This window comes from Malania oleifera, chromosome 12 (assembly GCF_029873635.1).
Source record: "Malania oleifera isolate guangnan ecotype guangnan chromosome 12, ASM2987363v1, whole genome shotgun sequence".
Lineage (NCBI taxonomy): Eukaryota > Viridiplantae > Streptophyta > Magnoliopsida > Santalales > Ximeniaceae > Malania > Malania oleifera.
Window position 1 is genome coordinate 52,235,240 of NC_080428.1, and position 72,089 is coordinate 52,307,328.

The following is a 72,089-nucleotide window of genomic DNA, read 5'->3' on the forward strand; positions in this document are numbered from 1 at the left end:
ATTATGTTTCTAACTATCTATTACTCTCATCTTTTTCTCTTAGCCTCTCTAAAAAAATCTTTCCATCTCTCACACTCTCTCACTCTCTTCTCTCGGTCTCTCAATGATTTTTACTCCGGCTCTTGTGTTCATCATCTTCGAACCTCCTATTCTCTGTAATTTTCATCAACTCTAATTTTGATTTTAATGTTTGCGCATTATTTTTCTATTATTTTCACTCTAAGTTTTTTTTTTCTATTTTTTCTTAGATTTTGGAAGCTTTGAGGTTAGAGCGTTATATCTGACAAGAATCTTATATCTCTAAAGCCTCACTCGCTGATCGATTTGCAATAATAATAATAATCAGGTTATATTTTTTCAATCTATTATTTCTATAGATTTATTAAATTTATTTTTATTTGTTTACATAATTTATCAATTTATAGTTAGTATTAATTTTGAAATTTAATTATGTCAATGAGAAAATATGAATCTGGATATGAAAAATGAAGAAAGGAAAAGAAAATATTAAGGCTTCCTGATTAAATCATTCGCCTAGGGCCCCATATTATGAAGAGTCAGCCCTGAATACTCATATTAGTATTTTAAGATATTTAGTATTAGTATTCTAGTATTTTATCATGTTTTTATATAAAGGTATCAATCATTATGGCAAATTTAACATTTTGGTATATATTTAGTATTTTTCTATTATATTTAGTATGATAGTATATAGAATATTATGGTATTATACTTATATTTAGTTTTACTTATTAAGGCATTTTTTTTTTATATATGGTATTACTTTTTATAGTATCTTTAGTATTTTAATATATATTATATTATGATATTTTATTACTTATTTTGACATTTGTAATATTTTAGTAGATATGTCTTAGTATTATTATTATTATTTGTATTGTGGTAGTTTAATATCTTAACTTATTATCCTATTAACATATATTGAAACCTCCCAGAAATTTTGAAAATATCTTAAAATTATTAAGAAAATCCTACAAAATTTTGAAACAAATTTGGGAGTTATTTTTATAAAGTACTTTCTTGATTTTTATCCCTATGATCTCAAAAAGGGGTACAAGCTTTCGGGCTTCATATGCCTTTAGTTCTGAGGAAATATATATTATGTATATTTTTGTAATTAATTCTTTTGCTCGTATATTTTGTAAATTCACAAAAGAAGTAACATAAAAGGCTTTTCAAATTAAATTTGGGATAATTTCATAATTAATTAGGCACCATTCGTAAAAACGGGCGCGTAGGGTGTGCTCGTACCTTCCCCACGCGTAACCAAACTCCCGATCTCGACTTAGGTAACACAGACCGATTCTACCCTTAATTGGGTAGTAATCAAGTGTTATAACGACACTAAAAGGTTAGTGACGACTCCAATATTCCTATTTTTTCCTGAAAATATAAAACGAATTTTATTTAGCCACCCTGAGGCACACGCACTCCCGGGACATCGCGACAGTAGGGAAGGGAAAAGAGAAAATAAAAAAAGAAAACAGAAAGAGAAAGAAAATAGAGTGAAGACAAAGAAAAATTAGAGGGAAGGAGAAAAAGAAAACGGAAAGAGAAAAAGAAAATATAGAGGAGAGAGAGAGAGAGAGAGAGAGAGAGAGAGAGAGAGAGATCTGTGAGAAAAGTGTGAGACAAAGAGAGAAGAGAAGAGAAAAAGAGATAGGAGCATATGATAGAGAGAGAGAGAGAGAGAGAGAGAGAGAGAGAGAGAGAGAGAGAGAGAGAGAAAGAGAGAGACTAGAGAAAGAAAAGAGAAGAAGGAAAAAAAGTTTTTGTATACAAACCAGTGGGATACGTGTCACCTTGTAGAGGGTGAATCATGGCACAACTAGGATCATGTATTCGGAAGGCGACATGGCGCAATCTTGGACGTCCAATATGTAGTTTCTTTGGAAGGCTGGATCGTTACCACATTAGCAATCTGCATCAAATTCTCATAACTAACCAGGTTTCACAACATGGTTGTGACGTCACCCTCTTGCAGGAAATTCAATAAATAAATAAATAAAAATAATAAAGCAGTGTCATGTGTTAGCTCTAACAACTACACTATCTTGGTTTATATGTTTTGATGATATTAACTTTTTTGTTGTTCCTAATATTTTCCATCCTTATAGATCTTATCTAGTACAAGTACAAAGTGTCGGATACATGGAGGTTCCAAATCAGAAGCAAAGATAGGACCAAGTAGACATCAAATAGGAAAGATCCGAAATACGCTAACTCGGAAGCACCAAAGCACATCCCAAAGTTTTTATTGTGTATAAATTAATTGTAATAAAGGTTGTGTGAGTGAGTGCGTATTGTAACTCTTGTGGTGTGTGTCTTGCATGATTTCTGACTAAAAGTTGAGCCATTGCATAAGCATACTAGGACATATGAGCATATAGGATCTACACAAAAGTAACAAACTCACAATTCATAGTTTTTAAAGTAAAAACAAAGAGTTTGTCAAAATAATCATATACTCAATTTGGTTTTCAAAATGGAACAAGTCTTAAGTAATATATGAGTTATAAACATTTTCATAACTTGGTCCCGGTTTTGCAAAACCAGTTGTATGTCCTAAAGTCCTAAAAGTCAAGCATATTTCTATAAAGGACATATTAAGCATATAAGATATCAAAATAAGGTTTAAGTGTGTTTTCATAAAACAAGATATCTTATATTCAAGGAAAAATCATTTGTACAAGTATTGATCTTCATTAGGCTTAATATATTTCATATACTTTTTTCCAATGATGTTTTAAGTCATTAAAATGCTTTTTCACAAGGAAAAATAAAGCAATCGTCACTAACGTAGTACAGTCTTGAGTCCTAAACACCTTTCGGTATTTGGGGCATAACTTTTGCTAGAAAAGTCTAAAAAGGACAATCTTAGTGTCCCTAAAAAGTTAAGACAAAATGTCACAACTTTCATGTTGATTACTTTTTCTAATTCAGGGACCTCATTGATGAACATAGGGTATTCATCGACGAGTGGTAGTGTGTGATTAGTTGAAGAGAGCAAGGACTCGTCGACGAGTCCAACAGGTAGAACCGCTCCAACGGACAAAAAACAGCTAGTTTACCAAATAAAAAAAATTTTCTTCCCCCTAACGACTCCTTTGGCTCTTGGGCTATAAATACAAGCTATTAGATTTGTATCAACATGGTTTTGAGCATTGTTGATCATATTTGTGAAAAATATCATTTAATCCAAAACCTAAGTACTTTGCAGTTTGCATTTTAGTTATTCTTTACAAGTGCTCAATCCTCTCTTGCTCACTTATCTTGTAAGATTCATTCCTTGAGAGAATAGAGTGAGGATATAATTGCATTTCATATTGGCTCATTTAAAGAGCATTAAATTGTATTTCCAATCTCTTGTAAGGTTTTTATAAACCATTGTTCTAAGTTTCTTTGTGAACTGAAGCGAAGACTCTTGGTGAGCGCAGTAGAGATTTATTTCCGAGTGTAGGGATTTGTTCTCGAGTTGTAAAGCTTCTCCATTGGTGAAGGAGTATCTTTAGTAGATTGTGAAATCTTTGGCTTGGTGCTAAGACGTGGATGTAGGCTTGGTGCCGAACCAAGTAAAAATATCGGCGTTGTTCTTTCTCTCCCTTACACTCTTTATTTTATATCTTGTACATGATTTATATTTATATTGCGATATAATTTTTTGTATCTTGTCAAGATTTTTTATTTTATAGAAAAATACGTATTCCGCGAAAAGAATTTATTCACCCCCCCCCCCCCTATAGACTATATACTTTGGGCTGGGACTTCTAACATCATGTGTCGCCACCATTTGTTGACACATGACCACTCTTCCCAACCAGGTCAATTTCAGTTCAAAAAAATTGAAACTATTTGACTTTTCGAACTATCGGTTCATTTAATTAATTTCAAAATTTTTACAAATTAGGAAAAATAGTAAAAAATCGTAAAAAAATTATTTAAAAACCTGAGAAAAATAAAACATTATTCGAGTTATTTTGACTTAGATCAAAAAATGGAAAAATAAAAAGATCAAAAATGAAGGAAAAAGTCTTTAAAAATTTTAGAAAATTGTAGAAAAATGTTGAAATTTTTTTAGAAAATTCTAAAAAATTTTGAAAAAATCTGGGAATATTTTAAAGACTCTTTTTGATCAAATTTGATGAATTTATTATTTGTATGCATTTTATTATGTATGTATCTCAATGATTAAATAAAGGGAAAAATGTATTTCAAACCTACATTAGTTTTGAGGGGGGGATTATCTAACAAGTTCCCCTCTTTTGGAGGTCTTATTAGACATTCCTAAATCACACCTTATTTTATATTTTATTTTAATATTTTAGTATTTATTTTCTAAAAGGATTAATTAAATACCATTAGATTCAATTTTGGGATAGTTCATAATTAATCAGGTACCGTTCATAGAACATGCATGTAGGGGGTGCTAGTATCTTCCCATCACATAACTGAACTCTCGATCCCAATTATAGTAATGTAGATCTAGACTACTAGTTCCTTGACGTTAAGATTAGTCTAGAGATCAATCAACGAATAGTAATTAGGTGATTTAACCGCACTTAAATAAATAATAGGTTTGTCACGACTCCATCGAACATTTATTATTATTATTATTATTATTATTATTATTATTCCTTACCATATCGTTCCCTCCTGCAAGAGGTTGCGACACGAATGTCAAATTAATCCCTATAATTACTAATAATTATTCCATAATACCATTTTGACTACTTACACCTATTCCAATAAACTCTTATAAGTACATCAAATTTATCTTTAGAACTGCTAGTCAGGGCACATAGTACCACAACTTTTTACTTTTTAAAATTTTTTTAAAAAAATATTGGAAAATAACAAAAAATTAAAAACCTAAAAGCCAATGCAATATTTATTTATATAGTTTATCAAAAAAAAACTATCTTGAGAAATGAAACAGGGCTCAAACATTGTTGGAGGAGGAGGATTTGAGTTTGAGGGGTGGGGATGCGAATGGGCCGTGGATCAAGGCCTCGGCAATGAGGCGATAAGAGGCCTCCGTCAAATGGATGCCGTCCCAATTGGCAAAGGTGGAGGGATGCGCGCAGGCCTTGGAGCCCATGTGGCCGCACCTTGCCGAATTGTTAAAGTTATATGGGCCGCCCCCTCCGCAGCATGCTCTCAATGCCCCATTCCTAAATCCTGCACCACCATCCCAACCTTTCCTTCAGTTTGAGTCGACAATATAATTATACGTTACGTGCTGTTGATAAGACAGATGGCGCTGAGGGCCCTATCCATAAATGGGGTTGTTGAGAATTTGTGTATTAATTACTGCCATTCAAAAGCGCTGATTTAATTCATTCTGAAAAATAATTTTTATGTTTTATTTTTAAAATTTTCAAATAATTATAAAAATATTAGCCTATTTTTTAATTTTCTAATATTTTTATTTTAAATAAATAAATAAATAAATAACATTTTGCATTTTGCATTTCTAAATTACCAATTAATCACAAAATTACAGCATATAATTGTATAAGAAATCAGAAAAAAAATATTTTTTAGCTTTGAAAAACAATTATAAAAATTTAATGATAGGATATAAAAAAGAAAAAAGAAAACTCACCGTAATGGAGAGGGGAATTGAAGAAAGGCATGGAAGCAGAATAGTAGTCGGCGTAAATGATGGTTGCATGTGGGTACTTCCGCCTCAGTTTCTCCAAACCAGCGTTCAGGCGAGCATTGTGAGACTTGGAGAAGGCATTGTAAGCCTTCAAGCACCCATTTCTTTCATCATACAAATACTTCTCTCTCTTATTCCGGCCGAACAAAGTCAGGTACACCGCCGAGCACCCTATCGGTAAATTCCCCGGCACCATTATCTCCACCGCCCCTTCCTCTATCAACATCTATTCATATATATATATATATATATGAAAATGGTTATTGTACAAACCGAGATGGACTCCCGGTGACATCTTGACTAGATACAAGAACGCATACTCTATTATGATTAATAAAAACTAAGTAAATGTTAATCCAAAACTTAAAATTTATGTAGTGAATGAATTGCACAGGTTTAATAATAAACTAAAATTTGATATGTAGCGTATGGTTATGAGTTGATGTGACATACAGAAATTGCCGTGACGATGGATTGGACGACGAGGGGGATGGAGGCTCGAAGCTGTTTAATGCTTCCACCAAGAAAGAAGGCGTAATTATAATCATTCCCACCAATCTCTCCCACCACAAACAGGGACCTCCCGAACAACTTCTCACACTCTGCCCACAAAAATATACGCACTTTTATTTAATTCACATTTTTAATCCCAAACATATATCACATAATTATATTATAATTTTTACGTGCCCTTTTATTATCACCCATCAAAAAATGAATGTAGAGTGTTCATGGTTTCACTTTCACACTTTAAATATAGTTAGCTTTGGCAATTGAAAGGATTTGTGTCGCAAACTAAGGACTTGATAGTTTATTCAAAGAAATATGTTATTACCATAAGGCAAACTATAATATTGTAACAATTTTTTATCCATAAAAAGAAATAAATAAAGGAATAAATATTCTTTAATATCACTGTAAAAACAATTGCTCGTGCCTTATTTCATTTCAGATGGGATAAAATAAAATTTTTGCATGAATGACTTTTTTCTTACTCATGCTAGACTGGGTAATAGAAAGAAAAGTTAAATATTTTCACAAGTATTTATAGAAGTATGAATTTGGGAAAGAGGAAAGAAAATAAAATACAATATAATTTTATAGTTAATGGTATTCTTTAAAGTAGCAGTATCAATTTCTTAGTTCAAATTATTTTGATTGTACATTTTTAATTTATAAACTGACATGGCTTGAAAATATCAACATAAGTTAAGTTCAACTGATTGGTACTCGTAACAGTAGAATAGTCACAATGTAAGACTTCATTAGTTTAATGAAGAAAATATCTCATTACCATAGCAAATACAAATTAATGTACTGTGACCATAGAACATATTAAAACGTGGAAAAAATAATTTTAATTATATATAATATGGAATAGATAATTAAATAGTAATTCCTAAATTTTACAATGGAATGAATATTTTTTATTTATTTCATGGTAGATGGAATAATAAAATTTTTACACAAATATTACATCTTATACAACTTTCATTACATTTCATCTTACTCATAAGAATAATTGTTCTACAAGCATATTAAATCGACCTTGAATGCATATTAATTCAACCACAGGAAGGAAGAGGTTCATCTCCAAACATACTAATCGTAGATTAGGTTATAAGGAATAACAAAAGTGGAATATTTTAACAAGGTGTTTATAAAAGTATGAATTTCGAGAAAAGAGAAGAGAAGAGAATAAAATAATTATTATTTTCTAATTAATTACAGGGGGTTGGGTTAATTTGCATGGTACTTAATTACCGCGTGGAGTGGTGCAGAGGGAGGGCTTGAGCTTTTTGAACCAACCCAGCTGAACGCTCAGCGAATTGTTTGTCCAGAGGAGGGATCCGACGCGTCGTCGGTAAAAGAATTGAGAGTCAAGGGCAGTAGCTCCGGCGACGGCGAAGTTCACTCCATGTCGGAAACGGCTTACCGGGCCGTTAGCAAGTGATAGATAGGGCGGCAGGTATGGTATCCCAGCGGCCTCCGCTGCACATTAATAATGTCGACTCTTCATGAGAGTTATAGCTTTTGAGTTGGCGATTTGATTTAAATTCTAAATTAATAATATTTTATAGCATATGACTTTGAAGTGAAATATGGAATTTACATGTATATACCTAAGAAGTCGACGACAAGGCGTCCGTTGGAGCAGCGCCCGGTGGCATGTCTGAAGGTGGTCTCGCCGTAGGGTAGCTTTCCGATGACCGGAAATGCAAGGGCGCCGGAGAGAAGAAAGTTTCCGGTATCCGTTAGAGAGTCTCCAAAGCTAAATATCGACTCGTAGAACAGATGGGTCGACCATACCATCCCAATGACACTGAAAGAGAGAGGAAGAAGAAGAAGAAGAAGGATTCTCATTGGGCAGAATCAACAGGCAAGTAAATGAAGTTGAAGAAATGGGGAATTATATAAGATTTTATTTTCTGGTTTGGATATATATAGCTGCTTTGGCTTTGAGTAGTTGAGCTTTGAATGAGCAATTAAGCAGCCTCCAAAATGAGTCGAGCTGCCCTCTTTCTTTGTAGGTCTTGTCGTGAAGTCCCGGAGGGCTGCCTGAGCCTCTTGAAGGGGGTGAATCTCCAAGTCGCCTCGTCAAGCTTGATGAGGCAGGATAAATGTGAGATAATGGGTAAATATGTTCATAGAATCGTCACTAAGCTGTTTTCGTCTAAATGAGGTTAGAACACCTAATTAATTACTATTTTTTCATTAAATTCTAAGCTATGCCTAGGTCTAAGGAAACCGATAGTCACAATCTGCGTTACTAAAGTTAGGTTCCGAAGTGCAGTCATACAAGATGAAAGTATGAACACCCCTCTATTTACTTAGTTTTTCAAATGGTACCAAATTAACCTCATATTATTTAAAGTTGAACCAAATGACATGTTACTTAAATCCCAATTATGATTACCAATCTTTACATATTGAATATGTTCACACCCTATTCAAAATTCCATTCAAGGGTGTACACTTCATCTTATCTAGACAATTTGAAAAAAACACAATTATCCCACTTCAAATTGCCATCTATAGATTAATCATTAATATTTTTATGTAATTAATCTCTTGATTAGTGAATTACCGATTTTTAAATATTTAATTCATTTACGCCATATCTAGAAAGCCGTTCAAGGATGTAAATTTCATCTCACTTATGGAATTAAATAAAATGTAATATAAAATTATATTGGACTTTGTCTAAACTCATCCCAAATCCAAATTTAAGGTCCAAAATGCATACTCTCAAAAGCAACGTAAGAATGATAATAATAACAATTAATGCACTTGGCCAATTCTCACAACATAGCAAAACACATAGGAACACCATAGAGCCTCCATTTTTTAAGAAGATGGTTGCTTAATATACCACAACTACTATTTCAATAGTGTGGACCAAGTGTTGGCATGTGTCAAGTGTTGGCCCGTGTCACAATTTACCTAAAAATTAATTGTTCATGGTTACAACATTTCCAGTCATTACAATAACATTTCCTCACATATTCTCTCCACCTACGAGATGTATTTGAACTACTAATTGCAACTTCTCATTAAACTAGTTGTTGAGGATCTGGCTCATATTCAAAGTGGATCACATGTACCAAAAAAAGTTATGTGAAGTGAGAGAAAATTGCATGAGAAGATGTTTCAGGCAATACACAGGACTCTTGCTCAGCACAAAACTGTCAATAGTTTGGCTAAACCGTCAGCGGTTTCCGTCAACGCAGATTACGTGATTTGAATACGAGGGCTTGTAGATTGGACTAAGTTTTACCTCCCAAGGATCACTGTAGATGTAGTTTTGTTTTACTAGAACTCTTCTATAGGCATTGGGTTCATACTTAAACAATATTGTAACCCAAAGATGTAAGCTTTGACATTATTCATAATGAAAACCGAAGTGCTGCTCCCGTGTACGTAAGCTATTGCCAAACCACGTATATCTTGTGCATTCTAGTTGTGTTTTGCTTGTTCTTATTATTCTTTGATTTCTTCTTGAGTATATTTCATTATCGAGTATTTGCATTAATGGTTGTTGGTTCGTTCGTGATTGATTGTGTGCTTCCACTGCATGTGTTCAAGTTAAACAGGAACTAGAATTCAAGTTGAACTTGAATTAGAATTCAACTTAAACGAGAACTAGAATTAGCAAGTGGTATCAGAGCTATTGGTTCTACAATGGCTGGAGTCTCTTTGATTAAGTTTGATGTGAACAAGTTCAACAGAACTGGTAATTTCGAGCTTTGGCAATGAAGGGTGAAAGACTAGTGCAACAAGGGATGGTGAAGGCTTTGTATGGAAAGAAGTCGAATGACATGAACAAGGCAAGTTGGAAAGAGCTTGAAGCAAAGGCGGTTTCCACAATCCGACATTGTCTGACCGATGATGTTATGTATAACGTCATGAATGAGGAATCGCCGGCGACGATACGGTTGAAGCTTGAAAGTCGGTACATGACCAAGTCACTTACGAACAAGCTATATCTTAAAGCAAAATCTTTATGGGCTTAAGATGGCGGAGGGTTTGGGCCTTTCTCAGCACATCAACACTTTTAATCAAATCATTAGCGATCTGAAGTGGGTCGATGTGAGGTTCGAGGAAGAGGATAAGACATTGATGCTACTAAATTCTCTACCGACATCTCCTATATACGAAAATATGGTTACGACACTAACTTGGGGAAAAGAAACCCTGGAGTTGGAAGACATCACGAGTGCATTGCTAAGGTTCCACCAAAGGAAAAAGGCCAGCAACGAGGGTTCACATGATGAAGGGCTCGTGACAAAGGGAAATCGGGATCGTGGGAGGAGCAGTTCTCAGAGTGGATCGAGTGGTCATAGGGCTTGGTCTAAGTCTATGTTTTAAGTACGGTAAAAGAGGGCATATAAAACCCGAGTGTCCAAAAAGGAGGAAGGGAGGTGTTGAAAACAAAGAAGGTTCATCAACGGCAGCGAATGTAGTTGGAAAAGGAGACTTTGGGAGCAATGATGATGATATTGTGACGCCCCGATTTTTCCTACAATTTTTTTTTTCCATTCAATAATAAATAAATCATCACACATTGGCCACGTCAATAACTCTGATACCATTTCCATATAACTCGACCCAAAGAGGGTATCGGGTAAACAGTCATACATACAACCCTAACAACGGAAGTCATCATGTTTACATACCAGAGTGCTATCCCAACCAGATCAATATACATATCTCAATACATCCCCAAAAATAAACAAAATACACTAGGGGAATTACACCTCCCTAGTTCATACACTCACCCTATATATCAGGGTACCAGCTCCCCACCATCTCAGACCTCTATAACCTAGTCTATCTCGGTTCCTGAAATATTTAGATATTTGGATAAAACAGATCTTAGTAAGACGAAATAAATTATTTACAGTATGTGACAATATATATCATAATATACTCTTTTAAATCACCATATCATCTGAGAAAATAAATTGATATATGCTCATAATCATGTAAATATAAAACACTAGTTTTCATAAGCTTTTAATTCCATTTTCAAAACCATTCACATGCAACCGTGTTTACCAGCGAAGTTCCTGAGAATAAGGAAGATTACATACTCATACATGCAGCTTCTCTATGTTCTGATATCGCTTGTAATCTTACCTGATTAACTCCGGTTCGGCTATAACTGATACTTATCAGAGCACTCACCTTACTCAATAAGTCATCAGGCGGAGAGTTTTACTTCGTCTCAATTATTTATGTTATTAACTCACACATATTCATTTCTCAATTTCATCATTCTCTATTTCTCATTTTCCATTATTTCTTTCATTTCTCATTTTAGCACATCTTTATCATTCTTTCACTTTTCATTTCCATTTCCATTTCACTATCCAGCACATGAGTATCCTCAGTACCCATTACCAATATCGCATATGTAACTCATGGCTGCCCTAAGGATCTCTTTTCCACGACATACTTCCCCCCATGATCAGGGTTGTGCGACCCAAAGGCTGGTTCTAACCGCAATTGGTGGACTCAATTAGATCAAAATATCATATCATATATCCCGTGTACGTGGTATGACTGGCTGGCCTATAGCCCTAATTCGGACTCAAGGGGCACAACAACTCTATTAAACAACGCAGTCGACTGTCACGCCACACGCTCCAAGAGTCTATGTGGTTGTAATATCACCACTAGCAACGGTACCATACTAAATATCACAACCCATCATTAGGATTTCCATAACCATCCATCAGGCTTATCATTACCACATACCCGCAATCATTACACGGTATTGGCACTTCATCAATCACATTTCAATATTCATATTTCAATATACATATTTCAGAATTTTACATTTCAATTCTCACAATTCAATATTCATATTGCAGAATTTTACATTGCAATATTTCTCATTTCTATATTCATAATTCAAAACTCATAATTCAGTATTCCCCCTTCACTGTTCTCATTTCAACATTCATTTCATTCTCATGCTAGCATATAACTCATTTCACGTTTTTCAGTACTTCTCAACATGATCAAATCAGTATTCATACTTTTTGTTTTCATAGAAACCATTCTACTCACATATATACATCACATTTTATCATTTCCCAGTATACATACCAGTACTTTCATATTTCATCATTTCTCAGGAAAAATACACAACATCATATAACACATTTCAGTATTTGTCATATGCCACACAATTTCATCTGATACTCATAGCATACTAGTTTTCAGGGAAAATACCGTAACTTCAATTTTCACATAATTATTCAATCAATAATCACAAATTACTGTTATAATTTATTTCTCTTACCTGACTTACTGAGATCTCGCTAAAATACCCAAATTCTACGCCCTGCGTCATTCGATGCTCAAAACCCTAAAATTTACATTTTTCACAAACCAATCAATTCAACTCCCCAAAATAATAATTATTTTAATATTTCCTAGATCCACACACTCCCAATACTAATTAATCTTTAAAAATAACTAACGGACCTATTTCCACTATCCTACCCTAGCTTTGGAGTGGTGCCTAGGAAACCCAAATTAAAAATTTGTTCCATCCAACATGACGAGGATCAAACCTAGGACCCTATGGTGGTATCCGATCATCAATTTGGTTGGAGATTTAAGGAAAAATTAAGGAAAGAGGGGGAGTATACCTTACCCTAGGAGTGGTGTCTATGTCGCTCCTACGACAAATCCACTCCGATGAAAATGTCAGTGGTGGAGATAGAATCCCAGTGGTATTTTCTGTTTTTCGATCGACGCCGATTTGGTCGAAAAAATCAAGGAGAGAGGGAGAGGAGATGAGGAGAGAGAGAGACATGAGACGGAGACAGAGAAAACACGTAGGCTTCTGTCTCTATTTAAATCAATTCATCTCGAACTTTCAAGATGAATTCCTTCATCTCCTTTTTACATATATTATAATATATATTATAACTTTTACTTTTATATATATATACCCACACACATATATCTATATCTAATGTATATTATATTATTATTATTTACATATATATATATATATATATTACTTTACCCTTATTTATTTATGCATATATATATTTATATATAATCATCATATTACTTAATTTAATGTATTCAATTTAATAATTAATCTTTCATATATATATATATATATATATATATTAAGAATCATTACATCCTCCTATAATAGTTATTTTTGGAGTGTTACAGATATGCTCTCGGTTTTATCTAGGTCGGATAAGTTCGCATATTCTTGGATTTTGGACTATGCATGTTTGTATCATATGACGCCAAATAAGGACTAGTTCACCACGTACAGACTAGTCAATCTGGTTCCATTTTGATGGGGAACGATGTTGCATACAAAGTAATCGAGATGAGGAATATCAAAATCAGGATGTACGACGGTGTAGTGCAGACGTTGTGTGATGTGAGACACATACAAGAATTTAGGAAGAATTTGATTTCATTAAGCACCTTGAATTGTAACGGATTCAGTTACAAGTTCAAAGGTAGGGTAATGAAGGTGAGCAAGAGAGTTTTGACCGTCATGAAGGGGAAGAGAGTGCCAAGTAATATTTATACACTACTGGGTACCACAGTTGTAGATGGAGCTGCAGCCATAGAGTCTGAATCTAATAGTACGTTTCTGTAGCATATGTGTTTAGGGCATATGGCAGAGCATGAGATTACTAGTCCATATGACCATATTACATATTCATTATATAAAAGCAGCAGAAATAAATGATTTATTCTCCCAAAGTACATTACTAGAGTTCTAAACTACCTTTATAAACAAATGTCTCCAAATATCCATATTATAGACCATATTACAATGCAAAACCCAACTCAGTTCATATGACCATATTACATATCCAGGGACTTCAAACATAACTTAAATACATTAGAATTCTTACAGACACTTACAAAAACTAAACTAGCTATCACCTCGCCCTGGAGTTCACTAAGCACGATCTCGAGATGGTTTTGAAAAGATGATTTGTATATTAGAGTGGGACACTTCTCAATAAGGCAGGTTAAGTTAATATCAATGTGTGACCAACGTGAGTTTTAATGTATACAAAACGTCATCAGTTGTTAATTAACCACAGTTATAAAATCATTATCAACCATACACACACACACACAATTATTTGTAAGAGAATTCCCGAGGATAAGGAAGTTACATGCCCATACATGTGGCTCTCCTCTACTCTAATACGTTATGCAACCTGGTATAGCTACAACTGATACTTATGAGGGTACTCGCCTTTCTCAGCAAACCCTCGGGCGGAAAGTTTACTTTGCCATAAACATTAATGCATTTTAATTCATATACAAATACTCACACTTTTACAGTTGAAAAATATGCATTTGTTTTCTCAATATAAACCAATTCAATAAATAATAACACCATTTACATAAATCAACACATATGCATAAAAGACACCCCTTGAGACTAACACACCATTTACTTCTCTCATGGTACGAATTGTACTGCTCGAAGGTTGGACTTATGCATTAGGGGATCAGCCCAAGTACAGTCAAAGTAATCATCTGCAAGTGTGTTTGCAGGCATCCATAACTCAGTTGCAGGTCTGATAACCTTACCACTTCTTGGTTCGGTCCCCAGGAAAGGTACTTCATCCTTATACAGACTAATCGGCTGAGACCACCCTACACCTCTCGGTATAGTGTGAGCGCACATGGTCTCGCAATAACTCCCTAACAACGCTACCGTACTCACAATAAAATTGGTCCTTAGGGTTCTTAAACCATATCTTGCAATTTCAATAATAAAACTATAGTACAAACTCATTTCATATATAACCTGCCATTACATAAAAACCCGACCCCCGGCGTCATATCAAATCTCAGTATTTTGCAAAAGGCAGCTCCAGTATGTTTCACAAACAGTTCAATATTTTCACAACCATACCCCAAGTTCAGTTATACAATAACCATACCAATTATTCACATGCCACATGATTTTAGCATTTAAACATAATCCATAAATAACCAACCAATACCTTATAGTATAATTAGTTTATAAGCACGCTTTTCACCGTTCATTTTATTCAAAATACCATATTATATATCCTAATTTATAAAACCCCACTTTGAACGGTTGGTTTTCAAAAAAACCCTTGAGATCATAAGTATACATATATATATATATATATATATATATATATATATATATATATATATATATATATATAAAGCAGTTTCATCGATTCAAATTTAATAAAACATGATTTAACTTAATTCCCTTACATGTTTTCCTGAAGCTACACCAACAAGGATCCCAAAACTGCGCCTGCAGCGCTCACATGAACCCTCAATTTATAAATCCTAGTTTAATCAACTCAACCCCGGGTAAAATACTATTTTAACATTTCTCAGGCCCACAAACTCCAAATAAATGATTAAACTCCAAAAAACATCAAATTTGCTTAATTCCCAAAATCTTACCCTTGCCTTGGAGTGGTGTCTGGAAAGCCCAGTTCAAAAATATACTCTACTAGACTTGTAAAGAAATGCTCCTAGATCATCGTAGTGACTTCCGATCGTCGATTCGGGCAACAAACGACAAGAAATCGAAGAGAGAAGAGACGGGGTTCGTGGGTTAGGGAGAGAGAGAAGATATTTTTATTTTTCTCAAAAAAATCTCTTGTAGCTTCTTTTATAAGCCATTGACCCGGCCACATTCGTCAACGAGTTGCAGAAGACATTCGTCGACAAAAGAAGGGGTTCATCGACGAACCTTAAGCCTAAGATTCCTAGCTCTCGAGATTACTTCGTCGTTGACGCCAGCACTTCGTCAACGAGTCACAAAAGGGCACTCATCGACGAAAATAGGGGATTCGTCGACGAGTTCTGCTGCTTTTCCCTTTTAAAATTTTTCTTTCTTCTTTTTCTTATTCATTTCTTTTATTTTTCGGGTTCGGGTTTCTACAGTGTGCTTGGGAAGTAGAACCAGGTTCAGTTTATGACAGTCATGCACAAGACAGAGGGAGTACTGGACTACATTCATTCTGACGTTTGGGGACCGGTGAGGGTAGCATCACGAGAGGGACATGTGTATTTCCTGAGTTTTATCGACGACTACTCACGAAAGGTATGAGTTTAGTTCATGCGTCACAAATCAAAAAATGTTTGTCAAGTTCAAAGTGTGGAAAGCTGAAGTAGTGGAGAACCAGACCCGAAGAAAGATCAAATTCAACAGGACAAACAATGGGACTGAGTACAAGAATTCAGGATTAAAAGAGTTCTACAAGCAGCAAGGCATAAGGAAGCATTTTACCGTGCGCCGGGCATTGCAGCAAAACGGTGTGGCATAGAGGATGTACTGGACCCTGGCTAAAAGGGCTCGGTATCTCAGGTTGTAGGCTGGGCTCACCATTAATTTATGGGCCGAGACGGTTAATATGGCGTATTTCTTGGTAAACAGATCACCTAGGGCATCACAGAATGGGAAAGTTACTAAGGAGGTGTGGACCAGTGAAAAGGTAGACTATTCTGGACTTAGAGTATTTAGGTGTCCGGCCTATGTGCATATCCTAAGTGAGGAGAGATTTAAACTTGATGCGAAGTCTAGACGGTACATCTTTCTGAGTTATCAAAAAGGTGTGAAAGGGTTTAAGTTGAGGGATCTAATGACAAACAAGGTGGTGATTAGTAGGGATGTGGTTTTCGATGAGAATGTCATGTTGCGGCATACTCAGGATGAAATAGAGAAACAGATGCCAGAAAATCGCAACAGCAATGAGCGTGCGATTCAAGTGGAGTTATCAACTCATGGTAGACATGCAGGGAGTCCTAGCCTGACAAATCAGCTGGCGATGCAGGTGGAGTTAGAAACTCAGGATGGAGATGACATAAAGAGTTCTAGCTCAGATGACCAGCAGTCGCATTGGAGCATAGCTGTAGGCAAACCTAGACGCGTCGTCAGGCCACCCCCAAGATATGGTTTTGACGATCTAGTGTTTTATGCACTTATCACCAGTAGCAGGGATCCTACTACCTATTAGAAGGCGACGCATAGTTAAGAGAAGCGTAGCTAGATAGACGCTATGGTTGAGGAGATAGAGTCGTTGCATAAGAACCAGACGTGAGACTTGGTGAAGCTTCCATATGGGAAGCGAGCAATTGGATGCAAGTGGGTATAAAGGAAAAAGGAAGCAATTTCAAAAAAGGAAAGAGAGGAGTACAAGGCTCGGTTGGTAGCGAAGGGGTACTCGCAAAGGAAGGGAATAGATTTTGATAAAATCTTCTTCCTTGTGGTCAGGCACACTTCTATCAAGGTAGTGTTGGGGTTGGTGGCGCAACATAATCTGCATCTGGAGCAGATGGACATAAAGACGGCATCCCTTCATGGTGACCTGGAGGAGCTGATTTACATGACACAACCAAAAGGGTTCAGTCAACCTAGACATGAACATTTAGTCTACAAACTGAACAAATCATTGTATGAGCTAAAGAAGTCTTCGAGGCAGTGGTATAAGAGATTTAATGCCTATATGACCCAGGTCGGCTATAGGAGATGTAAGTGCGATTGCTACGTCTATGTGAGGAAACTTGTGGACGGGTCTCTTAAATTTCTGCTACTATACGTAGACGATATGCTAATTGCTGCTAAAGACATGACCGAGGTAAATCAATTGAAGACTTCGTTGGGAAAAGAATTCAATATGAAGGATTTGGGTGCAGCCAAAAGAATACTTGGCAAGGAGATTCGCAAGGACTGAGCTGTAAGGAGACTATGGTTATCTCAGGGCGGCTATGTGGAGATGGTGTTGAAAAGGTTTAGCATAGCCAATGCTAAGCTGGTGAGCACACCTTTTGTAGGAACCCGAATTCAGAAAAGAAAAGAAAATAAATAAAAGAAGAGAGAAATAAAAGAAAAGAAAGGAAAAAGAGGAAATTGATTTGGCAAGACCCCAAACTGTCGACGGTTTCACTGAGGTCAGGAAAAACCGTCGATGGCTACAAACAACCGAGCGTATTGAACTGTCAAACTATCGACGGTTTCAAAAACCCCAAGAAAACCATCGACGATTTTCCTCTAGACAGGCTTACTTAGGTAGTGAGCAAGGTATATTTTTCATAATTCAACATTTCCCTCTCTCTCTCTCTCTAAATTAGTTTTTGACTCTCTCACTTTTCTCACTCTCTCACGTGGCTCTCTCTCTCTCTCTAAGATCACCTGGAGTCTGTCATCAGTCCCCGATCATTTCTTCCTCTTCTCACTGCTTGCCGGCTCACTTTCTGCGGCAGGTTCAAGAGCTAGGATTTGCAATTCTCCGAACATAATCGGCATATTTTCAGGTCCAAGTAAGAGGATTAAGTTATGTCAGGTTTTTATTGAAATTGAACCAATTGAACTACGTTTTATACATACATACATATATATATATATATGTGTGTGTGTGTGTGTGTGTGTGTGTGTGTATTCATGATTTCAGTTGGTGTTTCAAAATCCAACCGTATAAATTGAGTTTGTAAATATTGGATTTTCATACGATAATTTGTGAAGGATTTTGAACGATTGAATTTGTAGGTTTTGTTATCATACACGTAAATTGAGAAACAAAACGGGTGAGGGGTGATCATCTGCATTTTTATAAAACTATGTATATATATATGTTAAGTAAATTGAACCATGGAGATGATCAGACCCTGGTTTTCATCAAAGCAAACTAAGTCTATTATGAAATGTATTCCGATTGTTAATCTAATTATGTTTTAATACTAAAATCGTGTGGCATGAGAATAATCTACATTGTTGTACTGTGTAACTGAACCTAAGTATTGGTATGCTATTACAGCAAAATTGGGATCTACACTGGTTATGGAAAGTAATGGAAATGTGATATGATGATTGTAGGCCAGGGTTTTGATATGACGGCAGTATGTCAGGTTTTGATATGACAGCGGTATGCCGAGTTTTGATATGATGGCAGTATGTCAGGTTGTGATATGACAAGTTTTGTACTGAGAGACAAAAATGAGATTTATATTACAATTTTTATTACTTAAATTGCATGATATGACTTAAGAACCCTGAGGACCGATTGTATTGAGAGCACGGTACCGTTGCTAGCGAGTTATTTGGTCATGTGCTACCACACTGTAGTGGAAGTGTAGGTAGTTTCAGCCGATTGGCCTACAACGTGTTGTTGTACCTTCCATGGGAAGGCAATTGGACTTGCAATTGGGTTGGCAAATGCCTGCAGAAGTACTTGCAGATAATTACTTTGACTTTGTTTGCGTTGATCACCCAAGCTAAGTCCAGCCTTCGAACCACACAACCCGTCATGGGGGTTAATCATGTCGTTTGTCCCACGGGGTGTCTTCTACGTATATATGTGAATTTATGTAAATGGGATTATCTATTCATTGAACTGGTTTATACAGTGGGAATAAATGTGTATTTTCAATTGTATAGGTGTAAGTACAATTTACAAATGTTATTTTTGGTTAAATGGACAAATGAATGTTTTCTGCTACTACTAAAACTCATGTTGGTCACACCCTGATATTAACTTAATCCGTCTTACTGAGAGGTGTCTCACTCCAATGATTATTTTACTTTTTAGGAAATATCAGGGATCGTGCTTAGCAGGCTAAAGGGGTTGAGCTTAGTTGTCTAGTTTATGTACGTGGTTTGTATGGACGAAGTTAGTTTCTGTCTTCTATTTTGGGTTTGTAATATGGGTATTTGGAGATTTCTATGTATAATGGTAAACTAGAACTCTGGTAATATTTTGGAAGATGTTTAATTTGTTTCGACTGCCTTTATGTGATGAATATGGTATCAGGAATATAGATATTACTAAAGTAGCACCTTGAGCCCCGCATGGCGGGTCGAGGCGTCACACCTTTGGCGAGTCATTTCAGGTTATCTACCATCCAATGTCCAAGTACGGACGATGAAGTCTAGGATATGTCGAGGGTCCCCTATGCTAGCGCAGTGGGGTGTCTAATGTATGTCATCCTGTGTACGAGATTCCCCTTCTTTTTTCTCTAGAAAATCTCGTTTTATGTGCCCTTTTTCCTGCACTTAAAACACCGTATGTCCTTCCTCTTCCAGGAATTGGACCAAGATTTATTATTACTCGATCCACTTCGGGACTTGCTTCTCGCATGCTCCTGGTTACCCCTCACCACAAGCCCTTCACTTTGTGAATTCTCATCGCTGGCTTTCTTCCTCTGATGAAAACCTAAAGAGCACTTATGATCTCCTCAAATTTGAGAGTTTATTTTTTCATATCAGAGTTGTAACCAAATTTTCATACGTGGGAGAAGCAGGTAGGGAATTCAGTAACATCAACGCCTTGTTTTCGCTTTTGAACTTCACATCAACTCGTTTCAAATCACTGATGATCTGATTGAACACTTTGATGTGTTGGTTCAAATCCGAACCCTTTCACATCTTAAGACCATATAGTTTCTACTTAAGATAAAGCTCGTTCGTCAACGACTTGGACTTGTATCGACTTTGTAGTTTTAGCCAAACTGCCACTAGTAATTCCTCATCCATCACGTGATACATCACATCATCAGCCAGACAAGCCTAATAGTTGCCACAATCTTCGCTTCCAATTCCTTCCAATTCATGTCATCCATGCCATCCGCTTGCTTTTTGTATAACGCCTTCACCATGCCCTGCTGCACTAATAGATCCTTAACTTTTCTCTATTCGAAGTTTCCAGTTCCGTCTAACTTGACCATGTCGAACTTTGCAAAAAGAAATCCCAGAAATCGTAACCTATGGCTCTAACACCAATTGTTGTGCAATGAAACGCAGAAATGATCGTGCAGTGCAACAATTACAGTGAATAATACACACATAATGAAAGCAATAAAATCAACACACAGAATTAACGTGGTACGACAATATGTCTACGTCCACAGGAGAAAACGGTGGTTGAAATTCACTATCAATCATAAACAAGGTTACATCATTGTATTAAAACTAACCCTAGACGTACATAGGTATTAGAGAATCCCTTAAATACCCCTGTATCAATTCGCGAAGGATTTGCCCCCCGAACTCCAACCTATTTATCATCCCAATTCAAATTTCAAAAACAATATCGAACAAAATCATCGAAGATTTTCCTTCACCAGAAGAAACCGTCAATGTGCTTATATCAACCTGTCGACAGTTTATTTCTAATTTGGCTTCTATCTAAAACCATCGATGTACTATGCAAACCGTCAACGATTTTTCTTCAAACCAGCTTCCTTGTTTTCTTCAGCCTCCTTTCTCTGTACATGTGTTCCACTCAATATGAGTCACATACTACAACACCATTTGTTTGCTGCTTCAGCTAAGTGTCTACTATCCCAATTAACATATAGTGGGCCTCCCCCACTGTAGCATGTTGTAATGGTGCCTCCAGTGAACCCCACAACTTCTATTATTTTAAGTCTTTAACCATTTTCCCGTCTTCCTTAGGCTCTTTTGGAATTTGAAAAAATAGAAGGGAAAATATGGAGGAATCCACTTTTCATTTTTTGTTATCAAGTTAGAAAAAAAGTAATATATATATATATATATATATATATATATATACACATGCATACCAAATCAATGAATAAAATTTTAATTTTATGCATCCTTAACATTTGATTCTTCTTAATTTTTAATTATATTAGAATAAATTTTATTTTTAATATTATTTTTTACAAAGATAAAATATAATGGAAAATAATTTTCTTTCATATTTTCGTTTTCTTTCCTCATCAAAATCTTTGATCCAAACAAACCATTAGAATCTATTTAGATCAAGGATTTTACCCGAAAAGGAAAGGAAATGAAAATAAAGAGAACTCATTTTCCTTATATTTTCCTTCATTATTAGATATTATCAAAAATAAAATTTTATTTTAATATGACTAAAAATTATGAAAAACTAAATATTAGTGATGAATAAAATCAAAATTTTGTTTATAAATTTGATATATTTTCTATTTTTTTCTTCTCATTTTCCCTGATAACTAATTATGAATATAAGGATTCCTTAATATTTTTTTTTTCTTTTCTTACTATTTTTTGAGTTTCAAACGGGGCCTTAGTGTAGAGTGTTATATAGGGGGGGGGAGGGGGGGGGGTGTAGAAACACATTTGCTCACCTGAAATACACACACACCCTAAAGGAGCAGAATCTAACTGAAAAATTAAAAATGTTCAATATGCATCTGCTTTGGGATGTGATGAAGAGTGTGATAGACAAAGACAAACCAAGCATAATCTATTCAAGACAGTCCAGTTAATATGCATTACTACCCTGATCAGTTCTCCCAAAAAGTTATTAGGTTACCAAATTGGTTTGGAAACTGATAATAGCGGATGGCAGCCTTGTAGTAATCTACATAGAGAACACTGGCATGAGGATGACGCACACGAATCTGATTCAGCTCAAGTTGAAGCTGCTTGTTATGGTACTAGATGCACTTATTTAAACAATTTAGACATTTAGTCTTTGGGTCATATTCTTCCTTCTTCAAACTCTGAAAATGTGTTAGACAGGATGGCAGACACCCAATTGGAAGGTTATTCGGCACTAGAAAATTCACTGCCCCAAGCTTAACCAACTCCTGCATTGCAATGGTAAAGATTAAGATATATAACCTGAAAAGAGAATGTAAAATTGAATTTAGGCTAGGAGTACATGTAAAATGCAGCAATGCTCATTCACCGTTGCAGACATTATCAACTTAGGCATTTTTTTTAGGGGAATTCCCTCTTGTAGTGAGTTTCTTACATCGATGGCTGAAACAATAGCATTAAAAACGTGAGGCACAAATGCTCGAACCTCTCCCACACTCCCTACCAAGAATGCATGGGCATAATCGTTGCCACCAAACTCTCCCATAAGAACCAGCAAACTACCGAGGAGCTTATTGCATTCTGCAAATCACAACTTGCCTTCACAGTTTAATGGAAACGGCGTACAGCAGTCATATCGATGGAACCCCTGAAACAAAAAAAAAAAAAAAAACAATGATAATTATAACAATTAATGCAGCTGCCAACTCATCCAACAGAGCAAAACACATGAGATCACCTTACAGACCCCATTTTCATGTAGATGTTTGCCTAAAGTAATGATTGATGCAAAGTTTAAAATACTGTTTAAAGAGCTTTCTCCTTTTCTATCACTAGCACAATATATGGCTGTGACTCACCAGTAGTCCTGAAGTGCAAATACTATTCTAGTGAGGAGTTTTATGGCCACAGAAGGTTCAGCCATGGAAGGAATTTCAGCACCTAAATTGGATAAGAGTTTGTGACCAAACTCCAAAGCAATAATTCGATACCTGAAGGCGTGAAACAGAGAGAGGACAACAAATCTTTGAACCATCCCAACTGAATGCCTAAAGCAATATTCTTGTAGGGAATTTTGATTCCTCTTTCTTCAAACAATGTGTCGCCAAGTGTTGCTGCTCCTGCAACTGCAAAATTTGCACCCTTCTGAAAATTATGGCTGCTTGCATTCTTACCTAGTATGGTAGAACAAGGGTAAGACCAAGAGAATCAGCTGCATGAACCAAAAAATAAGAAGAAAAAGAAGAAGAAAAGGTGCAAGCATATGCATGGTTACCAATGAAATCTATGATCAAACGACCATTGGAGCATCGTCCTGTAGGATGGTAAAAGTAGGTCTCTCCATAGGGAGGTAAACCAAAGCTGGGAGGCTTATCAGCTTGTAAATGGAGAAGCAAATTTCCGGTGAGTCAGTGAATCCCCAAAGCTGAAAATTGATGTAGCATCCAGAAGCATGTTGGAGGCAAGCTAAGATAAGGACTTTATTAAAAATTTGATTAATTGAGGGGGGAGAAGATGATGGCGCCATGGAAAAAAGAATTCAGCCTGCAATAATTTTGTATTTCAAAAGAAGGCTAAGTTTCCAGAACCTGTCAGAAAAATCCCAAAGCTAAAAATTGATGCATAGCATCTGATAATGTGTGGCAGGCAAGCTAAGATGAGAACTTAAGTGAATGTTTGATCAATTGAGATGGAAAAAGCTACAGCAACAGAATGCAAGAACAGCATATGTCTGCTTTTTTCAAAAGAAGGCTTGCCCATATTCAAGGACCACAGAGACAGAAGGCTTTGGACATTTGTAGGACCACCTTCTGATCGTTGTATTAACTAAGCTCCTCTCTCTCTCTCTCTCTCTCTCTCTCTCTCTCTTCCTCTCTCTCTCTCTCTCTCTCTCTCTCTCTCTCTCTTTCACACACACACACATGAATGACGCAACTCATTAATCACATGCCGATTTAAATTGCCATGAAACATAATGGACGACTCTAATTTTATCTGAAACACAATGGGATATTTTATTTTAATGAAAAGAATCTATTCTAACATAAATTTGCAAAGAAAAGCTAGTTAATAAGGAATCATTTATATGCATTACGCAATGCTTTATTTGTTGTGTAAATTTAATTATTGAGCAAACCCACAAAGTTGTTTGATCTTCAAAGCAAGAAATGCACAGAAGTGTCAAGACAGGTAAAACACAGCTGTAATCTCTCTGCAATCATTAATCAGATCGAATACACAGCATTTGTGGCCACAGAAACACATGAGGTATCAATGCGAGGAGTGGTGTATGGCCCTTTCAATAAACCACTGGAAATCCATCTATATGCAGCTTCTGTCAAGTGCAAACCATCCCAGCTAACATAAACGGAAGGATCATCACAAACACTTGCAAGCAGATTGCCACATTTTACTGATGTATTGTAATGGTAAGAACCTTCCCCTCCACAGCATGCTGTAAGAGCTCCTCTCGTGAATCCTGCAATAATCATAAAGATTAATGATATAGCTTTTATTGTTTTGTGCTTTTTGACAGTATATGTGGTTCATTTTATTATGCAAGTTGTTCTCCAGTGTCGTTTTGACCTGGTGAGCAATCATGTCAACTTGGCAGAAAGTTCAAGCTGTTGGTGTTATTGACATACACAATGACATCAACATGTCAAGCCTGCTAATTTGTTAGTGCTGCTAAAAAAAACATGGGTACAGAAGATAAAGATGGTGCAGTACCAAATTGGTTCGGGGAACGATAAAACCGCATTGCAGCATTGTAGTAATCAGCATAGATTATATTGGTATGAGGATGAAGATCTCGAATTTGGTTTAGCTTCAGCAGAAGCTGTTCATTGTGGTATTCAGCAAACTTGTTTAACCAATTTAAACAACCAGTTACAGGGTCATATTCTTCCTTCTTTGAGCTTTGAAAAAGAGTTAAATAGGCTGCTGAGCATCCAATTGGTAGGTTCCCAGGGACCACAACTGTCACTGCCCCAAGCTTGATCACTTCCTGCACAGCATCATTTCATAAGAATGAAATATTTCCAAAGAGAATACACAAAATGCAACTGAGAACCCTCCAAATTTTTGTGTAATTTGCACATCCCCTAATCCCAGCTGCTCAAGAAAAACAATTCAAGTTTATGACTAGCTCCCCATGACAGCATAAGATCCATTTTCTGAATTCTTTGCAAATTTTTCTCCTGAAAATCCCTCAGGTCTCTTCTTCACAAGCCAGCCCTACCCACTAAAGAAAATTAGTATAACCATTTCAAACAACTTGCTGCCAACAAATGTAGAAGGACGTGTCAGCATATTTGGTATAAATAGTTTCACAAGGTAATTTGAGCAGTACGATTGGGTTTGAAAGGACAATAGGTTGTTTAAAGATTGTTGAATTATAACTCATATTTAGAGGGGTTATCCACTAAAGTCTGTTACAAGTGGGAGGGCTCAGTGGCCATGCACAAAACCTCTTAATCGTCACTAAGCCCAGCGGGGGAGCATTTGGGGGTGTAAGCGGGGGTTGGGTGCGGAGAAGTCTCTCCCCCTAGGCAGTAAGGTACAATACACTTGAGTCCATTTTGGGATTTTTCATATGAGGTTATATATACATATTGTAGCCAAAGGTTGAACCATTGAAATCTTAAGGTAGTTTTTATTTTATGATAGTGAAAATTGCGCAACAGCTCCATGGACGTAGGCACATCGTCAAATCACGAAAATTCATTATTCTCTCTTTTGATTTCCTCTAATTTTCGTAATTGTTGTGCATGCATGCATAACATTAGAGGGTGATTTCGCAACAAAGATGCAGCATTACAAACAGGAGAGAAGAAAAAATGAAACTACTTAGCTGCTGCCTTACATTGATGGCTGAGGCAATGGCATTAACAACTAGAGGCAGAAATGACTGAATCTCTTCAAAGCTTTTCCCTTGAAAGAAGGGATAGTTGTAATCATTGCCTCCAATCTCTCCCATAAGAACAAGAGAGCTGCCAAGTATCTCACTGCAATCTGTGATTCACCCATCAGATGACTAAGAACAATGATACAAAATAAATTGAGACCAAAGCCACAGGTGAAGTTAAAAATGTGTGAACAAGAAGCAACATGGCAAAGCTAATTCTGAATGGGAAGGAAAAAAAGCTGTCAGGAAGTGTTTGAGGGTATAAATTTTAGAACTTGAATTTGAATTTTTTTGTGTAAATTCAGAAGAAAAAACTTGATACAATCTTATATTAAGTTTTATCTAAATCTATACAAATCCAAATTAACTGTCCATATTTCATGAACCCAAACACTGGGTTGACATCATTCGAGTTGGCTGACACCTCTTTTTGCTGGAAAAACTTGGCCTTGCACTAAAATAGTCTGATTTTAAAATCAAATAGAAAATTTCAACGTTATACCCGCTCAATTTTGTTTTATTTATTCTTTGGGATTTCAATAATTCCACATGTTTTCAATAAATGACCCCGTTAAAAAAAATTCCAAAATCACACAACACGTGCATCACGCATTGCGCAACTCTCAGCAGTCGTGAATAATTATGTGAAATTAATAAGCATGGGGCAATTATTGTTGTTGATGTGTAAAAATAGGCAATATTTATATTTACTTAATTTTATTATGTAAAAAAGGCATTTTAAATAAAAAATTTTGAGAAAAAAGACATTTTTATATTTACTTAATTGTTTATTACGCAAAAATGGCATTTTTAATAAAATTTTTGAGAAACTATGGCATTTTTTAGAATGTTAATTCCGAATTTGGGGCATGAAAAATTCAGAACTAAAAATGGATAAAATATATTATAAAATTGTATCTAATTTCTTTCAAATTTATATAAACTCATGTCCCAAAACTTATGCTATCAAATACAATCGGGTCCTATACCGAAAACCGTCCATTTGAACTTAGACAAATATATATACAAGAATAGATTTTTGGCCATTTGAGCAGGGCTCTAGCACACTAAAGACAATATGGATCCGATCCTTGCACCCAAGACCTTGAATCAAGTTCTCTAAGAGACAAATTTTGGGATTCTAGTTCTACTTTAGAAATTTCAAATTTACAGTCAGAGATTATAAATGAATATGGACCAAACCTAATATGCAGCTTGAATGAATAAAATAAAAAAAAAAAATCAGAAAATGACTTATTAACCTATTATTTTATTTTATTTTATTTGCAAAAAATCATAGAAAGGCGAATAAAATTGAATCACGTCACAGCTCAAAATATAGAATGGGAATTTAGTGGGGGTGGGGGTGGGAAGATTTGATGGTGTAGGCACTAAACGTAGGAGTGTAATTAGTTTATTACGGTTTGGTTATGGGCCAAATCAAAAATCAAACCAAACTTTATGATTTTTTAGTATTCCCAAATCAAAACCAAAATTGAAACCGAAATTGAAACCGAAACCAAACTGAATTTTATGATTTTTTAGTATTCCCAAATCGAAATCAAAACCGAAACTGAAACCAAACCGAATTTATAATCTCCTGGAGAACCAAACATTCAGCGGTTCAATTACAGTTTTTTTTTATTTTTAACAGATCTTCTAAATATTCAAAAATTGCTTTTCGCAAGAGTTGTTGACAATCTATTGGGCATTTTGATTTCTAAATATTAAATGGACTAATCATGTTATACATACTAATTAAGTAATTACATTAATATATATATATAATTTAAATTTAAATCAATTTCTTTTGGTTTTTCGGTTCGGTTATATTTTGGAAACCAAAAAAGAAACCAAAAATTTACATTTTCTAAGATCGAAACCAAAAACAAATACCGAAAAATTGAACCGCTTGTAATTTCGGTTCGGTTTTCAGTTTTTCAGTAATTTTTGTACACCCCTAACCACACGCACTCACACTGCAATAAACATCAAAGGAATTTTATTTTAAAATAATAATTAATAGTAAGCTCACAAAGAAGTTATCTGTTTCCAAAAAAAAAACAAAAAATAAAGAAAAATAAAAGGAAATTTAGTACTCAATGGCCCCCTCATTCTAGAAAATATAACTAATGAGTTCATAAACATTTTTAACATAAAATTTTAATTCTTTTTCAAAATTTATGATATTTTACTTTGTTATTTCAAAAAAATTATCCTCAAGTTGACAATGGTAGCAATTTCACATTCTCTCAACCAATTTATTTGTGTAAAATGTTGTCATATCTCAAAAATTCAAAAATATCATTGCACTTAAATTACTTAAGGTAATATTTTGAAATACAAATTTTACGGTTTAAATTAGAATTTGCTTATAGTACTGGAAAATTATAGTCCCAAACACAAAGTAAAGGGTCATTATTTATAAATCTTATATTTACGAAGATAACTTGTAAGGTTGTTATTACTTTAGAAAGAATTAAAAAAATATATATGAATTAAAATTTACAGCCCTTTCCCTTAATGGACAGTAGAGATAACTAACAATTCTATGATATCTACCATGCTCTGTTTGTCCCACACTCTTAATATGTTTGTTCAAAACCCAACATATTCATACCCCAATTAAACAAAATATTTTATTAGAGAAACGAAAAAAAAAAATTTATTTTTTGTTTTATTTTCTCCCACATCAAATATTAGAAATAAAAGTTATTCTTTAAGTTTCAAATAGAGTATCAATAATAGAATTTTTATATTCAAATTCTCCAATTTTAACTTTGAAAATGGATTCTTTGAAAAATTAAAAAAATACATACATACATATATATATATCCATGTAAAACATTAATTGCCTCAAATAAAATTATGATCATATTTATTGAGGTAATATGAAAGGACTTTAATATTAAATATAATAATGTTATCATAATTTACAATAATAATATTTCGAAATATGAGAAGTCTATAATTATGATAAATTATGCATATTAATTAATCACATGATGGAAGTGATGAATATATAAAGGAGGTTTGGGGCCGGTCCTATCTCAACCTAGAAAGTATGTGCTAAGATTTCCATCAAATTAAGATAGAGCCTAAGGAAGCGTAAGGTTGTAAGATAGAAACACAATCTAAGGATATATGCTTGGAGGCTATGGATCAAGGTATGATTTTCTTTTAACGTTTGTTGTGTAAAATTATGAGTTTTGAAGGTCCTTAAAATTAAGATGTATAAATCATGTTTATCGTGCGTGTCTAAACTTACATGTAGTATCAGAGCCAAAGTTGTAGAAACTCATGATTTTCGATTATGATTAAAGGTTCATGTTCTGTTAATTTTAGTTCATGAATCAAGGCACAGTAACCTTATGTTTTTTTAAGGTATAACGATGTAAGTGTGGTACGCCTTGGTTAATAAAGTCTGACGGTGCAGAACATTTGTTGTGATAGTAAATATATATAAATATATATTAATGTTATTGTGTGATTGAGTGGTGGAATGATTTTATAATTATTTAAGTAAAAGAATTGTTATTTCTGAAGGTACAAATTTATTCCTTTTGTGACGCATAAGACGAATGGGCTATGAAAGTTATATAACTTTCATGACTTGATCCATGAAAATCAATAGGATATATAATGTTAATGCATGCTAACATGAATCTACTAGCATTCTGCCAACATGTTTATGTTACTCACAATATTTTAACATTGTGATGTTATAAAATGTTTTGATTTCAATCACCAAAGTGATTAAATCATTAAGTAAAGTTCTCATATGTTTGATGCTAGAATGATATTAAAAATTATTATAAGACATCAAGAATCACCCAAAGATAATAGATACTTATAATGAGTGCATATGATGTTACCAAAGTATTTAATTAGCATCATTTTAGAGTTTTTATATTTGTGTTTCTCCCAAAGGAAAACATTAATATATTTATGTTTGTAATCTTATAAATGTTTCATTCCAAGCATTAAGTGTGTTTAATTCTTGCAGTACCTGTGCTTGGATCGTTATACTTGCATGCTTCATCCGTTCCAAGGTTTAATGGGTTGAATTTTGCTAATTAGAGTGAACAAGTTCAATTTCACCTCGCTGTATTGAATCTTAATTTGACACTCTTAAATGATCAGTCTACTGCTATTACTGATTCTAACAATGCCGAAGAAATAATGTATTATAATAATTGGGAAAGATCAAATAGATTAAGTTTGATATTTATGCGAATGAGTGTTGCAAATAACATCAAAACAGCTATTCCCAAAACTGAAAGTGTCAAAGAGTTTTTAAAGTTTGTGGAAGAGCGTTTCCAAACAGCAGATAAGTCTCTTGCTGGGACATTAATGGGTACGTTAACCACCATGAAGTTTGATGGTTCATATACTATGCACGAGCATGTTATTGAAATAACAAATATTGCAGCAAAACTTAAGACTTTGGGAATGGATGTGAATGAAAATTTCCTTGTTCGGTTCATTTTAAACTCATTACCGACTGAGTAAGGAGCTTTTTAAATGAACTATAACACCATGAAAGATAAATGGAATGTGCATGAGTTGCACAATATGCTAGTTCAAGAGGAAACACGATTGAACAATAAAGGAATTCACTTTATTCATTATGTGAACAACCAAGGAGCTGAAAAGAAAGTAAAGAAGCATGGAAAGGGGAAAGGATCTTTAAAGGATAATGAATCCTCTTCCCATATCCAGAGGAAGGTACCAAGTAAGGACAAGTGTCGTTTCTGTGAGAAACCTGGACATTACCAGAAGTATTGCTTGAAACAGAAAGCTTGGTTCGAAAAGAAAGGTAAGCCTAGTGCTTATGTATGTTTCAAATCAAATTTAGCTAAAGTCCCTTATAATACTTGGTGGATTGATTCTGGACGTTCAACTCATGTTTCTAATATGATGCAGGAATTTCTTACAATCCGAAACATAAACCCAAATGAGAAGTTTATCTTCATAGGGAACAGAATAAAAGTGTCAATTGAAGCTGTCGAGACATATCGTTTAATCCTTGACACTACTTATTGTTTGGATTTATATAAAACTTTTTATGTTTCTAGTATTTCTAGGAATTTAGTTTCATTATCTAAATTGGATGTTTCTGGATACACTTTTAATTTTAATAAAGGATGTTTCAGTTTATTTAAAGATCCAATATGGTTGGTTGTGGTATGCTTTGTGATGGTTTATATAAGTTAAGACTTGATAATCACTATGCTGAAACACTTTTAACCTCGCATCATAGTATTGGCACTAAACGAAGTTTAGTGAATGAACGATCTGCTTACTTGTGGCATAAATGGTTAGGTCATATTTCCAAAGAAAGACTGAAAAGATTAGTAAAGAATGACATACTTCCAAATTTGGATTTCACTTACCTTGACATTTGTGTAGATTGTATTATAGGAAAGCAGACAAGACACACAAAGAAAGGAGCCACAAGGAGCACTCAGCTTCTAGAAATTATACACACTGATATATGTGGACCCTTTGATGTAAATACCTTCAGTAATGATAGATATTTCATCACTTTTATCGATGATTTTTCACGTTATGGATATGTCCACTTGTTACATGATAATTTCAAGCAGTAAATGCTTTTGAGATTTATGTAAATGAAGTTGAAAGGCAATTAGACAGAAAGGTAAAAATTGTTAGATCTAATAGAGGAGGTGAATATTATGGAAGGTACAACAAAACTGGACAACTTCCTGGTCCATTTGCTAAATTCCTTGAAAAACGTGGTATTTGTGCTTAATACACAATTCCAGGTACACCAGAACAGAATGGTGCATCAAAAAAGCGTAATAAGACTCTGATGGATATGGTTAGAAGCATGATAAGCAGAAAGTCCTTACGCATTTCGTTGTGGATGTATGCTTTAAAAACTGTCATGTACATATTAAACCGTGTTCCTAGTAAGACAGTTCCAAAAACATCATTTGAGCTTTGCACTGGCAGGAAATCGAGTTTACGACACCTGCGTGTTTGGAGTTGTCAAGCAGAAATTAAAGTTTATAATCCACAAGAAAAGAAGCTGGATGCAAGAACAATCAGTGGTAATTTCATTGGTTATCCAAAAAAATCGAAAGGGTATATATTTTATTGTCCTAATTATGCCTCCGAATAGTTGAAATTGGAAATGCTAGGTTCATTGAGAATGATGAAACTAGTGAGAGTATGGTTCCATTAAATGTGGAAATTAAGGAAATTACAACTCCTACTATTCAGAGTGAACATATTATAGAAAAACCACAAGAGGTTGCGTTAAGACAATCTCAAAGAGAAAAGAGATCTGCTATCTCAGATGATTATGTGATTTATCTTCAAGAATCAAATTTTGAGTTAGGAATTGAAGATGATCCAGTTTCGTTTTCACAGGCCATTAGCTGTGATAATTCTAATAAATGGATGGATGCCATGAAAGATGAGTTAAAGTCTATGGAACAAAATGAAGTCTGGGATCTTGTAGAATTGCCCAAAGGTTGCAAGAGAATTGGATATAAATGGGTTTTTAAAACCAAATGCGACTCTTGTGGTAATCTTGAACGTTACAAGGTCAGATTTGTTGCTAAAGGTTTTACTCAGAAAGATGATATGGATTATAAAGAGACCTTTTCACCGGTCTCTAAGAAAAATTCTTTCAGAATTATTATGGTTTTAGTAGCTCAATACGATTTAGAGTTACGATAAATGGATGTGAAAACTGCCTTTCTAAATGGAAATTTGGATAAAGATGTTTATATGGATCAACCATTGGGTTTTACAGTTGAAGGGAAAAAAAATTTAGCTTGTAAACTTAAGAAGTCAATATACAGACTTAAACAAGCTTCCTGACAATGGTATCTTAAGTTTAATAATATCATTGGTTCCTTTGGATTTAAAGAAAACACTGTTGATCAGTGTATATATCTGAAGATTAGTGGGAGTAAGTTTATATTTCTGATTCTATACGTTAATGATATTTTGCTTGCAACAAATGATCTTGGTTTATAATATTGGACCAAAGAATTTTTCTCTAAAAACTTTAAAATGAAAGATATGGGAGAGGCAAAGTATGTAATCGAAATAGAAATATTTCGAGATCGGTTCCAAGGACTGGTTGGTTTGTCTCTAAAAGGTTATATAAATAAAGTTTTAGAGAGATTTAAAATGGACAAATGCTCAGCATCTCCCGTTCCAATTTAGAAAGGAGACAAGTTCAGTCTCGTGCAATGTCCTAAAAATGATCTAGAACAGAGACAAATGAAGGATGTTCCTTATGCATCTGTTGTTGGGAGCTTAATGTACGCTCAAACGTGCACAAGGTCAGATTTTAACTTTGCAGTTGGAATGTTCGGTAGATATCATAGTAATCTAGGAATGATTCACTAGAAGGCTGCAAAGAAAGTTTTGAGATACTTGTAAGGAACGAAAGATCACAAGCTTATGTATCGAAGGTCTGGTCATCTTGAGGTGGTTGGATATTCGGATTCTGATTTTGCTGGATGTGTGGATACAAGAAAGACCACATTTGGCTATGTATACTTGCTAGCCAACGGAGCAACTTCATAGAAAAGTGCGAAGCAATCAATAATTATTGCGTCCACTATGGAAACTGAATTTGTAGCTTGCTTTGAGGCTACAGTTTAGGCTAATTGGTTGCGAAACTTTATTTCAAAACTTGAAATAGTCGACAGTATTGCCAAACAGCTGAAAATTTCTTGTGATAATTCCACAGCTGTCTTCTTCTCTAAGCATGATAAGTATTCCAAGAGTGTGCATATGGAATTGAAATACTTTGCTGCTAAAGAAGAAGTACAGAAACAAAAAGTGTCAATTGAACATATTAGCACCGATTGTATGATAGTTGATCCTTCGACGAAATGATTGCCGTCCAAAACATTTATTGGTCATGTTGAAAAGAAGGGCATTATTGAATCTTAATGTATGTTGTTTAATTGATACTTGAGCTCGATAATGAAAATGTTTCATTTATTTTTGTTTTCCAATTTGTATACATAATTGCAATGGAATAAAGATAACAAGATTATCTCAATTAAGTCATTAAAGTTGGACCTAATGTACACCTCTCACTTAAAGATCACTATATGTAGTGGAACTTATATCGTAGTGCATGGAAGGGACTATGTTTATAAAGATGATATGGAACTGCCATGACTCTTACAAGTTTTCTACATATTAATGATAACTAATGTATGCGCATTATGTTTATATGATCAACTACAATAAGTAATTTCACTTGAACTAAGTGGAAGAATGTAAGACATTAACTGTCTCAAATAAAATTATGATCATACTTATTGAGGTAATATGAATGGATTTTAATATTAAATATAATAATGTTATCATTATTTACAATAATAATATCTCGAAATATGAAAAGTTTATAATTATGATAAATTATGTATATTAATTAATCACTTGATGGAAGTGATGAATAAAGGAGGATTGGGGCTGGTCCTATCTCAACCTAGAAAATTTGAGCTAAGATTTTCATCAAAGTAAGATAGAGCATAAGGAAGCGTAAGGTTTTAAAATAGAAATACAGTTTAAGGATATATGTTTGGAGGCTATGGATCAAGGTATGATTTTCTTTTAAGTTTGTTGTGTAAAATTATGAGTTTTGAAGGTACTTAAAATCAAGACGTGTGAAACTTACAATCCAACCTCTTATACAATACAGTTTTTCAATGTAAACTTACTTGGGGAAGAAGAGAGGCAAACTGAGGGCAAAAAATCTTTGAACCAACCCAACTGAACCCCCAGGTTGCAATCAGTGCCTACGCGGATCCCTCTTTCTTTGAAGAACTCGACGTCCAGCGCCGTAGCTCCAGCCACCGCAAAATTCACACCTTTCCCCAAATTCCTACCGCTTCCACTTCGACTCTTAACTTCAAAATACGGTGGTACGAATGGGAATCCAAGCGACTCGGCTGCAAAATTTAGAAAAGAGAATTAGTTTTGTTCATAGAAATTCGAGTGAAGAAAGATGTATTCTTTGAAGTTGAAGAAAGGACGCGCACCAATGAAATCAATGACCAGACGGCCGTCGGAGAATCGGCCGGTGGGACGGTGAAAGAAGGTTTCTCCATAGGGAGGTAAGGCGAAGTGAGGAGGGGGCTTATCGGAGGGCGATTGGAGAAGTAGGTTTCCGGTGTCGGCGAGAGAATCGCCGAAGCTGATGATGGATGTGTAGCACCCAATCGCGCACTGAGCGAAAACTAGTACGAGAAGAATGTGAGTCAACGGCCGTTCCAAGAAGACAGAAAGGGACGACGCCATTGAAGTTGGAACGGTGGAAGCGTGGAAGACGAAGGCTTTCCGATGCGCAGAAACACCGTACGGCGGATGCAGAAATTGCACGAAGGCAAGGCGGCCTTCGACATGAAAACACGAAAATGGTGGCACTCTCTCTGTTTCGATTTCTCTGACCTTAAGCTTCAAGCCAACCTGGCTACCACTGTCTTTGATTTTATATTTCCCTCCACTGTTGCGTTCGCGCGTGGAGGCTGTCGGGCAGTGAGACTCTACAAATTCTGCACGTGACTCTGCCAAACGATTTAAACTATTCGCGAGCTACCGGTGCTCAACTGTTCGAACTCGTTTATGAACTTTTATTAAATGAGTCGAACTCGAGTTAAGGCATACTCGACTCAAAGGGCTCGCGGGCTAACTCATTTACGAGCTCGTTATCTGACTTGTTTAATTAGCTCAATTAGAAGTTTACCCTTGCCTCAAAATTGCCTAAAATCACAAATTTTAAATTCTTAGCTAAAGCTTTACTCCCATGAATTAAATTAAAGAAAAAAAAAGCTAATTAAAATTGTAAACATCTACTTGTATAAAACAGTTACAAAATTTTGAGTCAATTTTGATAGAACTTAGGTAAATTAAGTTACAAATTATGAAATGATTGCAACCTATTAATTTTATTTGTGTGACGATTTCAAAATAATAATTATGTATAAAGTTTTACTTCCATCCGTAAAATTGAAGAAAAAGAAACTAATTAAAATTGTAAACATCTACTCATATAAGCGCTTATAAAAAAAACTAAATTTGATTATGATTAGTGGTTATTGAAAATTTTAATTCAATCATCATAGTTGTTACAAAAATTAAACAAAAAAAACTATAATATAATTTTGAAACATGAACAATTTGATTATGTGTCAGTTTCAAATATTAATCATCTTATTGAATTATAAAAAAAATTAACTTCATTTAACTATTGTAGAAAATTTTAGTTCAATTCATTAGTTGTTATAAAAGTTAAATTATTAATTTATTGTACAAATACTAAATATTAATAATTTTATTTATGGCTCGATTTCAAATTGTATATAATTGAGCAATTTTAAATTAAAAATAGCTTTAATAAAAACATCCGAAAACTTAAGATTTCACGGAAGTTGGGTACAATATATATAACAACTCGGTGGATTCTTTCATTAAAAATATATTTTCTTTCAAAATTATTTTATTTTATTACTCAAATTCCCATCGCTACCTAATACCTCAAGGCTCAAACCCTAAAATCTCAAAACCCCTTTCTTTTCCCTAAAAATAACTTTAAAAAAAACACCCAAAAACTTAAGATTTCACTGAGGAGTCCATGGATGAGTTTGATACACATGAGTGAGTACCAACTTGACCCAAAAGTTTAAGTCTTGAGAGTAAGTCTAATTATCCAACAATTGTTCAAGCGGGTCTTACCACCGCATTTTACATGTCTCGGATTGCATTCCACGTGCCTCCAAATCAATCACACATTTGGTCCTCTAACTGTTAGTACTGAAATAGTCTATGGGTTGACTTGATATACATGGGTAAGCACCAACCTAACTCAAAAGTTTAAACTTATCATATCTTGGGTCCAACCATGTATATAAGCACCCATCATCCATTCAATTTTTTAAATGTGAAACAAACTTACAAATGAAATTTTCAACAATATAAACATCTCAGTAGATTCTTTCATTAAAAATATTTTTTTTTTTTCAAAATTATTTGATTTTATTTTATTCCTTAAATTCCCATTGCTACCTGATGCCTCAAAGCTTAAACCCTAATAATAGTGTCACATGTCCTTTAATTAAGTTTCATCAACAAATTTTTAACTTCTCTTCAATTTTTTAGCAATGAGACTTGGGAAATAAGTCTTTTCCCGTTATGTGCATGTATGTCAGAAAAATGTGCCAAATAATATTATATTTTAAGTTTTCAATGATATTAATCAATCTAAATTTTATTTTGAGATATGAAGTTAGAATAAAGAAACAACTTAGACAGAACTATGATTCTTTAGAATTAGAATAAGAGATGAGTTTTTCACAAATCAAATGATACAAGTCAGAAATAACATTTCAATTTTGACTCTTAGAAGTAATTCCCGAGAGTAAGAGATGTTTAAGTAATTTTTTAATTGTGAAATATTTTCTTTTTAAAATTTTTACATATAATTTTTTAGAAAATTTAACAATAAATAATTTTTCATAATTATTTAAAAAATTGCAAATAAAAAAACTAAGCCTCTCATTTGCAATTTTGACTGATTGATTGCTTTAATTTTGTCCTTTATCGTTAAACTCTTTATCTTAAAATTGTGTGTTCCTCCACCTCCATTATATCAATTACCAAGACACCTCACTTTCCAAACATTTTCATCATCCAGAACTTTATATACGATAAAAAATAGTAATGGTATTAGTAGGCGACCTCCCGCGGTCCCACCTAATAAGAGTTCATCTTTTACTATTATGTTTTTCTGTAATTTGCTTTTTATTGGTTAATAGAAGGTGTAACCTAAAATCTAAGAAATATTAGGAGCACTTTATTTTTATTTAATGATTTTACCTCTTAATTATTATTTTATAAGTTAATAAAAAATAAAAAATTAATGGAATTTGTTATTCTGATACATGAGATTACGAGAATCACCTAAAAGTATTAAAGCCCCCAATAACTTAAAAATTACTTGATTATCAAGTTGTACATTTGGCAATTGAGGTTTTTTTTTTTTTTTTTATGTACTCCTTGAATAAAATTCTAGAGAATTAAATAGTTCTTAAATGAGTAAACACTTGGGCACAACAATGATACTTTGCTTTACAAATTTAAATAAAATTGAACAATCCTATGCATTTCTTTTTTATTATGATAGTAATTGTTTGATTTCATTTGTTGGCATCTAAATTATATGGTACATTAGTCTCCTTTTATTATGAATTTTTTATTGTAAGTATTTTTTTTTTTCATAATAGACATGTCATCTACCATACTAAGCTGATCTTCCATTCCAAATAACTCTAGATCTAGAAGTGAGTCATTTGCCCACCAACTCATGTTAGATGAGGAAATTGAGATAGAAGATGAGTTAGAAAATAATAATAATAGTGAGACTACCAATGAGGGAGATATGGCTAATGCCAATGAAAATACAATTTAAGATGTTGAGGAGGAGGAGGAGGATGATAATATGTTTGGAAGTAGAAAGAGACTAAAGGCATCAAAAGTGTGGCAAGAATTTAAAGAAATTGATGTCTAATGGTACTAAAAAAGCAGAATGCATCTATTGTCACTATATGCTTAATATCTTAGCAAAAAAAATAAAAAAAAAACGCACAACTCATTGTGGGAGGAACCTAAAAATATGTTTGAGATGAAGACTTTTTCTAAATCAACAAAGTAAGATTAACTTTATGTCATCTGAATCAACTGGAGATAAGGGGACAGTGGAAGGGGTTAGTGTTTTACAAGATGACAAGTTCGACATGGGAAAGATGAGGAAGGGTGCAACATATTGGATACTTATGCATAAGCATCCATTTTCAATTTTGGAAGAGGAAGGTTTTAACATGATGCAAAAGTGTGGAATGCCTAAATGGTGAAAGTTTTCACGCCAAACTTGTAGAAATGCTTGTTTTGAAGTGTATTGACATCGAGAAGAAAAGTTGAAATCATTGTTTAAGAATGTTAGTTTAACAACTGATTTGTGGCACTCCAAACCTTAACAAATTGAATACATGGTTCTCACACGACATTTTATTGATTCTAATTAAAGGTTGCAAAAGAGTGTTCTTAACTTTGTTTACTTACCTCCTCCTCCTCGTGGTATTGAGATAGTTGATGCAATTTACAAGTTTTTAAAAGAATAGGGAATTAAAAAAAAAAAGTAGGCTTCAAATATTAATTTATAAAATTTATTCTTCTATTGTGCTTAGGATGACATAAAAATCTTTATCGAGTCTAATATAAATATATCTTCTTTTGTTTTTTTGCTTTTTATAGTTATACACTATTTCAATAAACAATGTCAGTATCAATGATTCTTGTATTTGAAAGTTGAAGGACACATTCTTAGGAACTAAAAGGTTAGTTTATGGAGATAAGATGTTTCATGTTCAATGTTGTCCTCACATTTTAAATATTATGGTTCAATATGGTTTTCAAGGGATTAAAGAAATCATTGAAGATGTTCATGAATGTGTGAGTTATAGTAATGGGAGAATTATGAGGATTAAAATGTTCTCTGAATTTGTGCATCAACTACAATTGCAACATCATAAGTTGATTCTTAATTGTTAAACACATTGGAATTCAGCTCATAAGACGGTTTCTACAATTAAGTTTAAAGAGGTGTTTCCTAGACTTCGAGATAAAGAGCCTAGGTATATTTGTTGTCCAAGTATAAAGACTGGGAAAAGGTTAAGAAAGTATGTGAAGTCTTATAAGTGTTTAGTGTTGCCACCAACATCATATCATGTATTAACTATCCATGTAGTGACACAGACCTAGAAACAATTTCACAGCAGAAGATCTCCAAATATATTTATACTAAAGTACTAAATAACCTCATTATAACAATATCTCCAATATCAAATTTAACACATCCTTCGAAATTCTAAAATATACACAAATAAAAAATTTAAATCTTTAATCCAAACCGCTCTTCTAATCCCATTCATGCTTGCGCTACGCTACTCTGATTTAGGCTATGCTCCTCAAGATATCTGAAATGTTTAATAAAAATTAGGATGAAACAACTCTCAGTAAGTAAGGACTAGATTATTATCAGTGTGTGACTCAAATGAGCTTTAGTGAAGAAATAATTTAATAATAATTTTAAATAACTTTACTATACTAGAAATTGCATTTATAAACTTTGAATCACATATTTAAATAAATACATGTGTTTTTCTCCAAAACAACATATAGGCCTATTTAATGCCCAAAGTCACATAAACGCACAAATATGGATAAAAGAACAACTTCTGACCGATGCATGTCATGTTTAACTCCCATGATGGGTTGTATAGTCCGAAGACTGGACTTAACATTGGTTGGCCGACCAAAACTAAGTCAAAAGTTTATGTCTGTAAGATCGATTTGCCTACCACATTCTAGTCCGAAAACAGGTGGGTACAATTCTACTGATGGGGATCAATATGTCATACCACTTTCTTTAGTTGATTTGGTGACATGTGGACGACCTCCCGACGTCCAATTCTTTGCTAACATGGTGACACTTGGACAACCTTCAGATGTCCACTATTGCTTATATCTGTTTTGCAAGAACACATGAGATCAATTGAATATCATTTAGTTATAATGATTAGAAGACTTTCTTTTATGGAAGACTTTGTTATCATATTGACTTTATATTTTTCTTGGATATGTTATTTCAAGATTATTAGGTGCTTGAAAACCATATTTGAAGACCCAAGTTAAGTATTGAATCAAAGTCCAACTCAAGACCCATGTGGGCTCCACATGGCTTGTGGGCCCCACATGGCTCCTATAAGCCCCACACGGTTTTGGTCTTCTTTTTGGAATATGTTTATATTTCAAATTTGAATTGTAATAATGTAAGACAACTAAGCTTGACTTGTGCTTATGAGTTGGAGTTCCTTGTTTTTTAGTAAATATTAATTGTGTTAGGTTAATAGTTGTTGAAAGTTGTTGAGTGTTTAATGCTTTGTCTCATAGGCTAAGCCTATAAATATTCCTTTTATTGTAAGAACAAGATATAAAATTGAAGTTGAATATAGAAGAAACATTTCTTTACTTGAGCTTGTAAAGCTTGTCCCTCTCCTTGTGAGTGAGTAGTGTGAGGCTACGACGTTCTCTTTAGAGATCAAGTGGTGAGAGACTACTAAACTATCTAATGACTCCATCAACCCCTTCTACATCTAATACTCTCACGGCCCCCATCAACACCACACGACCAGCACCTTCATACACCCACATGACGATCATCACCTACACTTCATTGCTGCATTCATCTTGTGATTCAAAGCTTGTACGAAGGACCTACGGTGTGACCTAACTACGTGTTGAACAACGTCAAGTCATCCAAATCAATCCCTTGGTAACTTCACTACTTGTGTTTGAATCCTTTGTTATATCTTATGAACCCTTGCTAGTATATTAAAATCACATCTTTGAATAACCCATTTAATCCATAGAGTGCAATATTGGTACTTGCTAGCTAAAATCAATTGTATAATATTAGTTTGCTAACATAGAACTTTTATTCTTGAATCTTTGAAATAACAATTTTTCAACATATAACTTGATTCCTTTGTGAAAGAACTAATTGGGACTTAATTGTTGGACAGATCATACACCTTTTGAAAATCCTTAAACATGTGAAATAAAGCATGATTTATTGTGTTTATGTTCAGATAATTAAATTCTTAAATTAAAGTGTTTAAGTATATGTGCTTGTGTGAGGATTGAATCGTAGGACATAGGTCGACCATTCCCATCCTACATCATCTTGGTATCAGAGCCTAGTTCGAATTAGGCAAACCGTCCCAACATCTTCATTTTCCATCTGCTGAATTGATGTGCGATTTTCACTATCAAAACCTTCCCGTATTCAAAATCATTAAACACAAAAGTTGTGAGAAATTTTCTTAGTTTTCTTTTGACACCAATATCGCCTTATTTAGAGTTTTGTAGCCGAAGTTATGCCCCAAATACTGAAAGGTGTTTGTGGGTGAAAATCCATTAGCAACTCTCGGGTTTCCCAAAAAACGGGCAACGATTTTGCCTAGAACAACCCACCTATACTCTGAATTTTGGGTATTTGGACCTTAGTTATGTTAGGTGTACACTTGACCTTACCTTGTGTAACCAAACACCATTCCAAAGGGCTGCCCTAGTGTTCTCTGAATCCTTTTCCAACCCCTAGGATGTCTACTCAAGTCAGAAATCCTTACCGAGGTCGTAGGATTCATGTTGAGAGAGAGCCACTTATGACTCCTATAGAAAGACCTTCCCTCCCTTCACAAAGATGAGTGAGTCACCAAGATGACATTGCTAGGATACCCCTACGTCATGAGCCTTATGCCCAACATTGGGATGATGAGGACTATGACGTTGATGGCCTTCATGTTAGGAGATCTTACCGAAGGGACCATCGTGATCCTTACGAGGATGTAATGAAGCAAGTAAAGATAGAAGCCCCCACATATGATGGACAGATGGACCCTAAAGTCTTCTAAGATTGGTTGACTAGGATGGATTCCTATTTTGATTAGTATAAAATGACTGACCCTCATTGGGTTATGTTTGCAAAAATGAGGTTAACAAGGCAAGTCAAGCTCCATTGGATAAATGTTGAGAGGCAAGAAGCGAGGTTAGATCACAAACCCATTTAAGCATTGGAATCTAAAGAATGATATGTTAAGGTAGTAGTATATACCCCTTAGTTATAAAGAGCACCTTATAGGTCAGCTTTACAGGTTGCGCCAAGTTAGCATGACTGTTTCAGAATACATGAGTCAATTCGATGAGTTGTCTATAAGATGTGGTGTCTATGAGACTATTAGTCAGCAGATCTCCCGATTTTGCCTAGGATTAAAGCCTGAACTAAGTACAAAACTGTTTCCCCATCACATTGAGTCCCTTGAATAGGCCTATAATTTAACTCATGACTTTGAGCAAATGACTAAAGGGCCCATGGGAAAACAATTTGATACCTCTTCTAATGAATCATACTCTCGAAAGATATAGAGTTATGACAAGTCCCGACTAGCACAATCAGGTCAAGGTATCTCTAGAGGGAGCAATCCCACAGTCCAACAACCTATGGACAAAGGAAAAACACCCATGATTGGAACCTCTCACCAGAGTTCTGGCAGTGCAGTGTGTTTCAGGTGCCATAAACAAGGACACTTTCCCAAACAATGTCCCATTAGGAACTTGGCGCTTGATAAGGAAGATTGTGAGAAAAATAAGAAGGAAAAAAAAAAAGAAACTAGTGAAGAAACCTTGAATATCATAAGTGAAGAGCCGTTTGAGCAGAAAAGTCAAGATACATAGGAAGTGTCGGTGTCACGACCTGCTCATTTTCACATACTTTTTTTTTTATAATAAAATCAACATCATACAATCAATACAACATATCCCACAATCCAGCTCAGCAGGTCATCATCCACCTAGACCCGTGGGTACCAGGGATATAACAGAACATACAGCAGAAGCCTACGCAGCAAAAAGTATAAAATTATATACATATTATCATAATGTGCATAACTCATACCAAAGTACTACAAACACTATCTCTCAGTATATACATCCCAAAAATAAAGCAAGGGACAATTCCCACCAAAAATCTAACTATCCCAACCAAGACTTACCCTTCCAACAAGGGCAGATAACTGCTCTAGATCAGCGGGGCTTTTCCCGCTTTCCTATCTGGGGCTCTTCAAAAGTTAATGAAATTTAGGGGTGAGACACCTCTCAGTAAGGGAAATAAACTAATACTAGTGTGTGGCAACATGAGTAATCCGTGTTCTATATATATAACATTCATAACATATTCAATATTGTTTATCAAATCTGGGAAAACATAAGTATATCAAAGTATGTTAGAACATACTGCATTTTCATCACATAATATCTCATCTCATATCATAATAATAACATAAAACATCCCTGATAGGTTAGCTGGTTGTTGTCATGTATTACCCCCCACACGACTGGGTTGTGTGGCCCGAAGGCGGGACTTGACAATGGTTGGTCGACCACTGTCAAGTCAATAGTCTAATTTGTAGGTCCGATGGGTCTACCCAGACTGGTCCGTACACCAGGGGCGGTAACAGCACACGTCTTGAAAATAACCACATCGACCATCCAATCTCACCCCACTCCTTACAGCGGCGTTAACACAGATATCATGATCACGAAGACCATGGATACATAGCAACGGTATTGTGCAAGTGCTAGCCTAAACCAAACCAACCAGGTTCTGATATCATATACATATACTAAAACTGTGATACATAAATATCCCATATAATTTATTTTCACATTAATCATATCATTTCACATATATACGTGTATCATGAAAATCATCGGCCCGTACGCTGGTATTACACATTTTATCATTGCACGGCCCGTACGTCGACAAATCACATAGCACAGCCCGTCCGCTGGCAAATCACATAGCACAACCTGTACGCCGGCAAATCACATAGCACAGCCCATATGCTGGCAAATCACATAGCACGACCCGTACGCCGGCAAACATATCCACATATATTTATATAAAAACATCTCAGCCCGTACGCCGGTTTTTTATCATAAAAATTCATATCATCCACATTCCCAGAAAAAGTAGCATTTCACAACATTTTTACTCATGCCACATAGTAGATTTTCCACATATTCAACATACGATCATTTTCACAGCATTTTGCAAATATAAAACATATATATATATATATATATATATATATATATATATATATAATCATATACATTTTCCATAAATCAAATAATAACCATATGTATATAAGTATTTTCCAAAACCGTACTAGCTTAGTTTATCCCCCGTAGGGTTCCTAACTCAACACCCTGAAAATGAAAAATCCCAAAATTAAAGTTCAGTATTTCTAAGCATACAATACTTTCCTCAACTGTCAAAAACCCAAATATTGAGTAGAAAGTTTTTACCAAAAAGCATTCAAGTTTAACACCTAAGGGGTTCCCTGACCAACACCCTGAAACTGAAAACCCCCAATATTAAACTTTAATTTTTTCATGCGCACAACATTTCTTATAACTAGCGTAAGACCAAATATGGCTTAAAAAGCCTTACCTCAACTCTGGGATGATCTCCAACTAGCTTTCTCCCACGATCCGCTCCAGCAAATTTGGAGAGAACTCCGCCAGGGGCGTCGTGGTGACTTCGGATTGTCAATCCGGCATAAAAATAGCCCAAAAACGAAGAGAGAGAGAGAGAGAGAGAGTGTGAGCCGAATGGGAGAGAGAGAGTGTGTGTTAGCTTCTTTAAGAAGCTTAAATTATCCAGATTTTCATATATATAAAACAGAGGATTTCGTCGACGAGCCCGTTCTTCGTCGACGAGTCCTTCACAAATTTCATCAACGAGACCCTGTATTTGTCGACAAAATTCAGGCTGCCTCAGAACCCCTCTCGGTATTATCTCGTCGACGAAGCCCTGTGTTCGTCGACGAAATCTTTAAAGCCTTCGTCAACGAAACCCTGTGTTCGTCGACGAAGCTTGGCAGCATCCCTTCTTTTCCCAACTTCCATTTCCCTTTTCTTATCATTTAAATTTCATTTAAAATCCGGGTCATTACAGTCAGTGCTTGTTACTAAGGAGACTGAAATACCCTAACCTGAGAAGGAAACACCACTGGAAGTATCACCTATACTTTCCAAGTTTAAAGATGTCATCTTTGAGTCGCCTAGTGAGTCATCTCCCATAAGAGACAATCAACATATCATTGACCTTGTTCCTTATTCATCTCTACCTCATTTACCACATCATAAAGTGAATTTGATAGAACATGAGGAGCTGAAACAAGTGAATGAATTGAAGGAACATGACTTTGTTCATAAGAGTTTAGGTCCACTTCACTGCCCTATTTTCCCTAATCTCAAGGAAGTAACACTTTGAGCACATGCATCAATGATAGAGCAACCAACAAGATTGTCATCAAGCATAGGTTTCTCAAAATTATTGTTTCAAATAAAGATATACAACTCATAGGTTACTTCTTGAAAGCCTTGAGGACCATGTTAGGCACCAAACTTTAATGTTCTAGTGCTTACTAACCCCAAACTAATTGTCAAGTTGAACTAGTAAATAGGAGCCTTAAGGACCTATTGAGATGTAAGGTAGTTGAAAACATCATAACTTGGGATTTATGCCTTCATGTGGCCAATTTTGCATTCAGTAGTTTAGTGGACAGGATCGCAATACTCAGCCCATTTCAGGTTATTACACGATATAGTCCTAGAAGGCCTGTAGTTCTTATTCCACTACCACTTAAGTCTAAAGTGAGCGAGCCGACTGATGCTTTTGCAAAGCATATAACTGTCAGAAGGCGAAAAATAGGCTAAAAGGCCTTACCTTGAATTTGGGATGAATTCCAACTCGATCCCACCGACGATCCGTCTTAGCAAACTTGAAGAGAACTCCACCAGGAACGTTGTGGTGGCTTCAGATCTTCGATCCGGTGAGAAACAGGCCCGGAAACGAAGAGAGAAGTGAGAGAGGGACGTAGAGAGAGAGAGAGAGAGAGAGAGAGAGAGAGAGAGAGAGAGAGAGAGAGAGAGAGGAGAGAGGGAGAGGCGTTGAAATGTGATAAAATCCGATTTTTAGCTATTTATAGGACCAGATTCATCGACGAGACACGTCACTTCATCGACGAATCCTTGAGTAAATTCATCAACGAATCCCTATATTCATCGATGAAATTCAGAGTAGCCCAAATCTGTCTCTCGGTATTTTCTCTTTGACGAATTCCTAAAGACCTTCGCCGAAGAAACCCTGTACTTGTCGACAAAGCTTGACAATTTTTCTAAAATTATTATTATCTCCAAAGTGTGATGTTCGTCGACGAAGTCTACGACCTCTTTCTGTTCATGTTTCTATTTTCCTCCCTCTTTATTATTAAAATAATATTATTCTTTAGGTCACTACATTCTCCCCTCCTTATAAAATTTCGTCCTCAAAATTTACTGTCTGTATTCCCTTCTATCATCCCATAAAGGCAAATGGTCTACTTATTTTATTACCTACCCTCACTTATGGTGGAGGAATACCGTGGTTACGTGGGTAGTTCTGGGAGATTACAACCATAAAAGAAAATTTCCTCCAAAACAAAAATACTACCTAACCTATACTCTACATTACAATTACACTGGACTCAACAAAATAAAATTACCATCTAAGCATATACATCAATACTATAATTCATCAAATAAATAAGGATATTTGCATCTGATTTCATTTTCAAGCTCCCATGAGGCTTCCTCAATCGTGTGGTTTCTCTATAGAACTTTCACTAGTGGTATCTTCTTGTTGCGCAATTCTTGTTCTTTCCTATCTAGGATCTGTGCTGGAGCTTCTTCATATGCTAAAGCCTCAATGACTTCCAATTCTGCATGGCTGATGATATGGGAAGGATCTGTGGCGTATTTCCTTAACATAGAAACATGAAATATGTCATGAACTCAAAATAGAGATGGTGGTAAAGCTAGCCGATAGGCTACTGACCCAATCTTTTCAAGTATCTCAAATGGGCCAATAAACCTAGGGCTTAACTTACCCTTCTTCCCAAATCTCAAAATCCCATTCAGTGGAGTTATTCTCAGAAATACATGATCACCTACTCCAAATTCCAGTTCTCAGCGACAAGTATTCGCATAGCTTTTCTGCCGACTCTGCGCTGCACTGATCCTATCTCGAATAAGTCAAACTTTATCACATGCTTGCTAAATTATCTCTGGACCCAAAACTCGCTTTTCACCTACTTCATCCCAGAAAAAAGGAGATCGGCATCTCCTACCATATAATGCCTCGTAGGGTGCCATGCTGATGTTAGTCTGATAACTATTATTATAAACAAATTTAACTAGTGGCAAAAACTGAATCCATCCACCTCCAAAGTCTAGCACACAAGTATGAAGCATATCTTCTAATACCTGAATTGTTCTCTCAGTCTGACCATCGGTCTGAGGGTGGAAAGTTGTGCTGAATGCTAGCTGAGTCCCTAGTGCCTCCTCTAAACTCCTCCAAAACCGTGATGTAAAACGTGGATCACGGCCTGAGACTATGGATACTGGCACCCCATGGGGTCGAACAATCTCTTGCATGTAAATCTCTACTAACCTGTTCATAGGATAGCTGACTTTAATAGATAGAAAATGCGCTGTCTTTGTCAACCTATCAACTATTACCCAAATGGCATTCTAACCATGCGACGCCGGCGGTAGCCTAGTAACAAAATCCATGGATACATGGTCCCACTTCCACTCGGGAATGAATAATGGCTACAATTAACCAGCCGGTCTCTAGTACTCAGCTTCAACCTGCTGGCACGTCAAACACTGCCGCACAAATTCTGCTATCTCCCTCTCCATGCCACTCCACCATAAACAATCTCGTAGATCTCTATACATTTTCGTACTGCCAGGATGAACAATGTATAAAGATCTGTGTGCCTCCTCTAAAATCGTCCTCCTTATGCTGTCATCTGCAGGTACACACAATCTGGTGCAAAATCTCAGAGCCCCATCATCAGAAATACTGAATTCTTCCCTCTGACCATCCTGTAGTCTGGCTATCACCTCCACTAACTCTGGATCATCTCTCTGAGCAACTTCAATTCTCTTATACAGTGCAGGCTATATCACTAAACTGGAAATAAGTGCCTAAGAGTCATCCTCCACTAATTCCACACCGAGTCTTTCTAAGTCCATCTAAATCGGATGCTGAATGACCACTGCTATCTGTGCTGTGTCTCCTGATTTATGGCTCAGTGCATCAACTACCACATTTGCTTTACCTGGGTGGTAACTGATGGTACAGTCGTAATCCTTAATGAGTTCCAACCGCCTCCTCTGCCGCATATTCAACTCTTTCTGTGTAAAGAAATACTTGAGGCTCTTATGATCAGAGAATATCTCACATCTCTCACCATAAAGGTAATGCCTCCAGATCTTCAGTGCGTGTACAACCGCAGCCAATTCCAGATCGTGAGTAGGGTAGTTTTTTTCATATTCTTTCAACTCTTTGGACGCATACGCCACCACCCTACCGTGTTGCATCAGCACACAACCAAGTCCTTTCAAAGATGCGTCACTATAGATAACATACCCATCACCTCCTTATGGAATCGTCAGAACTGGTGCAGTGACAAGCCGTTGCTTTAATTCCTGAAAGCTCTGCTCACATTCTTCATCCCACACAAATCAGACATTTTCCCTGGTCAACCGCGTGAGAGGACCTGACAAAGCTGAGAACCCTTCAACAAAACGATGGTAATAACCTGCGAGTTCTAAGAAACTCATGACTTCCTGCACATTCCTCGACCTAACCCAATCTACCACCACTTCAATCTTGCTGGGATCCACTGAAATGCCATCCCCTGAGATCACATGGCCTAAAAATGCAACTTTCTCAAGCCAGAACTCACACTTGCTAAACTTAGCATAAAGCTTTTCCTTTCTGAGTGTCTGCAGCACCTGCCTCAAATGCACCTCATGCTCCTCAAAACTCCTCGAGTACACCAATATGTCATCAATGAAAACTACTACAAAATGATCTAGATACTGATGAAAAACTCTGTTCATCAAGTCCATGAACACGGCCGGGGCATTCGTTAGACCAAATGGCATAACGAGAAATTCATAGTGCATGTACCTGGTCCACTTTTACTCTCACTTGATGATATCCGAATCTGAGGTCAATCTTGGAATATACCCGTGTAGCTTGGAACTGATCAAAAAAATCGTCTATACGGGGTAAAGGATATTTATTCTTAATAGTAACCTTATTTATCTCCCTGTAATCAATATACATTCTCATAAATCAGTCTTTCTTCTTTACGAACAATACTGGAGCTCCCCATGGCAATACACTAGGTTGTATAAACCCCTTGTTCAAAAAATCGTGCAACTGATTTTTCAATTCTCCCAACTCAGCTGGAGCCATACGATACGAGACCTTAGAGATCGGCGCAGTTCTTGGAGGTAAATCTATAGGAAAATCTACCTCGCGCATAGGAGGCAACCCTGGTAGCTCCTCTGGAAAAACATCTAGAAATTCTCGTACTACTGGAGTGCTATCAATCTTCGATTCATTTTCAAATGCTTCTTTCACAAATGCTATAAACCCCTGACCTCCATCCAAGAGTAATCCACTCGCCTGCATGGCTGACACTAACTGCGTTGGAGCACGTACCCGTGAACCAACGAATCTGAATACCTGCTCTCTAGGAGGTCTGAAAATTACTTCTTTCTAGAAACAATCAATGCTGGCATGATTGACAACCAACCAGTCCATACCTAGTATTATATCGAACCCACACATATCAAATACAATAAGATATGCCTGTAGCACTTTCCCTTGAATTTCTATCGGATAACCTTTAAGTACCCTCTGACATCTGATCACTAATCCTGATGGCGTAGCTATAGATAGTGCTATATCTAATGACTGGGTCTCACTCTCAGATAATTTAACATAAGATGTGGAAATGAAAGAATGAGTAGCACCTGAGTCAAAAATAACAATAACTGGATATGATGAAACTGTAAATGTGCATGTCACCACATCCGTAGCAGCCTCTGCATCACCTGGTGTTAGGGCATAAACTCGCGCTGGGGCCACATTCCTCTGCTGGCCACCCCGAGGTGCCTGGTATCCTCCCCGAGCTGCCTGATGTCCTCCCTAATAGGGCTTGGGAGCTGGGACCTGGTCTGGCTGAACTGGGCATTCACGTATCACGTGACCGGGTCTCCCACAATAATAACATACACCTCTGCCTAACCGGCACTCCCCCAAATGATGCCTTCCGCACGTCTGACACACAGGATAAGTTGGTGCACCCTGGTTCCCACGATGTCCTGCCATCTGCCTCTAGTCTCCCCTATCACGACCTCCTCTCCATGGACCCCTACTAGTGCCAGCTTAAAAACCCTGAAGCGCAGGCCTCTTCCTCTGACTCTGAGCTGCTACACCCCTCTGAATACCACTTTCAATGATCGCAGCTCTATCTACAACCTCTGTGAATGTCTGAGCCCTAAAACCAATCACTTGCTAAAACAAATTCTGCCTCAGTTCCTCTTCAAACTTCCTTACCTTTTTCTCTTCATCGGGTGCTAAATATGGAGCAAAACGCAACAAATCGACAAACCGAGCCGCATATTAGGATACAGTCATCTGCCCCTGTACCAAATGTAGAAACTATGTTGCCTTCGCACTCTGAACGATAGCTGGGAAATATCGCTTAAAGAATAAATCCTTAAATCGATCCCATGTCAGTGGAATTGGAACTGGCCTCTGCTCCTCTATCAGACGCGTTGCCCTCCACTAGCGCTTCGCCTCTCCAGTTAACTTGAATGCTACAAATGCTACCTTATGCTCATCCGTACAAGGAAGCACAGCCAACGTCTCTTCAATGTCCTGGATCCAATTCTCAGCTACAATCGGGTCATCTCCTCTAGTAAAAGATAGGGGCTTCATATGCGTAAACTGCTCAATCGAACAGCCACGCTCCCCAGAACTCCTGGCCATCTCAGCCATCACCTGCTGAGTGACACTGCGCAGCACAGCATCAGTATCTCCTTCACCTATGCTGGAAGGTCCTGACTTATCCTCCCCGGTATTCGTGCCACTGCTTCCTGGGTCCATCCTGAAATAGAAAACACATTTAAATAACTTATCTCCTATACGGACCTATCCTGTACTAACTCACAATTAACTACTTTCCTTGACCTTAACCAATATCCAGTTCTGTCACCTAGACACACGACCCAACAATAGTTTACTATGGTTTTCCTGAAATTGTCACCCTAGGAAAAACATAGAAACCACCACGGTAATCCTATACCCAAACACAGAACAAACCTCAAATCATTTTCCTATACTCTAGTATTACTTCTGCTGCATTCTATAGTCTACAGAACCTAGCAACCTAGGCCCTGATACCAAACTGTAACGACCTGCTTAATTAACTAGTTATATATACTATGACATTCTATATGCTCTGATACCATAACATTAACCTAAGCAGTGAGAAGTAGAAATTACATAAGCATAACCATATGTAAATATATATACAATACCAATACCAAAGTACTAACATGTTTTCCCAAAATATACACATATATTTGATTCCCAAAATACCCTAAACTATACTGAGATATACAAAAATCCTCCACTATACTCACTTTACTAACAGGGCACTACTGAATCCCCTCTATCTGCAAGCCTGATCTGCTCGCCTACCTAGATCACTTGAAAAATGATTCAACACTGGAATGAGCCAACGCTCAATAAGACAAAATATGCTATTACTAGTGTATGGCATATGAGTTACAATATTATGAAAATCTATCTTCATATAATCATGTATAACTGAAAATGAAAGTACAGTACAAGTAATAAAATACCCCACCCTTTCCATGTTGCTTAACATAACAGTATTGTAGATTACTATTCAAAATAATTCTAGTGTACATAGGTATGTCCCTTGTTTCTATAAACATGTATATATGTAATAGTAACTGAGAATTTTCCCTGTGGATAACTGTGTGTCATGATTTAACCCCTCATGACAGGGTTGTCCAGACTGTATGAGGGATTTACCCTGGCTGGCCAACCAGGAATAAATCACTATACTCAATCGGTCTAATCTGCCCTCCTCAACCCATATCTGATGGGGAGCCTGTCCACGTCAAGGGCCTAGGTGATCGACCTACTACCATGTATTATCTAAAAAGGTGGTTGCACTTATAACATAATGTAATATCTATAGCAACGGTACCGTGTTCTGTAACTGCATAGTCCAATAGGGTCTGATACCATATAATGTATTTCTATATACAACTATCTGATTTACCATGATTATGAAATAACCGTAATAACCATGATGCTGGATAAACTGTAACTCATACGTCATAATACTGGAAACTGTATAATCATAACACTGAAACTACATAATCATAATACTGGAATTCGTATAATCATGGTACTGAGATTCGTATAATCATAGTACTAAAATTCATAAAATCATGATACTGAAATTCGTAAAATCATGGTACTAAAATTCAAAAAACATATCTTCGTAATACATATTCATATTCATAAGCCACACCATACTTTAATACATAATTTTCATAATTATATAAATTGTATTACATTTCAAAACTTCCTAACATAGCATATTTCTCTTACCTGATTACTGGAAAGCCCCTATGGTACACTAGCCTAACACCCGCAGCCTCCTACATAACACCCTGAAAACAACATTCGCCAGAACAAAATATCAGTATTTTTGTGCCTACATCATTTCCTATAACTGTCAGAAGGCCAAAAATGGGCTAAAAGGCCTTACCTTGAATTTGGGATGAATTCCAACTCGATCCCACCGACGATCCGTCTTAGCAAACTTGAAGAGAACTCCGCCAGGAACGTCGTGGTGGCTTCAGATCTTCGATCCGGCAAGAAACAGGCCCGGAAACGAAGAGAGAAGTGAAAGAGGGATGTAGAGAGAAAGAGAGAGAGGAGAGAGGGAGAGGCGTTGAAATGTGATAAAAATCCGGTTTTTAGCTATTTATATGGCCATATTCGTCGACGAGACACGTCACTTCGTCGACGAATCCTTCAGTAAATTCGTTGACGAATCCCTGTATTTGTCGACAAAATTCAGAGTAGCCCAAATCCGTGTCTCGGTATTTTCTCGTCGATGAATCCCTGTATTCGTCGACGAATTCTTGAAGACCTTCATTGACGAATTCCTGAAGACCTTCGTCGATGAAACCTTGTATTAGTCGACGAAGCTTGGCAATTTTCCTGAAATTTTTATAATTATTATTATCTCCAAAGTGCGATGTTTGTCGACGAAGTCTACGACCTCTTTTTGTTCCTGTTTCTATTTTCCTCCCTCTTTATTATTAAATTAATATTATTCGTCAGGTCACTACAATTATGGTCCCAGGTTGTTGAGATGTATATCTCAGGAAAAGACAAACTGGGATACATCAATGGAGACTACCCCCAGCCTCCAGAAATTGACCCCTCCTTTCGTAAGTGGCACACTGAGAACACCATGGTGAAAGGCTGGTTGATCAACTTCATGGATCATTCCTTGGTCGTGAACTTTATTCGCTACCCAACGACTAAGCAAGTATGGGATTCTACTGCCACAACATACTTCGATGGAACTGACACCTCGCAAGTATACAAGCTCCGATGTTGTGTATCTCGAATGAAACAAGTAGGTAGATCTATAGAAAAATACTATAACGATCTATAGGGTTTGTGGCGAGAGATCGATTTTCGTCGACCAAATCCAATGAAATGTGCAGCTGACATACAAAGCTACAACTCCATTTTACAGGAGGAGCGAGTATACACTTTTCTTGATGACCTAGATGATCGATTCGATCATGTTCGGAGCGATGTTCTTCACCTAAAACCTTTCCCTTCAATTGAGTAGGCATATGCTCATGTTCGAAGGGAAGATCTCTGACAATTTGTGATGATATCGAGAGCAGAAGCAGTGGCTAGTGGTGCTATTATGGCCATCAAAGGCGTGAAATCTGGCCAGTCACAAAAGATTGGGTCCTCCTCACGATCCAAAGGTCATTCTAATGGGAATAAATGCACTCATTTTGGGAGTACAAAACATACTCAGGAAACCTGTTTCAAATTACATGGCTACCCCGACTAGTGGCATGAATTACAAGCCCGAAAGAAACGAGATGCTCCTGCAACTGAAGACGTTCCAAGTCGAGCAGCGGTGGCCACAGCTGAATATCAACTCTCTCTTATTCCTGTGGTTGAACCATCCACCTCAACCCCAGATCAAGGTAATTTTGGTCAAGTTTTTTGCAGCTCTACTACTCGGAATGACGGTGTTTGGATTAACGACTCTAGAGCAACGGATCATATGACATTTGATCCAAATGACTTCTCCAACACAACTCAGCCATGGAAGACTTGCATTACCAATGCCAATGGGGCCACTTACAGAGTCACAGGGGCTGGAACCGTGCCCTTGTCTCCCTCACTCTCTCTAACTCACACACTTCTTGTTCTATCTCTCTCCAACAAATTGATGTTTACGAGTTAAGTTACTGAAGAGCTTAATTGTGTTGTGCTGATATACTCTACTTTTTGTCTTCTTCAAGATATTCTCAGCAAGGAGATTATTGGGCGTGGTACTAAGAGGGGGGTGGACTGTACTACCTTGATGACTTCAGTCCAAGAAAAGCAAATCACACGCACCATCAAACCAGTCGCCATGAACGACAAATTTGGCTATGGCATAAGCACTTAGGGCACCCATCATTCGGATATCTCCGGCATCTACTCCCATCTTTATTTTCCCATTTGTAAAATGTGGACTTTAAATGTGATACATGTATCAAGGCTAAAAGCCAACGAGTTTCTTATCGAGTTAGTTTGAATTAAAGTAATATTCCGTTTGCATTGATACACTCTAATGTGTGGGGACCATCCCCGATACCTACTTCCTCTTGTCACCATTGGTTTGTAATTTTTGTCAACGATTATACTCGAATGACATGGCTCTATCAGCTAAAAACCAAAGACAAAATTTTCACCATTTTTCAAGCATTTCATGCCATGGTTCAGACTCAATTCACTTCCAAGATAAAAATTCTTCGTTCTGATAATGGTGGCGAATTCATCAACTAAAGATTTCAGGCCTATTTCCAAAAACGTGGCCTCCTCCATGAGACCTCATGCTCTCAAACACCCCAACAAAATGGTGTCGCCGAGAAGAAAAATCGGCATATTTTGGAAACATCCCGTGCCCTACTCCTTTGAGCAATGGTGCCGAGTTGCCATTAGGGGGATGCTATGGCCACTGCAGTGTACTTAATCAACCATATGCCATCTAAAATTTTACACTTTAAAACCCCCTTACAAATCCTCTCTACTCATATATCCCTTCCCTCAATATTGATGCTTCCTCCTAGAATTTTCAGGTGTGTTGCTTTTGTCCACCTCCACAAGAATCAACGTACTAAACTGGACCCATGTGTCGTTCGGTGCTTATTTTTGGGATATGGTTTACATAAAAAAAGGCTTCCATTGCTATGACCCCACTACCAACCGAACCTATATCACCATGGACGTTACATTTCTTGAGTCCAAGAATTTCTATCCATCACCGGTACCCAATTTTTCCCTTCAGAGGGAGACTCAAGTAGAAGAGACGAATTGGTTGATGGCCCCTATAGGTGAGCATGGAACTGGAAATAGAGAGGTTGAACCGCATGAGGTACCACCAGAGATTGAATATGTCGAATTGAGGAATGACGAAGCTGAAGAACCTGGAACTGAAGAAGCCGAAAATGAAGAAATAGAAAATACAGAGTACCCTCAGTCCCCTCACTCCTCAGTACTCGAAGACCATCCTCTTCCTGAGAATGTCCCTGAGGTAAGTACTCCTGCTGCACCTTTACATGCTAGTATTTTGGATTCCTCTACTGGTTATGTGTTGCCTTTTAGACACAATCGTGGGAAACCGCCGAACAGATATAGCTCAGATGAAGAAGGAAGGAAGTCCAAATACCCAATTGCAAATTATGTATCTACTCAAGGTTTGTCCAAGACGCTCAAGACTTTCACTCAAACACTATCCTCCTGCTATATTCCTAGTAGTGCTGAAGAGGCGTTATCTAATCCAGAGTGGGTGCAAGCAATGCAAGAAGAACTAGAAGCCTTAAAGAAAAATAATACCTGGAAGTTGGTCCCATTACCGGAAGGAAAAAAAAAAAATAGTGGGATGCAAATGGGTGTTCTCTATAAAGTACAAGGCTAATGGATCAATTGACCAATACAGGGCGAGACTTGTGGTGAAGGGTTTTACCCAAACGTATGACATAGACTACTCAGAAACCTTCTCACCAGTAGCTAAACTGAATATTGTTATTGTCTTACTATCTCTTGCAGCAAATTTTGATTAGCCACTACATCAACTCAACGTGAAGAATGTTTTCCTTCATGGAAACCTTGACGAGGAGGTATACATGGATATTTCGCCAGGATATACATGATCGACTGGGAAAAAAATTGTTTGTAAACTAGAGAGGGCATTCTATGGACTAAAACAGTCATCGCAAGCATGGTTTGGCTGACTTACTTCAACTATGAGGAAGTATGGCTATCGCCAAAGTAACTTTAACCATACTCTCTTCCTGAAACACCAACAAAGCAAGGTGACAACATTAATAGTCTATGTGGATGATATGATAATTATGGGGGATGACGCTGATGAGATCTCGTGGCTACAAGAACAATTGTCTACTGAATTTGAAATGAAAAACTTGGGGGGGGGCTTAAGTATTTTATAGGAATAGAGGTGGCGAGGTCAAGAAAAGGCATATTCCTCTCTCAGGGGAAATACGTACTAGACTTATTAACAAAAGTGGGATTACTAGAGTGTAAACCTGTGGATATGACAATTGTGCAGAACCAAAGGGTTGGAGAATATTCAGACCAGGTGCCAGCCGATAAGGTGAGGTATCAAAGACTAGTGGGGAAGCTCATTTACTTATCTTACACTCGTCCAGATATTGCTTACGCCGTAAGTGTGGTAAGCCAATTTATGCATAATCCGAGTGAAGACCATATGGGTGCCATAATTCAAATTCTCTGCTATCTAAATCCATCACCAGGAAGAGGACTAATGTTCTCCAAGAATGCTTATCTGAAGATTGAAGGGTACACGGATGCGGACTAGGCTGGAGGAAGAAACTTAGTTACATGGAGGAGTAAAAAGCAGAAGGTGGTAGCATTATCTAGCTCTGAAGCTGAGTTCCGAGGCATGGTGAAAGGATTACGTGAGCTTCTTTGTCTTAGAGGTTTGCTAACAGAGGTCGGTTTTCCTCCTGACTCTACAATGAATTTATTCTGTGATAACAAAGCTACCATTGACATATCTCACAACCCAGCTCAACATGATCGCACCAAGCACGTGGAGATAGACCGACATTTCATCAAACAGAACCTGGAAGAGAAGATCATTCAATTCCCTTTCGTTAAATATGAAGATCAGTTAGCTGGCATTCTTACCAAGGCAGTTTCCAGTAGAAACTTCATTGACTCACTTGACAAGTTAGGTGTTAGAGATATCTACACACCAACTTGAGGGCGAGTGTTGGCGTGAGTCCCACAATTAGCCAGCTATGGAAATCTTAGATTTAGGAATTCCTTCATTCAAGGGTCAAACATGATTGTAGCCGTAAATATTGTACAGACATAAAATAGCTTCCTAAAATAATTTCTTCTATCTCTATATCTTGTACTCAATTTTATGGAAATGGAATGAATACCTAGGCAAGGTGGCATTTAACACTTTGATAAGATCATGGAAGGTTCAGGTGGAGTCAATACAACATGATAAGGGATGGATTATGTTTAAGTTTCATTGAGAGGAAGATCAAAATGAAGTCCTTCAGAAGGGTTCGTACTCAATCTATGGAAGAACATTAATTCTGAAGAAAATGCCCAAGTTCTTTCAATTCGGCCTTGAACATAGGACAGTGGTTCCTGTCTGGGTTCAACTAAAAGACCTCCCATTTGAATTATGGATTCCTATGGCAATAGGGAGGATTCGTTCTGAAATTGGGCGACCACTGTGCATGGATAAGCTAACTACCAGCAGGGCTAGAATTTCATATGCCAGAGCTATGGTGGAGGTTGACATTGCAAAGGAAGTGAAGCATAAAGTAAATATTTTGCTACCCGATGATGTTGAAATAGTTCAGGAGGTGGCTTATGAAGGCTTGCTGAGGTTTTGTAACATATGCAAGGCAATAGGCCACTCGGAGGCTTTTTGCAATCATAGGAAAGAATTTGACAGGACTTTGGGTGCCCATTATAGACCCAAGGTGCCTATTCAGGACTCAAAACCCGAGAAAGGGGAAGGAGATATTAGAGAGGCAGAGGCAGCAAAAGACAATGAGGTCATGGACAGTAATAGGCAGGAGCAGTGTGAAGGTAGCAACCCAGAGAATAATTTGACTAATATAGATGCTGGTAATATTGTTTATGGTAGTGAGGATCTTTCAGAGGATTTCAAACTCTGATGGTGACAGGGCCTCACCTTCCCAGTTACAAGATGTTGCTGCTTCTGAGAAGAAGAATTACAGTCCCACAGGACATAGTAAAGTTGAAGATAGTGTATTGGCTAAAAGGGAATGAATGAATGGAAAAGGTAAGGAATTGAACAATACTGAGCAGAAGCTGAACCAGAGGGACAAAGGAAAAGAAAAGGTAGAAGAATTTCAACCAATTAAGAAGAAGAGGAAAGGGAAAGGGGCTCATTTTTATCCACTCGTGTTTGGAAAGGGGTTAAAACCCCCTTCTAAAGGAAGATGAAGATAGCTAGCTGGAATATTAGGGGTCTTAATAAACCCTTAAAGCAGAGTGGGGTACGTGACCTCATTAAAAAGAAAAAAATAGATGTTTGTGGAATTTTGGAGACAAAGATGTCTAGAATGCTAGAAGAGTTTATGATAAAAAGAATGGCTCAATGGAGACAGATGAATAATTTCGATGACCATGTAGCTGGAAGGATTTTGGTGTTATGGAACCCACAGAAAGCAAATGTTCAGATGATAGGAAAGTCTGCCAAGGTAATTCATTGTGCTGTGACCTGTTTAACTTCATCTACTTGCTTTCGGGTTAGTTTTGCCTATGGGTTTCACACAAAAGTCGATAAAAGACCTTTATGGCACAGTTTGGATCAATTAAGTAGTACAGATTCATGGTTATTACTGGGGGATTTTAATTGTGTGTTGCAGAGTCAGGAGAAGAGGAATGGAAACCCAGTTACTGATTATGAAACCAGGGATATGCGTGAATGTTTTGTTAGGAATGGGCTAACTGATGTGAGATCTTCAGGCTGCTTCCTCACCTGGACTAATAACAGGACCTGGTGTAAACTTGACAGAGCTGTTGTGAATAATATCTGGACTCAGAAGGGATTTGGTGTTCATGCTTTTTTTAAGCTTCCAGGTACTCTATCTTACCATGCTACATATGTAATGGATTTGTTTAAGGAAGATGGTTTAGGGAGAAGGCCTTTCAAATTTTTTAATATGTGGGCAAAGCATGAAAATTTCCTAAGTATTGTGCAATCTGTATGAAGAAGGAGAATTGAAGGATGTAAGTTATTTAGACTGGCCAATAAATTGCAATTACTGAAGGTGCCTTTGAAAGAGCTGAATGTTGTACATTTTTCGCATATCTCTTCTAGGGCTGTGCTAGCGGGGGGTCATGGAAATCCAGCAACGCCTGCGTGATAACCCTGACGATGAGAGCTTGTAGAGAGAGTTGGTTTACAGGAGAGATGTGGCTTTGAAGCTTGAGGAAGCTAACAGGGGCTTCCTTGCTCAACAAGCTAAATGTTTTTATTTGAAGAATTGTGATAGAAATACTAGTTTCTTCCACTCACTCATGAAAAGGCATACTGCCACGAATCACATTGTCCCTATTGTTAAGAAGGATGGGGATCACACTAGGTCACACATTCAGGTGGCAGATGAATTCTTAAAGGTTTATAAGTAGCTGTTGGGTTCTGCAAATGAGTGTATTCCAGGTGACCCCCTGGTTGAAGTAGAGGTCCTTCCCTTAGTGAATCTCATGCAAGGAAGATGATTGAGGAGGCATCTGATGAGGAAATAAAAGGTGCCCTGTTTAGCATTGGGGAGGAAAAATCTCCTGGCTCGGATGGTTTTACTTTATGTTTTTTCAAAAAGGCCTGGAATATTATTGGAAAGGAATTTACCTTGGCAATTAAGGAGTTTTTCATCAATGGTAAGCTTCTTAAGCAGTTGAAACATACCTCCATTGCACTAATAGCTAAGTCTCAGCATGCAGATTTTGTCCAGCAATAGAGGCCCATTTCTTGTTGTAATGTGGTCTTTTTAGTCATCTCAAAGATTTTAGCTAATAGGATTAAACCAGGATTGAATACTCTAGTGGATAAAGCTCAGTCTGCTTTTTTGAGTAAGAGATCTATGATAGAAATATTTTTCTGGTTTAGGAGCTGGTTAGGAAATATGCCAGAAAGAGAATTTCTCCAAGATGTATGGTCAAAATAGATCTTAAGAAGGCGTGTGAGTCCATGTCTTGGAGTTTCTTAAGAGATATGCTTATTCATTTGAACTTTCTAGAGATTATGGTGGGTTGGGTGATGCAGTGCATAACAACTACTTCATATTCCCTCTCTTTGAATGCGGGTAGGTATGGGCTATTTGCTAGGAAAAAGGGCCTAAGACAGGGTGACCCTTTATCACCCCTCCTATTTATTATATGCATGGAGTACCTTTCGAGGCTCCTTAAGGATCTGGAAGAGGAACCTGAGTACAGATTTCACCCAAAATGTGGGGACCTGAAAATTTCCCACCTGGCTTTTGTTGGGAGAGATATCAATAAACAACCACAGCGGAATAATTCTTCTCCCTATATGCAAGCAAATATAGTATATCTCTACTTTTATACGTGCTGGAAATAATAAGAAAAATAATCAATCACACCAAGCCACAAGAACACAATCAATTTTTTACGTGGAAAACTTCCCCAGTGTGAGGAAGAAAAACCACGGAACCTAGTCTAGTTAAAATCTCCACTATCAATCAAATAATGGGTACACAAAGTCTTCTCTAATCATAATTAGAGGATACAAATATCTCTCATCAAGATATCTACAATCTTGGCAAATACCAAGAGAATTGGAGAAAATATACCAAATTTGCGGTTACTGTTCACGGGCAAAAACCCCAACTCTCGACCTCCAAATCCGATCTCCACCTTTCAGATTGTAGCTTCTTGTGTCTTGAACCTCTCCTCCAAATTTCAGCTCGATTGGACCATAGACAAAGTGGGAGCGGAGTCTTGATGAAATATGGGCAACATGAGAAAAATCACGTTTTTCTCTTTTTCTTTTGAGAAGTGACGGCTCCTCTCTTCTCCCCTCTCTTTTTATAACTTCCTTTAGGTTTTTCACACTAAAAGGGCTGGGCTTTGGGCTTTCCTCCACATGGAAGGAAATAACCCAACAAATCTCCCCCTTTCCAATTATGTGGAGGGAATCGTCATCCCGGCGATTGAACAACAAACTTCAAGCTTCTCCCTTGGTAGTGTCTTTGTCAACATATCAGAACCATTATCATCAGTGTGAACCTTCTCAAGTTCTAATAACTTATCATTCTACGCATCTCTGATCCAATGGTATCGTACATCAATGTGCTTCGATCTTGCATGGAAACTGGAATTCTTAGCAAGATGAATAGCACTCTGACTATCACAAAACAACACATACCTCTACTACTCGAAACCAAGTTCTCTCAAGAACTTCTTTGCCCATAACAACTCTATAGTCGCTTCCGTTGCTGCAATGAACTCTGCCTCTGTTGTAGAAAGAGCAATGCATTTTAGAAGTCTCGATTGCCAAGCTATAACCCCACCTGCAAAAGTTATCAACTAACCCGAAGTAGACTTACGAGTGTCCACATGCCCAGCCATATCTGCATCTGTGTAGTCAACTAACAACGGTTGTCCGTTTCCCAAACCAAGTCTTAAACTGGAAGTGCCTCGAAGATACCTCATGATCCACTGCACTACATTCTAGTGCTCTCTTCCCGGATTTGACAAGAATCGGCTAACTACACCAACTGCATAGGCTATATCTGGTCTTGTGCAAACCATTGCATACATCAAACTTCCTACTGTTGAGGCATAAGGAACTCTTTCCATGTCTTCCTTTTCCTTATCTGTAGAAGCACATTCCTTTGTACTTAGTATGAAGTGGGTAGCAAGAGGAGAGCTAACCACTTTAGCTTTGTCCATATTGAACCTCTGAAGCACTTTCTCGATGTACTCCTCCTGTGATAAATATAATTTCTTGGCACTCCTGTCACGACTGATTCTTAGGCCAAGAATTTTCTTTGCTGGCCCCAAATCCTTCATAGCAAATGAATTACTCAATTGCTTCTTCAACTGGTCAATCCTTGAAGCATTCCTGCCAACAATTAGCATGTCATCCACATAAAGCAGTAAGAAAATAAAATCATCATCAGAGAATTTTTGAACAAATACACAGTGATCTGAAGTTGTCTTCTTGTAACCTTGCTCCCCCATAACAGACTCAAACTTCTTATACCACTGTCTTGGTGCTTGTTTCAAACCATATAAGCTTTTCTTCAGCTTGCACACATAATCCTCTATCCCTTTCACTCTAAAACCCTCTGGCTGCTTCATATAAATCTCTTCCTCCAAATATGTAATGACTTAAATAATAATGAGATTTAAATAATAAAGAGGAAGAGAAATGGAGACAGTAACAAAAGGAGGAAGTCGACTTCGTTGACGAACGCTTTGCGTTCGTCGATGACATTGTACTTTGGAAGGAATAACCGAGGGAATTCATCAAGGCTTCATCGACGAATACAGGGGATTCATCGATGAGGGTTTAAGAGAATTCATCGATGAATACAAGGGATTCGTCAACGAGGGTTTAAGATAATTCGTCGACGAATATAGAGGATTCGTCGACAAAGAAATACCGAGAGAGGTTTGAGCCGACTGAATTTCGTCGACGAGGAATAAATTTCGTCAATGAAATTATTGAAGGATTCGTCGACGAATGACGTGACTCGTGGACGAATCCAGTTCTATAAATACTAAAAATTCAAATTTTTGTTACTTCATAACTAAGCAACTCATTCTCTCTCTCTCTCTCCCCCTTCGGTTCTCTCTCCCTCTTTCATCGATTTCGGGCCAGATCTTTGCCGGATCGACAATCCGAAGTCACCACGACGCTCCTGGGGAAGTTCTCTCCAAATCTGCCGGAGCGGATCATTGGTAAAAGCAAGGTGGAAACCATCCCAAATCCAGGGTTAGGCTTTCTACTCAATATTTGGATTTTTGACAGTTGAGAAAAGTGTTATACGCTTAGAAATACTGAACTTTAGTTTTGGGGAATATTATTTTCAGGGTGTTGAGTTGGGAGCCCTGCGGATGCGGGGTAGATTTTCTTAGGGGTTTTTTAGGAATCAGGTAAGGGGATAAACTAAGTTAGTTCTTTTTAGAGAAATTGTATGTATATATATATAGCATTTGATTTCAGGAAAATAAATATATTTATATATGATTTATATTTAGGAAAATACTGTTAAAATGATGGTATGTTGAATATGTGAAAATTCTGTTAGTGTGGCATGAGTATAAAATGTTATGAAATACTGTTTTCTGGAAATGTGATTATGATACGGATTTTTATAATGGAAAACTGGCGTATGGGCCGAGATTTTTATATATTTTGCCGGTATACGGGCTGTGCTATGTGTATGATTTGTCAGCATATGGGTTGTGCTATGTATATGATTTTTCCGGCGTATGGGCCGTGCTATGGATGTGATTTTGCCAGCGTACGGGTTGTGCTATAATTTGTCGGCGCACGGGCCGAGTTGTGGTAAAATGTGAAATAATGGCGTACGGGCCGATGATTTTTATGATATATGTATATATGCAAAATGATATGATAAAGATAATAATTAATTATATGAGATATCCATGTATCACAGTTTCAGTATATGTTATATAATATCAGAACCTGGTTGGCTTGGTTTAGGCTAGCACTTGCACGGTACCGTTGCTATGTATCCATGGTCTTCGTGATCATGATATCTGTGTTAACACCATTGTACAGAGTGATGTAAGATTGGATGGTCAATGTGGTTTTTAAGAAGTGTGTGATCGCCCCTGGTGTATGGACCAAGTCAGTCAGACCCATCTGACTTACAGACTGTACTTTTGACTTGGCAGTGGTCGGCTAACCATTGTTAGATCCCGCCTTCGGGCCACACAACCCAGTCATGTAGGGGTAATACATGACAACAGCCAGCTAACCTACCAAGGATGTTTTTGTATTATCATTATATAAGATGAAACATGTTTATGAAAATGTAGTATGTTCTACCATGATTTGATGATATATATATATATATATATATATATATATATATATATATATATATGTTTTCCCAGATTCATAACAATTACTGAATATGTTTTATATGATTCATGTATGACACAGAATACTCATGTTGCCACACACTGGTATTAGTTTATTTCCTTTACTGAGAGGTGTCTCGCCCCTAAATTTTATAAACTTTTCAAGAGCCCCAGATAGGAGAGCAGGAAAGGCCCCACTGATTTAGTGTTGTTTATCTGCCCTTTTTGAAGGGTAAGTTTTTGTAAGGACAGTTAGATTTTGTGAGAAATGTCATTAGATCTTATTTTTGGAATGTATATACTGAGATATAGTGGATATAGTGACTCTGGTAATTGTGGTAATAAGATGGATGTTTTGTGTTTATAATACTGTGATTATATATTTCCTACTGCCTAGGCTTCCGTTTTATGGTCTGATGTATCCTTGGTACCCATGGGTCCAGGTGGATTATGATCTACTGAGCTGGAATATGAGATATTGATTTTATTATTATATAAATATTTTTTTAAAAAAGTGGAAAATAAGCAGGTCGTCACAAAATCACCATGAAGGAAGGCAGTTTTCATATCCATCTGCTCAACTTCTAAGTCATGACTAGCTGCTAAATTGAGTACTGTATGGATCGATGACATCTTTACAATTGGAGAGAAGATCTCATCAAAATCAATACCTTTTCTCTGACCGAACCCTTTTACAACCAATCTGGTTTTGTACTGTGGTCGTGAAGAGAACTCATTTGGCTTCTTCTTATAAATCCATTTGTTCCCCAAAGCTCTTTTTCCTTTAGGCAGCTTCACTAACTCAAAGGTGAGGTTATCATACAATGACTGCATCTCATCTTACATGGCCTCAACCCACTCTATCTTGTGTTCATCTTCCATGGCTTCTGCAAAACACTGGGGCTCTCCCTCGTCAGTCAATAACACATATTGTTCCGTTGAATACCGAGTGGAAGGATGTTGGTCTCTAGCTAAACTCCTGGATGGAATCTCTGGCATTGTCAACTGCTCATCAGTCTCAACGTCTCCCTGAAACTGTAAGGGAACATCCATATCACCTTACCCTAGTGGTCATCTTGAACATCATTCTCAACCTGAGATGAAAAATGCTTCAAAAGAACTAGATCCACATCAATCAAACTGTCACCCTCTTGAGACTAGATTTCTCTACCTTCTCAATATCTTGAATCGTCTGATCTTCTACAAACACGACATATCTGCTTCTTATAATTTTCTTCTCAACTGGATCATAAATCTTGTATCCAAATTCATCTTGACCGTAGCCAAGAAATATACACTGTCGCGTTTTCTCATCAAGTTTGGACCTTTCATCTTTTGGAATATGCACAAATGTTTTGCACCCAAAAACACGCAGATGATTATAGGAAACATCATTACTTGTCCAAACTCGGTCTGGCACATCAAACTGTAGAGGAACACAGGGTGTAAGATTCAACACATGAACAATAGTGCTCAATGCCTCCCCCCAAAAGGATTTTGGTAACCAGGCTTGTGAAAGCAAACATCTCACTCTCTCAAGCAAGGTTCTGTTCATCCTTTCTGCTATGCCATTCAATTGAGGAGTTTTCGGAGGAGTCTTTTGATTCCGAATACCTTGCTGTCTCCAATACTCATCAAATGGACCAGAATACTCTCCACCGTTGTCAGTCCGGATGCACCTCAGTTTCTTCCCAGTTTGTCTCTCAACTAGGGTTTGAAATTTCTTGAACTCAGCCAACACTTGGTCTTTTGACTTCAAGATATATACCCACAACTTCCTTGAATGATCATCTATGAAGGTCACAAAGTATCTGGAGCCACCAAGTGTTCTCATCTTCATAGGGCCACACACATCCGAATGTACCAAATCCAGTATCTCTGACTTTCTCGAATGAGGGGAATTCTTGAAGGAAACTCTGCTCTACTTCCCTGACAAACAATGAATACACCTTTTTAGAAGTGTACTTTTCAGTCCACATAGTAGACTTTTCTTCTCTAGTAGAGCTAATCCTTTCTCACTCATATGAGCCAGTCTCTTATGCCATTATTTGTCTTCAGATACACATCCCTAATTCCAATGACTTTAACCAAGTCATCATTTCCCATCTTTACTATTCCAAAGTCACCAGATCTACAGGATGTAAAGAGATCCTTCTGAGATGTAGCATGAATGGAGGCACCACAGTCAATCACCCAACTGGTCTCATGATATGCAACATTTATCATCTCATCATCATAAACAATGAGGAATTCTGCAGAAGTGGTAGTAGCAACTCTATCATCACCATCTTTGTCATCTCCATTCTTCGTTCCCATCCCTTTCTCATTCTTGTTTTCTCTATTCAATTGCCTGCAATATTTCTTGATGTGTCCCTTTTTCCCACAATGATGACACTCAACATTTGCAAACTTGTTGGACTAGCTTATGCTGTTATCTCTATTCTTCAGACCTCTGCTCTTACTTCTCCCCCTCTTTTCTGTAACCAAGATCTCTGACTGTGAAGAGGACCCCTGTGTTTTCTTCTCATCTCTTCATTTAGCAAACAACTCTTGGCCATATCCATTGTGATTACACCTTCTGGAGCGGAGTTAGACAATGAAGTTCTGAGCGTCTCCCACGAGTCCGGTAATGAACCAAGCAACCATAACCCTTGTATCTCATCATCAAAATGAATACCCATTCCAGCCAACTGATTAATAATTCCTTGGAATGTATTTAGGTGATTAGATAAAGGAGTCCCATCTTGGTACCTCAAAGGCATCATTTGTTTAATCAGAAACAACTTATTATTTCCAGTATTTCTAGCATATAACTGTTCAAGCTTATTCCATAGAGAACGTGTATTTATTTCTCCACTAATATGATTCAAAACATTATCATCTACCCATTGCTTGATATACCCAGACACCTGTCGATGTAACAAAGTCCATTCCACATTAGACTTTTTTTCTGATTTTTCAGCACTAAATACCGGTAGGTAATAATCTTTCACATAAAGAAGATCCTCCATTTTTCCTTTCCATATGTGATAATTTAAACCATTGAGATTAATCATTCTACTAGTATTTGTTTCCATAACTCAAACTGCCAACCTGACAATTTGTTAACCGGTCTCTGATACCACTTTGTTGAGAGAGATATCAATAAACAATCACAGCGGAATAATTCTTCTCCCTATATGCAAGCAAATATAGTGTATCTCTACTTTTATACGTGCTGGAAATAATAAGAAAAATAATCAATCACACTAAGCCACAAGAATACAATCAATTTTTTACGTGGAAAACTTCCCCAATGTGAGGAAGAAAAACCACGGGACCTGGTCCAGTTAAAATCTCCACTATCAATCAAATAATGGATACACAAAGTCTTCTCTAATCGTAATTAGAGGATACAAATATCTCTCATCAAGATATCTAAAATCTTGGCAAATACAAAGAGAATTTGAGAGAATATACCAAATTCGCAGTTACTGTTTACGGGAAAAAACCCCAACTCCCGAGCTCCAAATCCGATCTCCACCATTTAGATTGTAGCTCCTTGTGTCATGAACCTTTCCTCCAAATTTCAACTCGATCGGACCACAAAAAAAGCAGGATCAGAGTCTTGATAAAATATGGGTAGCATGAGAAAAATCACATTTTTCTCTCTTTCTTTTGAGAAATGACGGCTCCTCTCTTCTCCCCTTTCTTTTTATAACTTCTTTTAAGTTTTTCACACTAAAAGGGCTGGGTTTTGGGCTTTTAATAAAGCCCACTTGGGCTTTCCTCCACGTGGAAGGAAATAACCCAACAGCTTTGGCCGATGACTTTATTATATTTGCTAGGGGAGATGACTCTTCTGTTAGAATGGTTATGGATAGACTGAACCTGTTTGCTGATTGCTCAGGGTTTCGTGCTAGTCTAATTAAATCTAACCTTTATTGTGCTAGATTAAATGGTAGTGCTATGGAGTCGATTTAGAGCATAAATGGTTTCCTTTTAGGGGACTTCCCATTTCGTTATTTGGGTATTCCACTGGCTTCCACGAGACTGAATGTGATGCATTTTTCTTCCCTCATTAACAGAATTGGCAATCAGATTAGCTCTTGGCCAAGTCACTCTCTCTCTTATGCAGATAAGCTGAAGCTGCTAAACTCAGTAGTGCGAGGTGTGGAGTGTTTTTGGCTTTCGATCTTTCCTATTCCTAATTCTGTGATGACTTATGTGATTAAACTCTATCGAGGCTTCCTATGGGGTGGTAAGAAGAAGGCAAGCTTGCCAAAAATGGAGGGTGGGGTGGGGGTAATGGATCTCAAAAGTCGGAACTTGGCCCTACTCACTAAAACCTTATGAAATATACATGATAAGAAAGATTCCTTATGGTCTAGGTCAGTTAACCATGTTTATTTAAGAGGTAGTAGTTTATGGGAGGCTATGTATAAGGACCCCAAAAATATATATACATTATTAATGCAATAATCCTAAAAATAAAAAATAAAAATAAAAATTGATTGATTTATTTATTAAATAATACTTATTATTAATTAAATAATATAATATAATAATATATTAATAATATATATATATATGAAGGATGAGGAGGTTTCTTGTTTGATTAGGAAACCCCCCCTCTCTTAAACGTTCTCTCTCTCTCTCTCTCTCTCCCTCCCTCCCTCTCAAGTTCCTTCCTTTGCAAATAATTTGGATTTCAATTTTCTTTGCTTTTCCCTGTAAAATTGAAGAACAGAAATCATTCCCAAGTTCTGGTTCCACACTTCAAAGATTTGACTGGGAAAATTTCGCATTCTGCATGCCGTAGGCACCACCTCAGAGTTTGTGTAAGTGGACTAGATTATGTCATATTTTATTTTAAAATATAAATTGATTATTTTTATTTTAATTATATTCATATGCCCGAGTTAAATTAAAGTGCAGGAATTTGATCATATCAGGTTTTTAGGAATATATAGGAATTAAATTAAACTACGAGGATTTGATCATAGCGGGTTTTTGGGAATATATTAAAATTAAATTAAACCGTGGGGATTTAATCATATCAGGTTTTTGGGAATATACTGGTATTAAATTAAATAGGTGAAATTGAGCATACCCGTGTTTTTATTTAAATTTACTACGTATATATATATATATAAGAATTCCTCAGGTAATTTATAAAATTATAATTATTATACAAATTGTGTGGCATGAGTTTATTTTATTTTATTGCATAATTGAGAAAATTTGGGATTTTTGCGGTGTGATGTTTATTACGTGTTTGATTGGAAATAATGATGAGCTTTATCACAAATTTTATGTGTGATGTTTATTACCTGTTTGGTTGGGAATAATGATGAGATTTATCATAAATTTTACGTTGGATAAATGATGAGATTTTTATACTGTTGTATTACATAAATTGCAATTATATGTTTTAAGAACCCTAATGGGCCGAATGTGGTGAATGTTCAATACCGTAACTATAGAGGAGTATTAGTGCAATCACGCTATTGTGGAAGTATTAGCGATGGATAGTTGATTTGGCCTGAGTAAGGGTGTACACACCTGTTTTCGGATCAGGATGTGATAAGCAAATTGATCTTATAAACATAATGTTTTGATTTAGTTTTGATCAGTCAACCAAGTTAAGTCTAGTCTTCGGACCGCACAACCCGGTCATGGGAGTTAAACATGACATGCATCAACCAAAAAGGTGTGATTATGATCATTTAATAGGCTTAAATGATGTTTTGGAGAAAAGTATGTATACTTAATTATATATGTGATCTACAGTTTACAAGTATAATTTTTATTAAAGTAAAGTTATTAAATATATTTTTATATTGTGAAGCTCATTTTACCCACACACTAATAATAATTTAGTCCTTACTTACTGAGAGTTGTTTCACCCTAATTTTTATCAAACATTTCATATACCTTGAGGAATATAACCGAAATCAGAGTTTCGTAATGGAAGCATGAGTAGGATTAGAAAGAGCGGTTTAGAATAAATATTAATTTTTTTTTTTTTGTTTGGTATATTTTAGAATTTCTAAGGATGTATTAATTTGAGAATGGAGATATTGTTATAGTGAGGTTATTTAGTACTCTGATATAATGAATTTGAGGTCTTTCGCTTTATAAAATTATTTATAGGTTCATGGTACTGCACTATGGCCAAACATGATGATTCCCCCTTATTCAAGAAACTCGTTGACATAAAGAACATGCTGATTGTTAGATGTGGTGATAGAATGAAGGCTCTGGATAAGCTAAAGGAATGGGATGATGGGCAACATTTCCAGTGTCATGAACCATACCAATTTTGGAGACCTAAAGGGAGTATTGTACCATGGCACGAGTTGATATGGAAGAATCCATGTGACCCGAAGCCGTCATTTTCTCTTCTTCAAATGCAGAATATCCAGTACTGCTTGGAATCACTTAAGAGGATGGCTTAAAATGACCAGGGCAATGTCTACAATTAAGGCCAATTATCAAATGGGTTATCAAAGAAGTAAGAGGCGCAAGAGTTACGGCGGTGGCTAAGAGGGCCTATCTTGCCATTCTTGTTTATTGGATTTGGCACTTCCAAAACAAAAAGAGATTTGAAGGACTA

General features: G+C 36.5%; 2 protein-coding genes across 2 annotated transcripts; both read right to left on the reverse strand.

The window, feature by feature from the left end:
* Nucleotides 1-4,882: 4,882 nt before the first annotated feature.
* Nucleotides 4,883-8,100, reverse strand: LOC131144552 (GDSL esterase/lipase At5g45910-like). Its single transcript, XM_058093252.1, has 5 exons — nucleotides 7,807-8,100; nucleotides 7,448-7,675; nucleotides 6,137-6,285; nucleotides 5,627-5,909; nucleotides 4,883-5,199 (listed from the first exon to the last, which is right to left on the reverse strand). Exons 1-5 carry the CDS (start codon nucleotides 8,045-8,047, stop codon nucleotides 4,961-4,963), a joined length of 1,140 nt encoding a protein of 379 aa, XP_057949235.1. The 5' UTR covers nucleotides 8,048-8,100; the 3' UTR covers nucleotides 4,883-4,960.
* A 16,484-nt stretch (nucleotides 8,101-24,584) lies between these two features.
* LOC131144221 (GDSL esterase/lipase At1g28600-like) lies at nucleotides 24,585-35,893 on the reverse strand. Its single transcript, XM_058092726.1, has 5 exons — nucleotides 35,469-35,893; nucleotides 35,148-35,378; nucleotides 26,383-26,531; nucleotides 25,248-25,524; nucleotides 24,585-24,996 (listed from the first exon to the last, which is right to left on the reverse strand). Exons 1-5 carry the CDS (start codon nucleotides 35,725-35,727, stop codon nucleotides 24,743-24,745), a joined length of 1,170 nt encoding a protein of 389 aa, XP_057948709.1. The 5' UTR covers nucleotides 35,728-35,893; the 3' UTR covers nucleotides 24,585-24,742.
* Between the last annotated feature and the right edge of the window lie 36,196 nt (nucleotides 35,894-72,089).

Coding starts and splice junctions, on each gene's coding strand:
- LOC131144552 (XM_058093252.1), bottom strand. CDS start 8,047: ATGAGAATCCTTCTTCTTCTTCTTCTTCCTCTCTCTTTCAGTGTCATT. Junction 5,910..6,136: donor CCATCGTCACGGCAATTTCT/GTATGTCACATC, acceptor ATATATGAATAG/ATGTTGATAGAGGAAGGGGC. Junction 5,200..5,626: donor CAATTCCCCTCTCCATTACG/GTGAGTTTTCTT, acceptor ATGGTGGTGCAG/GATTTAGGAATGGGGCATTG.
- LOC131144221 (XM_058092726.1), bottom strand. CDS start 35,727: ATGGCGTCGTCCCTTTCTGTCTTCTTGGAACGGCCGTTGACTCACATT. Junction 26,532..35,147: donor TTGCCTCTCTTCTTCCCCAA/GTAAGTTTACAT, acceptor GGTGAATCACAG/ATTGCAGTGAGATACTTGGC. Junction 24,997..25,247: donor TCGTTCCCCGAACCAATTTG/GTACTGCACCAT, acceptor TGATTATTGCAG/GATTCACGAGAGGAGCTCTT.